This window comes from Lygodium microphyllum, chromosome 15 (assembly GCF_053477565.2).
Source record: "Lygodium microphyllum isolate KBCC chromosome 15, Lygodium_microphyllum_v1.1.10, whole genome shotgun sequence".
NCBI classification, from domain to species: domain Eukaryota; kingdom Viridiplantae; phylum Streptophyta; class Polypodiopsida; order Schizaeales; family Lygodiaceae; genus Lygodium; species Lygodium microphyllum.
In genome coordinates this window covers 85,235,852-85,307,940 of record NC_141149.1, presented here as the reverse complement: position 1 = coordinate 85,307,940, position 72,089 = coordinate 85,235,852, and the positions used below count along the sequence as shown (strand labels likewise).

At 38.3% G+C, this 72,089-nt stretch overlaps 1 protein-coding gene and 2 pseudogenes across 1 annotated transcript; 1 reads left to right on the top strand and 2 right to left on the bottom strand.

Moving 5' to 3' along the window:
• Positions 1 to 24,005: 24,005 nt before the first annotated feature.
• Positions 24,006 to 31,992, bottom strand: LOC148024732 (eukaryotic peptide chain release factor GTP-binding subunit pseudogene; annotated as a pseudogene).
• Positions 31,993 to 33,076: 1,084 nt separating this feature from the next.
• LOC148024731 (eukaryotic peptide chain release factor GTP-binding subunit-like) lies at positions 33,077 to 34,326 on the bottom strand (annotated as a pseudogene).
• Positions 34,327 to 39,383: 5,057 nt separating this feature from the next.
• On the top strand, positions 39,384 to 40,576 carry LOC148024730 (putative ripening-related protein 1). Its single transcript, XM_087693762.1, has one exon. The coding sequence runs from the start codon at positions 39,589 to 39,591 to the stop codon at positions 40,252 to 40,254; it is 666 nt and encodes a 221-aa protein (XP_087549888.1). The 5' UTR covers positions 39,384 to 39,588; the 3' UTR covers positions 40,255 to 40,576.
• Positions 40,577 to 72,089: the final 31,513 nt, after the last annotated feature.

Genomic DNA, 72,089 nt, shown 5'->3' with positions numbered 1-72,089 from the left:
TGTTCTAAATCTTTTACTCCATTAGGTGACACCATTGGTAAAGTCACACCCACTTTTGATATCATATGTACAATTTAAAATGTAGTGAAATAGCAAGAGCTACTAAAGTGGCAAATTACAAGACTTGTATTGAAGGGAATAAAAATCTATACTCCTGCGATATTAATGGATAAAATTTTGACATCATGCCTTTTTCTTGTTGGGGGGTGGGAGAAGGGAGGTAGCACTTTTTGATATTTAATTAAATCAACTTCTTTCTTCATTTTTTATTTTTTTTTCACACAAATATACACACATATATATATTATAGAATTATTTTCTAATATTTAAAAAATTGAAAACTTTTAAAAATACTATAAAAATATAAATTACAATTTAGAAAAATATAGAAGTGAAAAAAATATTTATAACTAGATTAAATTATAAATATAAATTTTATTAAGATTACAAAATAATCAAAATTTAAAAAGAATTTTGATTAATAAAATAGTGAAAATTTTTAATTTTAAAATTGTGAAACTTTTAAAAAAACCTCAAAATTGTGAATTAATTTATTTGAATAAAGAGAAATCTAAAAACTTCCTTATTAGTTTGTTTAATTTTATTTTTGTTTGAAAAACACTAATTGGCTTATTTTTATTACTTTTTGGTAATAATAAGTGGAAAATATGGCTAAAAATATGAATTAAGTATACTTCTTTGTGAAATTTTGGATATCTTAGAAAGCCCATTCTTGAGAGGAGTTATTTATATTTCTTAATACAAACATCTAAAAGTGATGTAGGCTTGGTATTGTAAGCATAATTTGAATGCAACCTTAGAAGGTTATCAAGAATATGGATCTTTGCATGTAATGTATAAATACTTACTCTTTCTAATGAAATTTGAAAAACTTGCAAATCTTGGAGGGCAATACATTGTAAATGTGGTCTTCCACTGTTCAAAGTCCTAGCTATGCTTCTTGTGTCAAACCAATTTGAGGAGATCATTTTGTACATAAAATACAACAAGAATTGATGTGACACTATCACTCCAACAAAATTACAAACATGCATTTTAAGGCTTTCAAGTTAGCACTTAAATGATATTCTACTTCAAATGACCTAATGACTTCTACCTCAAGTATCTCTCCTTTGTCTTGTGAATCTATAATTCATGAGATGTCTATGTGATTGAAAAGTCATTTAAGGGTCTTGTGGCTCTCATTGGGTACTTGAGATGCACCTATCCACCATAGATCATTCTCAAATTAAATGCCTTTAACCTTTCCATGTGATGACAAATCCCTTGCATGTTGTAGAGCCTTGTTCATGAGTGCAATACTTATACGTTCCATCTTCTAGTGTTTTAATATGTCTATCTCATCTAGTTTTAATACAAAAGGGAGTCCACCCTTTGTATTCTCTAGAGTCATAGTATAAGCATGTACCATTACAACCAGCATGCACTATAGATCCATCCATACATCATTGAATTCATTATACTAAAAACCCAATATATATTTTCTCTTTTCCTTGGTAAAATACATTGAATTTTTAAGATGCTTGTAGACAATTAAGGAGCTTTGTGATTACTTGGGTTTGCATTTGCCTCTCTTTTGCAAGCATATATGATCTAGGAAAAACTAATTAAGCACTTTGATAATATTGACAAAGGTTCTTCACCACTACCGTGTCAATTGCTTAGAAAACAAATGAAGTAAGATCCAAACTAGTGCTACATCACTTTTTTAAACAGAGAATAATATAAAGACACAAAATTGAGAGGAGGAATCAACTTGATAACCTAAGTATGCTTGATAATACACAAGTGGGAGACATGCGTCAAAAAATCTTGCAAAAATGAGTATTTGACAACTCAAACCCAACAACCCATGGTAGAGATGTCGACTATGTGGGACTACCTTCTTGTGCATAGTAGAGTCTAGATAGTTGAGCCTAGAGAATCCAACTTAAGGACTTGACGAACATGTCCACAAAACCATAAAATTTGAATAAATGTGTCCAAAAAAGCCACACAAGGAGATGGATAAATTACAATTCAACTAATGGACATGATATAAAATATAAAGGAATAAACTTAGTAAACTTGTGAAGATATCTAAAATCATATTGTTGCTCATTGTTATGCTAAGAAATATGATATTTGTAGTGGTAAATTGCAACAAGGAAACTGTACATCATCTTCATGATAAAATGAAGACAAAAATGAGTAATTATTTGTTATACAACATATGATGAATGCTATTACAAGAAAGGGGACACATGATGATGTATGGTATGTCATTTTAGGTGCATCTAATTATATGACTAGTCTGGCTGAATGGTTTGGAGAGATGTAGGATTTACAAAATACAGGTTATGTGTAGACAAGCGATGATTCATGCTACCAAATTTCACACATTGAAAAGGTTCCCTTATCTTTGCATGATGGCTAGACAAAGAGTCTATCAGAGGTACTACATGTACCATTAAACATAAAGAACTTAGTGTCTATTAGCCAAATGGTAGAGCAAGGATTGCAGGTTTAATTTAATGAAAATTATTTTTTAATAGAAGACTTTAATGATAAGTATAGGTTGGTCGCAAAAGGAAGTAGAGTTGGCTACATGTTCACTTTAGATATTGAAATTCTTGCTATGAATGCTATTATGTATACTAAAGGAAAAGGAGTGGTTGCAAATATTGAAATATAGCATAAACATATATTATCTTGGAGTCTTCTACAAGTTACATAATATTTTCCTTGCTCCCAAAACACATGTTAAATTCCATTACCATAATTTCTAGTTAGACCTTGTAAAAGATCCTCAGCTACTAGTGGCACCGAAAAATGGAATGCTAAAAAGAGAAATAGTCTAAAGCATAACTCTAAAGGACTAGCACATGCCAAAAAGTTTAGAAATTTAGAAAAAAACCACATCCTTAAAACTCAAAGCTAGGCACAAAATAGTAGTCTCTAAGCCATAAACAATGGAATGGAGGTGGAATTTGCTATGTAAGAGTGTATCAATAATAATTTCTCTTATATATCAACTTAATAAATCTAAGAGAAAATTTTTTAGATAAGAATATAACCTCAAATGTTGTAAACAAAAAGTAACTCTGTCCTTTAAACATGATAGCTCCTTCATGCTCGTGATATTTGTCCAAACAGATAACACTCTCTATCTAAGGCTCATAAATCAATAGCATCACCATTATAATTTTCTACAATCTTGCAAGGTATGGGGAAATAGAAGCTCCTTGTCAAGAATCACATGGTGGGGAGACTTGCTCGAGTTGCTATACCAAACACACATCATACACACAAGAGGAAGCTTACTCAAGAATATAAGAAGAGATATAGAAACACAATATTAGTGAGTTTAGGAATCTCCTAATTCCCATTTTTTGAATACTAAAAAGGTGCCACCTAAATAACATGCCCATAAGTTTCTCAAAACCATATGATGTGACCTATCATTGGAAAGCGCTTGAAAAATGGAATCTATTGAGCTATAGAGTGTTTGATTTGGAGTTATAGTGGTCAAGTTATGACAAATCCAAAGATTTGACCATGTGTCCCAAACTTATGGGAAATTCCCATATTTTCCAATATGGTGTTTAGAGGCCAAAGCTGTTTCTTGCTAGTTTCTTCTTCTTCTTCTACACACAATACTATATACAGAAAGTATAGATAATTAGATACAACATAAAGAAAAGTGGTCTACTAAGTCAAAAAATGCAAAACTAACTCTACTAATAATTGACTAGCACTATAGCTATGCAGGTTGTAGGTAGGTGCAACAAACTAAATATAATAAGTGATAAGTCAATGGCCATATGAGAATCATAATGATCACTGATATGCTAAGTATAGACATATGGACCCATCTAAACTGGTGGTCCATTATCAATGTATGTATATGTTGAGCTTTCCATCTCAACACTCACCGTCAAGCTCAACTGTATCCCTGCAACTCCAAGTAAGCTTCAAAATATTCAAAGCTTCTCTATGCCCAATGCCTTTGTAAAAATGTTAGCTATCTATTCATGTGTGTTGACATATACAAATTCAACCTCTCCTACAAGTACCTTCTCTCTCACAAAGTGGTAATGCACCTCAATGTGGACGATCTCCATGTACATCCAAATCACCCAATAGCTTTTGCAGCCATACCACCTCACATGCTGACATAGCACCACCTCTATCCTTAGTCTCTTGAAGTGCTCAAATACATCACTTTGTTTCTTTATGAATTATATCCATAGCTTTCTTGAATAATCATCAGTATACATGACAAAGTATTTGCTACCACCAAGAGATGAGTTCTATGTAGGACTCCAAACATCTATATGCACAACATCAAGTATGTTTCTTATCACATCTCTATCATGTGAAAAATATTGTATTGCGTGCTTATTAAATAGACATGCTTCACACACTTTATAAGATTTTACAACTCTAAAAGCATGCAACCCTGTAACCAATCATTTGGATTGTATTAATTTTAACATTTGCACATTTTCATGTACAATACATTTATGCCATATTTCAATGTCTACAATAACCATTTATTTTCCTTTAGCATACATAGCAAGAATTCCATCATCTAAAGTGAACATTCAACCAACTCTACTTCCTTTTGTGATAAATCTACACTTACCATTAAATACCATATTAGAGAATTTGGGAATCTCCGAAGTTCTAATTTCAAATAAGGAGTAACGTTTGACCAAGTGGCCAAATCTTAACCCAATATTTGAGAGTGGAACTTGGGAGGATTGCTTATATAGTATCTAGGGAAAATTTCATCCTCAAGTAAGGGGATAATATTTTACCATGTTTTCAAATATTAACCACATTATAATTCCCAAACTTTATGAAAATTCCAAAATTCATGAATATGTGGTTATTAAAGTCTTCTACAAAAAACATTTTACATCAAATCGAACTTGCAAACCTTGCTCTAGCATTTGGCCAATAGATATTAAATTCTTTATCATTGATGGGGCAGATGCAATACATATGATAGAATCTTTGTTTGGCCATCATGCAAGGACAAGGAAACCTTTCCAATGCATGAAATTAGGTAGCATGAATCGTCATCTGTCTACACATAGCTTGGATTTTATAAATCGTACATCTCTCCAAACCATTTACCATGACTAGTCATATAATTAGATACACCTGAAGAATCAACATACCATATATCATAATGTGTCACCTTTTTTGTAACAGTATTCATGATATGCTATATAACAAATATACACTCATTTTTGTCTTTATTCTATTATAAAGAGAATGCATAGTTTCATTATTGCAATTTAACACTATGGATATCATCATTTTCAGCATAATAATAGGCTACAATATGACCTAATTTGCTATAATAATGACAAACAATACCAGAATTGGCAGAAGATCTATTCTACAATCCACATCTCCTCTAGAGCTTCCCAAGTCTCTAAAGTTTCCATGGCATCCGAAAACTTGAATTTTATCGAATTGTTGATTTAAGATATTTTGCTAGTTATCACTAGTACTTCCCATACCACGGCCTCTCAAAGAGGATTTGCCATGTTCCTTCTTGAACTTGAGTAAAATACTTGGACCTGTTCACCACTTTCTTTAGATGATTCACCCTACATATTGATCTCTTCGATGATCATGATAGAGACCAACTCATGAAAATCTTAAAATGACTTCCGTACATATACAAAAGTGACAAATGATTTCCAAGCCTTCTCACTATTAAAGCCACCCAAAGTAGATAAAACCAAATCATCATCATTAGGCATTGCATTAATCATTACCAAAGCATCTATAATTCTCCTCACCTTCAAAACATACTCATTGATAGGCATTTTCTCTTTCTTCAAAGTATTTAACTCCCCCTCTTTCTCCTCATATGTTGGGAACCAACCACCGATATCTCACTCCCCTCAATAACATTACCACCAGTAGCAATGCCACTATGACCACCACATCTTACTCTCCCCCTTCTCATTAGAACCATAACCAATTCTTCTTATTCTTATTCTTCTCTCTCTCTCTCTCTCCTCATATTGGGGACCAACCACTGATATCTCACTCCTGTCAATAACATCTCTCTCTCTCTCTCTCTCATATCTTAGAGATCCATGACACGCATCTCCCTCTCCTCCTTCCCCTCAATAACACCCTCTCTCTCTCTCTCTCTCTCTCTCTCTCCCTCCCTCCCTCCCTCCCTCCCTCCCTCCCTCCCTCCCTCCCTCTCTCTCTCTCTCTCACACACACACACACACACACACACACACAACACATTAGTAGTTTTGATGCCAGGAGGCATATTTCATGGTGGATTCCGTGAGGTTTTGTGGTGGATTCTGTAAAACTATATTTATTTGCTGGGGCTCGTACACAAGGTGGATTCCTTGTGTGAGAAGTTGACGGGGACGCCTATCCTTTTCGGGCGTCGTGTTAATTTAATGTACACATGGATGACTCCATAGCAGGTGATTCTGCAAAATACATATTTAAATTAATGGACATTTATGAGTTTAGAGTGCACTCGTATTAAATTAAGGTTAGGACAGAGTTCCAACCTATTTATTTATTTTGTAGTTAAAGACTACTAGGCATTCACTTTTTTCAGCTTAATTTTATTATTTTTTAACAATTGTGAATGCTTTAGTTGTGTGTAGAGCAGGCAGTGGTGGCATTGAGAAGCACTGGGCGATAGTATGTATTCAAATTACCTAGAATAAATTATCATTTTTGATGTGCGCACATCTTATTATTAAAGGCGTGGCACTAATATTTATTTAGGCACACTTATTTATTGAAGTGCTCGATAAATATTTATTATTTTATTTGTGCATGGGTGTACGGTTTAAATATTTAATTATTGGATATTGTATTTGGGCACAGCCCAACTCTTGGGCCACCCAACCGCTTTATTCTTTATTTATTCTTTATTTAGACAAAAGCAAACACAGAAGCTAAAGCATGCTTATTTGTAAAATTGAGCTATTTTTGAGCTTTGAGATGAATAAATTTATAAATACATGCCTTGTGAAGTGCTCGCACAAGGCATGGGGAGAGATTGTACCCAATTGGTCTTTTTGTATCATGTCGTGCAAGTCTATCCTCTTGTTTTTTGAGCTTAAAGTAGAGTTCTTTGTTCTTAAGGACCTTTCAGGGTTCGTACGCATCCAGCATCTGATTTGCACACCAAGTTCCCTCTTCTTAACTCCTTTACATCACTACAAAGCTTATGTGATTGTTTTTTATAATATTATCACAATGTTAGTGGTTGATTACATATACATAAGCAGTATCACACTGACATATACATTCACATATCTCTCCTCTCTCAATTATGTGCATATATGTTACAATTACATCATGATGTATTAGTACTTCAATTGTGAATACATGAGCAAAATGAGATACACTTACACATTCCTCTCTCTCTCTCTCTCTCTCTCTCTCTCTCTCTCTCTCTCATATGATGGGGACCCATGATATGTATCTCCCTCTTCTCCTCATTTTGAATAGCAACCTCTCTATCTCTTTGTTTTTTTCACCCCTAACTCTCTCTCTCTCTCTCTCTCTCTCTCTCTAACAATGCATTAGTAGTTTTCTCTCCTTAACATCACTAAGTTAAGCTTATGTGCTTATATTTGATAATAGTATCACAATGTTAGTAATTCAATTATGCATACATAAGTGATATCACACTACCTATAAATTCCCATCCCCCCTCTCTGATGCCAGGAGGCATATTTCACGGTGGATTCCGTGCCACGGTGGATTCCGTGAGGTTTTACGGTGGATTCCGTAAACTTTGATGATCGGGGCTCATACACAAAGTGGATTCTTTGTGCGAGAAGTTGATGGGGATGCCTGTCCTTTTCGAGCATTTCATTAATTTAGTGTGTACATGGGTGATTCCGCAAAATGCATATTAAATTAATAAAAGTTTATGAGTTTAGAGTGCGCACTCATAATAAATTAAGGTTAGGATTTATTTCTAACCAGTTGATTTATTTATGTAGCTGAAGACTGCTAGGTATTCACTTTTGTCGGTTTAATTGCATTATTTTACTAACGATTGTGAATGCTTCAGTTGATATGTAGAGATAGGAGTAGTGGCGGAGGAAAGCATTGGAGTCTAGTGAGTATTCGATCTATGGATTATATTTTGATATGCGCCACTGCTATATTTTGTCATGTCTATTGAGGCATCGATTATTTATTATTATTTTGTATGCGCCTATGCACACGGATATGTTATTTCTATTTGGACATTGTATTGGGCGTGCCAGACTCTTTGGGCACCGTCCATTAGCTTTATTCCTATTTTTGTAAAAGCAAACTCAAAAGCTAAAAGCTTGATATATTTTTGTAAATTGGGCTATTATTGAGCATGAAGATGGAATATACATAAAATACATGTTTTGTGAAGCGCTCACACAAGGCATGGGGGGAGATTGCACCCAATTGATCTTTTGCTCTTATCGTTCATGCTTTTTACCTTGTAATTTGTGCAAAAAGTAGAGTTCATTGTTCTTGGGGACCTTCCAGGATTCACTACACGAGCATACAGCGACTGATCTGCGCACCAGTGGTATCAGAGCGGAGCTGAGATCAAGAGCTTCCAATCGCTACCCATCTCGTGCGAAGGTGGAGCTCCTGGAATGATCGGGCTCTACGGTCAATCTCATCGCGAACCGTCGATACAGGCAGACTTCTAGCGATCAACAACCCCTGTTTCTGTCATTAGATCACGAAGGACCGGGCTATACAGGCGAAGGACCACTCCTTCATCTCCATCATCAAGTCGTGGATAACCAGAGAGATAAGTCATCAAATTTATATTTTCAAGCTTTAAGCTTTAAAGCTTAGAGACTCTAAGAGAAGCATAAAATCTTCGAATTGAATCGTGAAGCTCCAGAGGATGCCCGAAAATCTCGCGATGGCAAAAAATGCCCCCCCCACGAATCTGCGCCGTTTTTCTTCTTTAAGACCCCCCCTAAGCTTAAACAATTAAGCTTAATCTTCTAAGCAAGTCAACTCTGTAAGTCACAATTACTTCAGGCCACACACCACAGAAGTTAAGTTCTTCAAGTAATCTCTGATCAAGTTCTGCAAGTTTCTTAAGTCGACTAAGTTCTGTAAGTCTGCAACTCTGCAAGTCACATAAGTCTGCAACTCTACAAGTCAGACTAGTCAACTGGAGTCAGAACTGACTTGTGCTCAAAACTCCTAGAAGGACTGTTCCTCGCAGAAACTCCGAACTGCAAAGTTGTTCATTGGAAGGTACTCTACCCATACGCAGGTTTGTTGAAGCATTTTTAGCATACGAAGAAGGAAAAATCGCAGATTTTCTGAAGATTGAGAAAGATATACCCAAAAAACACATAAGCCTTGTATCCCCGAACTTGAGCTACGCTCATCCCGCTAACTTGATTTTGAGTGAGAAAGGTCTTTTGAGTTTTACAGGATGATGGAACCACATATGGATGATCTTATGGCTGAAGACGGCCTACCTGAACCTACGATGGAGCAAAAGCTGGACTTAATCATGATGCAATTGGAAGAAGAATGAAGGGCTAGGCAAGCATTACAAGCACAACTGGCAAAATTACAAAGAGCATCTACCGACAAAGAAGAACCTCAAGCTGAAGATCTGATTCGACGTACCATCGACGCCACTCTTGAAGCTCAAACCATTCGCAAGGAATCAAAGATAAGTAAACGAAGTTTCAAATTCCGTACTTTCAATGGCATAGGAGAAGGAAAAACTGTTCTAGCATTCATTAGTCAGTTTGATGACTATTTCCATGAGGAAACCTATGCAGAAAAAGATAAAATCAAGTGTGTTACTAATCATTTAGTAGACATAGCATCTCTTTGGTGGACTGTAGTACGCAAGAGCATAGAATGTCCTGCTACTTGGGAAGATTTCAAGAAGAAGTTCATGCAGAATTTCCTTCCACCGCAATTTCATGAGAAAGCTATCAAGCAATGGGATCTTCTCTAGAAACGGGATCATGAGCCTATTCCACAGTATACAGAGCGTTTTTGGAATGCACTCCTCCAGCTACACATGCTTGAAGATGTACTAGAGGCGACACATAAGCGGAAGTATATGTCTAGACTCCTTGGGCATTACTACGCTGAAGTTAACATGTTCAAGCCTGCTACTCTTGAAGATGCCATTTCACTAGCTCACGACACTGAAGATAAGCTACGCGGTAGAGACAGACGACCACAGCAATTCCAAGACAATGGTAATTATGGATCTAAACAATTCAATTCCAATTTTAGAAGATTTAATCTAGGTCGTTTCTCTTCATCATCTTTCCGTAAGAATTGGGTAAAACCACCTGCATTACCATCCAATGTCAATCAAAACCCTAAGCCTATTCCACAGCCAAATCCTAATGTACCTAGACTTCCCGGCATTGCAAACAATGTAACTAAAGCCAAGCCAATAGTATGCTATAAATGCCACCAGCCTGGACATCTAGCAACAAATTGTCATTCAAAGAAGCCACCAACTCATATCAACTACCTTGGAGCCATGGATGAAGACGAACATGAAGATATGCCTGATTTCACTGAAGATGAGGATGACACTACTACTACTTCCGATACTTTACCAGGTATGCCTACTCCACATTCTTTATTGACTATGAAATGTTTGGTGCATGGAAAGGAAAAGACTATTTTGCATGATGACGGTAGTACTCATGATTTTATTTCAGCAAAATTGGTAAAAGAATTGAAATTACAGACTGTACCTACGCATTATCGCATCAAAGCTGCATTTTTAGGCACTAGGTATAATGGTACATAGGAAGTGCAAGACTTAGAGATTCAAATTGGTTCATACACTGAAAGAAGAAATTTCTTAGTTGTTCCATTACAGTCGAGTGACATTATTTTAGGTATGCCTTGGCGACACCAGCATAACCCAGATATAGATTATTCCACACACACAATGAATATTAATTTTCAAGGAAAACCTATTATATTATATGGTATGCATGCATCTAATGTCTTTCCACTGCTTTCGCATACTCAAGCTAAATGTGCATTACGGAAGAGTAGTAAATCCTATCTCATTTGGGTGAACGAACTGCAAGTAAAGGAAAATCATATGCACCCTAGGCATAAAGAATTTCTTACATATTTTAAGAACTGTTTTGCAGAAGACCTACCACCTGGTTTACCTCCTTCACGTCCAGAAGACTATAAGATAGATTTGATCCCTGGCACACAACCACCTTGCAAAGCACCATATAGGCATAATCAGATAGAGCAAAAAGAAATCCAGAGTCAAGTTGAGGAATTACTAAATAGAGGTTTGATTCGACCTAGCAGTTCTCCATTCGGTGCACCTGTATTGTTAGTCAAGAAAAAGAATAATACCTATCGTATGTGCATTGACTATCGAGCTTTAAATAAGATCACTGTAAAGAATAAGTATCCCATTCCTCGAGTTGATGACCTTATGGACAAACTGCAAGGATCTGCTATATTTAGTAAAATTGACCTTAAGTCTGGTTACCATCAGGTGAGGCTAGATAAGTCTGAGATATTCAAGACTGTATTTAGAACACAGTTTGGTCATTACGAATTTTTAGTCATGCCATTTGGATTGACTAATGCACCTGCTACCTTTAGTAGAATGATGAACCGTATCTTTTTGAAATATAAGTATTGTGTAATTTTTTTCTTTGATGATATTTTGGTGTTTAGTCAAAATGAGAAAGAACATTATGAGCATTTGTCATTGGTTTTTCAGTTATTGAAAGAAAATCAACTGTATGCAAATCCTGAAAAGAGTGAATTCTTTAAAACAGAAATTGAGTATTTAGGTCATATTGTATCATCTAATGGAATTAAAGTTGATCCTAAGAAAATTGATGCAATATTGAATTGGCCTGTACCTAAAAACGTGCATGAGTTACGCTCATTCCTTGGTCTTGCTAGTTTCTATAGGAAGTTTGTACGTAATTTTTCATTACTTGCTTTACCATTAACCAAACTTCTCAAGAAAGGAATTGTTTATCAATGGACCAAAAATCAACAGAAATCCTTTGACTTACTGAAACATGCATTAACCCATGCCCTTGTTCTATAGTTGCCTGACTTTAATAGACCATTCTTTCTAGTAGTGACCGATGCTAGTGGATCAAGAATAGGAGCTGTACTTATGCAAGACAACCATCCTATAGCATATTCTAGTTGTAAGCTGAAACCCTCTGAGCCGAAATATTCCACATATGACAAAGAACTATTAGTAGTTGTACAAGCATTAAGACAGTGGAAACACTACTTAATGGGTTCAGAATTTATGATTAAGACCGATCAGCAAAGTATTAGACATTTACTTAGCCAACCTCAAATCTCTGACCGTCATATCAAATGGGCTTCCTTTATTCAAAGTTTTCATCCTATCATTCAATACCAACCCGGAAAAGAAAATGTAGTGGCTGATGCATTGAGTAGAAGACCTGCCATTCATAATATTTCTGTCATATATTTTGATTCTTTGATTGCTATGAAAGATACATATCATCAGGATATTACTCTTCATTCTGATTGGAATAAATTAGTTCAAAATAATCTCATTCCTATTGATTCATTGTCATATAATGATGGATTTATGTTTTATGAAAAGAGATTGTGTGTTACCATTCCATTCTGATCTTTTGTTTTGAATGAAATTCATTGTCCCCCATATCAAGGTCATAGAGGTATCATATCTACCTTACGTATGTTAACTGAAGATTTTTATTGGCCGCATATGGATGCTGATGTATCTAACTTTGTTTTTGAATGTTTGATTTGTCAAAGAGTTAAGAGACATCATGGTAAACAATATGGATTACTTATGCCTTTGTCTATTCCATCTAAACCTTGGGAACAAATTTCTATGGATTTCATTACTGGTTTACCTAATACTAAATCTAACCATGATATGATTTGGACAGTTGTAGATAGATTTAGTAAACAAGCATATTTCATTCCATGTAAGAAAACTTTAATAGCATCACAAGCAGCACAATTGTTTTTGAAAACTGTTTTTACTAACCATGGATTGCCAAAAGTTATTATTCCAGATCGTGATTCTAGATTTTGTAACAACTTTTGGATTACTCTCTTTGCTAACCTAAGCACAAATATTGATTTCTCATCTGCATTTCATCCAGAAACTAATGGACAAACAAAAGCCACTAACAGCACAATTCTAGATCTTTTATGTGCATATACTATTTCTAAACCTCAGACATGGGACACACATTTGCATTTATTACAGCTTGTATATAACAATACACCGCACACATCTAAAAAGAAAGCACCGTTTGAAGTCATTTATGGATATAGATTATCTACACGTGTTGCATCTTTGTCTAATAGAATTCAGAGTGCTGATGATATTGCTAGTATGCATAACAATATTTTTTATGAGGTTAAAGATATGATTGCTAAAGCCCAGCAATCATATACCAAATAAGCCAACAAGAAAAGACAAGCCATGAATTTCAAAGTTGATGATTATGTTTGGTTGAGAATAGAAAAACGTAGACTGCAAAGTATAGATAGACACCCAGTTGTCAAATTATTCCCCAGATGCTATGGACCATTTAGGATCATTCATAAAATTAATGATAATGCATTCAAGTTAGAATTACCATCTCTTTGGAAAATTCACAATACATTTCACATTAATTTATTGAGACCATTTAGAGGCCAATTACTTGTACACCCTGTTTATGAAAACCCACCTTTATTAGAGGAAGAGACTGAAATACTTGAACTAGAAGCTATTATAGACACTGACTTCATGACCACTAGAACTGGCCGAAGGTATTCTAGATATCTAGTTAAATTTAAGAACCATCCTGTAGAGTAAGCACAATGGATGCACGCTAGAGACTTAAATGCTTTCCCCACTCTGTTAGCTCCACATTGAGCTAATAGCAATTGAGGTCAATTGCTATCCCACCCCGGGGGTATGATGCCAGGAGGCATATTTCACGGTGGATTCCGTGCCATGGTGGATTCCGTGAGGTTTTACGGTGGATTCCGTAAACTTTGATGATTGGGGCTCATACACAAAGTGGATTCTTTGTGCGAGAAGTTGATGGGGACGCTTGTCCTTTTCGGGCGTTTCATTAATTTAGTGTGTACATGGGTGATTCCATAGCGGGTGATTCCGCAAAATGCATATTAAATTAATAAACGTTTATGAGTTTAGAGTGCGCACTCGTAATAACTTAAGGCTAGGATTTATTTCTAACCAGTTGATTTATTTATGTAGCTGAAGACTGCTAGGTATTCACTTTTGTCGGTTTAATTGTATTATTTTACTAACGATTGTGAATGCTTCAGTTGATGTGTAGAGATAGGAGTAGTGGCAGAGGAAAGCATTGGAGTCTAGCGAGTATTCGATCTATGGATTATATTTTGATAGGCGCCACGCCTATATTTTTTAATGTCTATTGAGGCATCGATTATTTATTATTATTTTGTATGCGCCTATGCGCACGGATATGTTATTTCTATTTGGACATTGTATTGGGCGTGCCAGACTCTTTGGGCACCGTCCATTAGCTTTATTCCTATTTTTGTAAAAGCAAACTCAAAAGCTAAAAGCTTGATATATTTTTGTAAATTGGGCTATTATTGAGCATGAAGATGGAATATACATAAAATACATGCTTTGTGAAGCGCTCACACAAGGCATGGGGGGAGATTGCACCCAATTGGTCTTTTGCTCTTGTAGTTCATGCTTTTTACCTTGTAATTTGTGCAAAAAGTAGAGTTCATTGTTCTTGGGGACCTTCCAGGATTCACTATGCGAGCATACAGCGACCGATCTGCGCACCACTCTCTTCCTTCTTTGTATGTATTTTATAATTACATCCTAATGTGTTAATACTTCACTTATACACACACGAGCAAACCACAAACACATTCATTTATACTTACACATTCCTCTCTCTCTTTCTGTTACTCCCTTCTTTTCTCATTTTGTTAGGCTTACATATGGATTGAAGTTATGCATCCTTTTATAATAGATAATTGTAAGCAATTACTTTACAATCTTCGTAAAATATAGCTCTATATTGCTTCATTACCTATAGTTATTTTTCATTTTGGAAATTCTTCATTTGACACTCCAAACTTCAACAATGAAATATTTTAATATATTAATATATTTTACATTATAGTGCATGAACTTACTATAGAAAAACATATTAAATCCAAAAATGCATTTACAAGTTAGTAAACTACTATGTGTAAAGAAAATGAACATATTTATTGTAAATATTAAATATCGATCCAAATCCATTGCTGGAGGCTCAAATGGGTGTTCTCTAACAAACTCCTAGACTCCTCTATGAAAACTTGCTAGCCCAATCAAATAGGGAAGCATGTGTTGGGATTCTCCTAAGTTAAATAAAAAAGCATGTGTCTGAAGAGGATGGTATCCATGGCATTTTCTTCAAATGTAGATGGAAATATAAAGACGTAAGATGGATACATTGCATCTTCTTTATGTTATCATCCACAAATAGTATCATTGTAAGGAAATAGTGTGGCCAATCAATATCATGAAAAAAAATTTAAAATTGTGGATTACCCCTAACTCCTCCTTGAAGAATGAGTTATAAGAACAAATGTACCAATTGTATCACTTTCTTATGATGTGTCGTTGTCTCTTTATAAGAAGAAACAAAAGCGAGACATATTTTAATGAATACATGTGAAATTACTTATCGAGAATCTAGATCTTTATGTCTCTTACACTATTTTTTCTTTTAGTATTTTTTGTATAATTCCTTCTCATTTTGGAGGGGAATTCACATTTATGCAGTCAAGGAAGATAGGACATCTTCGGTATATCTCCTCATTCCACTCCTGCTCAATCTTGTGATCCTTATGCATGATACTCCTCCTTCAAGTCCACCTAATCCTTGCATTCCCTTGGAAAAGTTTTCAATACCCCCTTCTCCAATTGCCCATACATGATCCTGCCATTCATAGTTTTATTATATATCGAGAACACATCGACAAGATACCATTGCAAATATACTTCTAGAGAAGGATACCAAGTTATGCCTACAGAGAAGTCTCCATGCTACTTACTTACATGACTTCTAAGACTCAATATAATTATTTGGTTTGAAATTCTCTTTATCTTTTATATGAACTAGAAGAACAAATCTTTGTTCACTTGAATATTATAGTAGTTTTCTTATTGAAAACATGAGAGAGAGAGAGAGAAAGATAGAGAGAGAGAGAGAGAGAGAGATTATGTGATTTTCTTTGAATCGTTTTCTACTAGGAAGGGGGTTGCTAGTAACCCCTTCCTTTAAAATAATTTCACAACTCCCCTCCATCATCTCTCTAAGGGGACATGATTTTTTTAAAACCAAATAAGGGTTGTCGACAACCCCTCCTTGGCAAAAAAAAAATCACAAGTTACCTTCTTTATCTCTTTGAGGAGACTTATTAAAATTTTTGGTACGAAAATCCGATGTCGTATGCGTACGTAGCGAGTGCCGGAAGGTCCCCAAGAACAAAAAACTCTATAGTTTTGCTCAAAATCCAAGAGAATAGACTTGCACGACATGAAGCAAGAAGACCAATTGGGTACAATCTCCCCCCATGCCTTGTGTGAGTGCTCTACAAAGCATGTATTTTATATTTTATTCATCTCCAAGCTCAAAAATAGCCTAAATTTACAATTAGCATGCTTTAGCTTTTGTGTTTGCTTTTGTCCAAATAAAGAACAAAGTGGTTGGGCACCCTAAGAGTCAGGTTATGCCCAAATACAATGACCAATAATGAATATTTAAATTATGCATCCATGTGCATACAAAATAATAAATATATGTTAAGTGCTTCAATAAATAAACGCATCAAAATAAATATTGGCGCCACGCCTAAGGTGCACGCCCATCAAAAATGATAATTTCTTCTAAATAACTTGAATACATGCTATCGCCCAGTGCTTCCTAGCGCCACTGCCACCAGCTCTACACATCAACTGAAGCATTCACAATTGTAGAAAATAACAAAATTAAATCAACAAAAGTGAATACCTAGCAGTCTTTAGCTACAAAATAAAGAAATAGGTTGGAACTCTGTCCTAACCTTAATTTAATATGAGTGCGCACTCTAAACTCATATACATCCATTAATTTAAATATGTATTTTTCGGAATCACCCACTTGCACATTAAATTAACGTGACGCCCGAAAAGGACAGGCATCCCCATCAAGTTTTTGCACAAGGGATCCACCTTGTGTACGAACCCCAGCAAATAAATATAATTTTATGGAATACACCACCCCACGGAATCCACCATGGAATATGCCTCCTGGCATCATACCCCCGAGGTGGGATAGCAATTGTCCTCAATTGCTATTAGCTCATTGTGGAGCGAGCAGTGAGGGGTAAGTACTTAGGTCACGAGCGTGCATCCATTGAGCTTCTTCAACAATATGATTTTTAAATTTAACTAAATATCTAGAATATCTATGGCCAATTCTGGTGGTCATAAAGTCGGTATCTAAAATACTCAGGTTCAAGGATTTCAGTTTCTTATTCTAACAAAGGAGGATTTTCATAGACAGGGTGGACAGGTAATTGGCCTTTGAAATGTCGTAACAAACTGATATGAAAAGTGTTGTGGATTTTTCAGTGTTGGGGCAGTTCTAATTTTAAGGCATTGTCATTGATTTTGTGAATGATTTTGAAAGGTCCATAAAATCTAGGAGCTAACTTTACAACAAGGTGTTTCTCAACACTTTGTAGTCCGCTTTTCAATTCGTAACCAAACATAATAATCAATTGTGACATTCATAGCTTTTGTTTTCTTGTTTGCTTGTTTAGTATATGATTGCTGGGCTTTCACAATCATATTTTAACTTCATCAAAAATAGTAGCATGCATATTGGCAATATCATCAGCAGCTTTAACTTTGTTTGACAATGAAGTAATAGGTATAGACAATCTATATCCATAAATGATTTCAAAAGGTGCTTTTTGTGTAGGTGTATGTGGAGTGTTATTGTATGCAAATTGAAGTAAATGCAAGTGTGTATCCAATGTTTGTGGTTTTGAAATTGTGTATGTATGTAAAAGATCCAAGATTGTGTTGCTTGTAGCTTCCGTTTTTCCATTTGTTTCAGGATGAAATACAGATGAAAAATAAATTTTTATTCCTAAGTTTGCAAACAAAGTAGTCCAAAAATTATTGCAGAATCTAGAATCATGATAAAAAATAATAACTTTTGGTAAACCATGGTTAGTGAAAACAGTTTTCAGAAACAATTGAGCAGCTTGAGATGCAGTTAATGTTTTCTTGCATGGAATGAAATATGCATGTTTGCTAAATCGATCTATAATAGTCCAAATCATATCATGATTAGCTTGAGTGTTAGGCAAACCAATAATAAAATCCATTGAAATATGTTCCCATGGCCTTTCAGGAATTGGTAAAGGCATTAACAAATCATACTGCTTACCCATGGTGTTGCTTAACTCTTTGACAAATTAAACACTCATATACAAAGTTAGAAACATCAGATTCCATCTATGGCCCAATAAAAATCTTCAATCAATGTACGTAAAGTGAAAATAATACCTCTACGGCCTTGATATGGGAGACAATGAATTTCGTGCAACACAAATGATCTAAATGAAACAGTTACACAATCTTTTCTCATAAAACATAAATCCATTAGCATAAGATAATGAATCAATTGGAATCCAGTTATTAACAATTAATTTATTTCAATCAGCTTGAAAACTGGGGTCTCGATCATAGGTATCTTTCATAGGGATAAGGGAATCAAAAGATATCGCAGAGATATTGTGAATAGTTGGTCTTCTACTCAAGGCATTGGCAACAACATTTTCTTTTCCGGGTTGATATTGGATAAGTGGATGAAAACTTTGAATAAAAGCAGCCCATTTAATATGTCGATCAGAGATTTGTGGCTGAGTAAGGAGATGTTTGATACTTTGTTGGTCAGTTTTAATCATGAATTCAGATCCCATTAAATAGTGTTTCCATTGATGTAAAGCTTGTACTACAGCTAGCAATTCCTTATCATATGTAGAATACTTGAGTTTAGAGGGTTTAAGCTTGTAGCTAGAGTAGGCTATGGGATGGGAATCTTGCATGAGGACAGCTCTTATTCTAGATCCACTAGCGTCAGTGACTACTAGGAAAAACGGTCTATTAAAGTCAGGGAGTTGCAATACAAGAGCATATGTTAAGGCATGTTTCAGTAAATCAAAAGACTTTTGCTGATTTTTAGACCAATGATACACAATAAATTTCTTTAATAATTTTGTCAAAGGTAATGCAAGTAATGAAAAATTTCTCACAAGTTTTCTGTAAAAGCTAGCAAGACCTAAGAAAGAACGTAATTCATGCACATTTTTAGGTATCAGCCAATTCAAAATTGCTTCTATCTCTTTAGGATCAACTTTAATACCTTCGGATGAAACAATATGTCATAAGTATTCAATTTGTGTTTGGAAAAATTCACTCTTTTCAGATGAAATAATTTTGTCAAAGGTAATGCAAGCAATGAAAAATTTCTCACAAGTTTTCTGTAAAAGCTAGCAAGACCTAAGAAAGAACGTAATTCATGCACATTTTTAGGTATCGGCTAATTCAAAATTGCTTCTATCTCTTTAGGATCAACTTTAATACCTTCAGATTAAACAATATGTCATAAGTATTCAATTTGTGTTTGGAAAAATTCACTCTTTTCAGGATTAGCATATAATTGATTCTCTTTCTGTATTTTGAAAACCAAAGTTAAATGTTGACAATGCTTGTTCTCATTCTTACTCAAAACCAATATGTCATTAAAGAAAATAATGACACAATGCTGATGCTTCAAAAATATGTGATTCATCATACGACTGAATGTGGCTGGTGCGTTAGTTAAACCAAAAGGCATAACAAGGAATTCATAATGTCCAAATTGAATTCTAAATCGAGTTTTGAAAATGTCAGATGTGTCCAGTCGTACTTGATGGTACCCAAATCTAAGATCTATTTTGCTAAATACTGTAGCCCCTTGTAGTTTATCCATGAGGTCGTCTACCCTAGGGATCGGATATCTATTCTTGACAGTGATCTTATTTAGGGCACAATAATCAATGCACATCCTATAGGTGTTGTTTTTCTTTTTAACTAATAGGACAAGTGCACCAAATGGAGAACTACTGGGCCTAATGAGTCCTTGGGTAACTTGACTTTGAATTTATTTTTGTTCAATTTGATTATGTCGATAAGGTGCTTTACATGGTGGTTGAGAACCTAGAATTAAGTCTATTTTATGATCTTCAGGACGTGTGGGTGGTAAACTAGGTGGTAGGTCAGCAACAAAACAGTCTTTAAATTGTGAAAGAAATTGTGCGTGCCTAGTATGCATCTTATTTTCCTTAACTTCAATTTCATTCACCCAGATTAAGTAGGATTTGCTACCTTTTCTTAATGCACGTTTAGCCTATGTATGACTAAGCAATGGAAAAGTATCAAAAGTGTGCATACCATGCAATGTGATTTGTTTCCCATGAGAATGAATATTCATTGAATGTGTGGAATAATCTATATCGGGATTATACTAATGATGCCAAGGTATTCCTAAGATAATGTCACTAGATTGTAGAGGCACAACTAAGAAATTTCTACATTCAACATAATCACCAATTTTAATTTCTAAATCATACACTTCTTGTGTTCCATTGTATCTAGTGCCTAAGAATGCAGCCTTGATGAGATAATGAGTAGAAACAGTATGTAAATTCAATTCTTTGACCAATTTTGCAGAAATAAAATCATGTGTACTCCCATCATCATGTAAAACAGTCTTTTCTTTACCATGCATAAGACATTTCATCGTTAATAAAGAATGGGGATTTGGTATACTTGGTAAAGTATCTGAAGTAGTGTCATTATCGTCATCGTCTTCCGTGAAATTTGGCATTTCTTCATGGTCTTCATCTTCAGTCATTCCCAAATAGTTGATGTGAACAGTTGGCTCTTTGGATTGACAATTCACCGCTAGATGTCTAGGTTGATGGCATTTATAACAAACTATGGATTTGGCTTTAGAAAAATTATTGGTAATAGCAGAAAGTTTAGGAATGTTGGGATTTGGTTGAAGAGATGGCTTAGGATTTGGATTTGTGTTTGATGGTAAAGCAAGGGATTGTGTCCAAGCTTTACGGAATGAAGGTGGAATAAAGTGATTTTGATTGAATCCTCAAAATTTAGAATTAAATTGCTTTGTACCAAAGTTACCATTGTTTGAGAATTATTGTGGTCGCTTCTCTCATCCTCGAATTTTGTCTTCAGCATCATGGGCCAAGAAAATCACATCCTCGAGAGTCGTTGGCTTGAATATTTTCACTTCCGCATAGAAGTGACCAAGCAAACCAGACATAAACTTGCGCTTATGGGCCGCCTTAGGTACATCTTCAAGCATTTGAAGTTACAATAAAGAATTCCAAAAATGCTCAGTATATTGTGAAATAGGATCGCGATCTCTTTGTTGCAAAAGATCCCACTGTTTGATTACTTTTTTGTGGAATTGGGGTGGAAGAAAATTCTGCAAAAATTTCTTTTGGAAAGTCTCCCAAGTAGTAGGACAATAAATGCTTTTGCAGACAACAGTCCACCATAGGGATGCTCTGTTCACTAAATGATTAGTGACACACTTAATTTTGTCTTTTTCGGCATACTATTCTTTATGGAAATAATCATCAAATTGACTAATAAAAGCAAGTACAGTCTTTCCATTGCGTAACCCATTGAAAGTATGAAAGTTGAAATTTCTTTTACTTATCTTGGCTTCTTTCCTAATAGATTGTGCTTCAAGTGTCGCATCAATCATATATCGTATAGTATCTTCAGGTTGTGGTCCATCTTGATTGGCAGTAGATCGTTGAAGACTGGCCAATTGAGCTTACAAAGTTTGACGTGCTCTTCGTTCCTCTTGAAATTGCATCATAATTAGCTCCAGTTTTTATTCCATTGTTGGTTCTAGTAGATCACATTCGGCCATAAAATCTTCCATATTTTGATCGGTCATCTTGCAAAATTTCAAACAACCTCACACACTCGAAATCCTATTAGCGAGATGAGCGTATCTCAAGATCCAGTTGTTTATAAGGTTTGCTTCTTTTTTTTAGTGGCTTTTAGCAATCTTTCTTCTCCATAGTTATGGAAATTGATGTTTGTTCGAGAAGAATAAGACTTAGCAAAGAAACTTCCCGGGTGGTCCTCCGTCGCCTAGGGAGTGGTCCCTCGCGATCTGACAGCGTAGCAGGGGTTCTTCATTGCCAGGAATGCATTGGTATTGACGGATTGTCGTGAGACTGGCTGTAGAGCTCGATCATTCTAGGAGCTTTGCCTTCGCGCGAGATGGTAAGCGATTGAAAGCCCTCGATCTCAGCTTCGCTCTGATACCACTGATGCACAAATCAGATGTCGTTGTCGAAGGGTTTCGAAAGCAAAGTCGCGACCACAAAGGACTTTGAATAATTTCAGGATAGAAGGTCAATCTAGCAAGATCAGATTTAATTTGAAAGCTCAATTTTAGATAATATGTGACATACAATCAGCTACATCTGAATGGGAGCATCTCCAATAAACATCTTGACAAAAACTTATGTCATATAAACAGCCTGTCTCTTCCAAAGAAACAAAGTAATCTGAAGTAAGATCTAAGAGATTGAAATAAGATCAAGAAGACATCTTTGTATTCAGGTAAAGTTTTTACAGATACATACAACTCTTTTGCATAGATAAAAATTTTGTAATAGCCAACCAGATCTGGTGCAATTTTGCACAGATATACACAGCTCTTGCACGGTAAAAACTCTGTCACAGGTCTCTCAAAATACATTACTCTTCACCAAATAGAACTGTGATAAGATCAAACTTGTGTAACATGCATTTTCATTGTCATGTTGATGTTGCTTTGAACTGATTCAAAGGCATCTAAACCTAAACCCGGGCATTAGCAAGGAAAAGATAACTGATTGAGCAAATCAAACTCATAGCTGTCACTCTTACCAATTACATTGACACTAGGTTTACAGAACATAATGCAGCATCTGAAAGTATGAGGTCTCTGCAGGTTGTAAATTTCATAGGAATGTGGAGCTTGTAAGGCAAAGCTTTGACGGAGTTTTGCAACTGGATTCAGTGAATGCTTCAGCATTTGTGCATCAACTGTCTATAAGGATATCCAAATGTGGAAAGATTCTTTGAGAATATAAGAACTGAAGATAAATGCTGGTTCTTACAAGAAGGCTGGAAAATCATGGATTGAGGCTGGTGAAAAAGTACATGAGTTTACTATTGGTGATGAGTCCAAGCTTGTGCCAAATGGGATGTTTTGTACAAAATTCCAAAGATTGTCTAGGTAAGTCAAAACGAAAGGTTATATGCCACAGGTTGATGCTATAGGGCATTCGATTTCTTCCTGATGGTGGCAAGAGATTATAGCGTTCCATGTGTAGACACTGGGTTTCGAAGTCTTGTCAAAGGCTTGATTTGCTTCAGGTAAGCTACCAAAAGATGCATACAATCGAATAAGGTAGTTGTAGATTAATGCTACTGAATCCAATCCGATGCCGACTACCAGGAAATGCTCTCGTCGTGCCGCCCCCAGATCTTTTGTCTCTGAGAAGATTTGCAGAACAGACAGAATGATGTCCCTTGGAACATGCGTTTCATCAAGTAGCAAGGTCTCTATGCAGGGCCTACCATGTCTCATATGTAGGCAAGTTGCATGGACAGCAGTGTCACAGCCATAAGTCCTACACCATCAGCCCTAGCCCTGCAAGCGAGAATAATTTGTCGGCTTGGTTAACCGTGGCCCCTGGTTCTATCGAACCCCCATAAGCTTTTCTTTTTCCAATCCTTTGTTTCTCCAAAAGCGGCCACTCTCACTCCCTTTTTCCTTGCTTTTCCTTCAGGTTCGATATACTGTGCTCAGAAAAAGCAAGCTTGGACAGAAGACTCCTCTGAGGTTTACCACCTTACCGATTGCCACAGTTTTCCCTTCATCACAAAGAGTAAAGTGTCCCAATTGTGAAAAGTCATCGAAGCATTCCACACAGATTAGCTCATTTACCTTAATACGAGCCACTACCACCGCTCCACTTTTAACAAATAGCACTTTCTTTGTCTTGGGGTCGATCTGGTGTAGAAGCTCAATAATTTTACACTCTTCCACAACCGCATGTATATGAAGAACAACTTTGTAGCCAGCAGTAAAAATTGCATTGTGATCCAATAGCTCTAAAATTTGCAGTTGGACATCAAACTCCACTAAAGAGGGAATAGGCCGAGCCATACTTGACAGAACAAAACTAGGTGATACATCAGTCTCTTTTATGCCAGACAATCTGATCCGAAGGTTCTCCCCCTAGTTTGGCAACTCTGACCTCATTAGCCTCTCTCATTATTGTGACAACTTTCACATGGACCTTATTTGACATGATAAACAGATTGTCACCTCGCCTTACTGTCCCTGATTCTATTTTCCCTATCACAACTATTCCTATGTCCTTGAATTTGTCTATAAGTGGCATCCTAAATGGAGCATTTGGATCCCTAAGTGGGATCTCAATTGTATCCAAGGCGTCAAAAAAACAGGGTCCGTCCCACCAAGGGCATGTAGTTTTTGGCACCGTGTCTTTCATGTTGAAACCCAGGAGACCAGATATAGGGAGAAACACTACATCCCTCTTAACGTTAAAGCCACACGATTTCAAAAATGGTCCCATTTTTTTTCTCTATCTCATCAAATCTGTCTTTGGACCACTACACAGATGGATCATCCATTTTATTGACCACCACGATTAGCTCTTATGTCCCGGGGCATCAAGAACAGTGAACCGTCGCTGACTTGTTTGAAAATGTGCTCTCCTCACCTCCACTATACTGCCCACGCAGAACAAAAATGCAAACACAACAACTAAGTATGTACAAAGTAACAAATTTCACAGACACAACTTTTTGGTGGATTCCACACCTCGGATGCGCAGCAGTATGACATCCACCCCCTCTGATCCTACGCATCCTCTGGATGGGCCAACTACCCATGATCATTATCTTCAAGATCCACGAATAGATCAATCTCTTCATTGTGTATTTTTGGTATATCAGTAAGATTATCTGTCATATCATCTGTCTCTTCTACTGGAGTTTCTTATCGTTGCTCTTCTCTTGCAAATTCTTCCAATGCATAATCCTCATCATCTCTTTTCTTGAAAATCTTAATTCTTTTCCCTGCAATAGGCACTCTAAGCACTATCCCATCCAATTCTGTCAGCTCATATGTTGCATTGTCAAAGACATGTCTGACTATGTATGGCCCAAACCATATTTTCACCATCTTCCGAAGTGTAGTATGCTAATTTTCAAGGCTATTATCAAAGACTAATACCCAGTCTCCCTCTTTTATTGCTCTAGGCCGCAAGCAATGCTTACTGTCAAACCTGTCCTTATTTCTAAGTCTAGCAACTTGCAACCTGTCGATAGCTAGCTGAATATCCTCTTGTCTTCTCTCCAACTGCCGGATCCGAAGAGCTAAGAGCTCCTCTCTTGTCAAATCCTCCTGCTAAGGTAAAACAGACCAAGTCAAAGCACAAGTCTCAGTCGGCATAATCGGTTTCTGACCATACATCAACTCTGCGGGCATATATCCTGTGGTAACACTGTGAGTCGTATGATCAGCCTACAAAGCAAATGGTAGAAGTATCGGTCGTTCTCCAATCCGTCCTTTGCATGCTTTGGCTAATGCTTTCACTATCGGCGGATGCCCTCTTTCACTCTTCCCATTTCCCTCTGGATTGTATGCTGTAGTTAGAGCCAACTTGATTCCTAGTTGAGAGAAAAACTCCCTAGCTTCATCTGCATCCAATTCACCGTGATCTCCAGTGATCTTACCCACACAGCCATACCTGTAGAAAATTTCTTTCAACAAGAACTTACACACTGCACTAGTGGTCTTCGTTCTCAAAGGTCTTCCCTCAACATGATTGGTAAGATCCTCTCTAGCCAAAACAATATATCTCATCTGCCATAGATCCATAGGCATAGTAACCAAGTCAACTACCCACTTATAATGAATGCATAGTGGATAGGTCAGATGAAGCTCATCTCGATGACACACTATGGAATACATCTGACAGTCTCTACAAGTCTCTACAAAGTGAGAAACATCTTTGTACATGCCTTTCCACCAATATTTCTCCTTGATTTTCTCATAATTAGCCCACACTCCTCTATGACCAGCCCAAAGACTCTCATGAAACTCCCTCATCACCTGTAACTATGTCTCTTTATCACAGACAACCCGCAAGGGTAATCCACCTCTTTTCTTCGAGTGCTTCCAAAGAAATCCGTCCTTGAGAAAATAACCATAGGCTTTTCTTCTGATGTTCTTGAACTCTTCATCTATCCATTCATCTCTTTTTCTTAGTGTACTAAGGTACTTGCCAATCTGCAACCAATCTCCAACATAGAGTTCTTCTATGAAAGCTACAATATCATAGACATGGCGAACATGATCAACCATAGCGGCTGAAATTTCTGCATCATCCTCTTCTGCAACAAGTAGTGTCTCCTCATCATCATATCTAGCTCTAGATAGCATATCAGCCGCTGGATTATCCTTCCCTGCTATGTGTTTAAATTATGGATTTAATGAATTGATGTATGCAATCCATCTTAGCATAGCTATATCCGGAGTAGAGCAACTCGTAATCATACCTATCAATGGCAAGCAATCTATCTCTACCACAACTGAGGCTCCAATAAAGTACTCCTTGTCACATTTGAGAGCCGTAACAATTCCCAGTAATTCCCTCTTGATTTTTGGATACCTCCTCTGTCTCTCATTTAGGACTTTCACCCCAAACCGAATAGCATATCTGTTTCCATCTGCATCATCTTGACCCACAGCCCAACCTATGCCAATTGGACTAGTGTCAACTGTCAATACAATAGGCCTTCCACAATTATAATCTGCTTTCCTGAGAGTAGGAGCAATCTGCAATAACTTCTTCAATTTCTACATGGCTCTAGTGTGGTTCTCATCCCAATAAAATCTCTGCCCCTTTCGAAGCAGCTGATATAAACAATCTGCTATGTGTGCAAAAAGGGGGAATCCAAATCATATAAAACACACAGGCTCCAATGAATCTCCGTACCTCTGAAGTGGTAGAACAATACTCCATAATCTTGCCTATAGCATCCACCTTCTCAGGTGAAGGTTTCCTGCCATAATACCCACACATATGTCCAACAATGACAACCTCATTTACTCCAAAAATAGATTTTTGCCTTGATAGTGTCAAGTTCACTTCTTCTAACCTAGCCAAAATCTTCTCACAAGCTGAAATATGATCAGCCACAAAGTATCTGCATCCCTGCTCATTTAGACTCTCATTATTCTCTTCTTCTGCACACCCCTTAATGGGCACATCATCCAAGAAAGGCATGGTAAGCTGAGGTATGTAATCACGAAGGACCTTATGCATGGCATTCATCATATGCGCAACAGAATTAGTGGCACCTTGAGGCAAGGTATACATCCTAACAAGCCCAATAGGAGTTCTCATAGTGGTTATGTCCCTGCTTTCCAAAGCCAGCTGAAACTGATCATATCCTGAATACAAATCACCTAAAGCATCCAGCAAATGCTTCTACAAACTCATCCACAATTGGACCTATACCAATATTCCTGATAGTAACTCTGTTCACTGGCTGCATGTCCTGTATAAATCGGAGAGTACCATTCTTCTTTGGAACCGTAAACCACCTATTTGAGTATGGTGCAGATGAAGGCTCTAGGATTTCCATCCTGATTTTCTCATTCAACAAGTCAATTAACTTTGGTAGGTGTGCCTTAGGCACTGGAATAGGTCGGAGGTTCCATGGAATATGAGAATAGTAAAGATCACCATAGGAGCAACAATATCCGGATTCACACATCCAATCTCATGCGAGAAAAAAGCAAACCCCCTTCCATGTCGCTCAAGCATCTCCTGAAAGCATTGCTTCTCTGTGGGTAGCAAGAAATCACTATTTCCAATTTTTAATTCAGCAAGAGTCTTTGTTGAAAATTTATGGCCTATATGCTTTGGATTCCTCAAAATTGGCTGTTTTCCAGCCCTCTCTATTTGCTGATCACCACTGTCAGGTGGAAGCGGTACAGCTACCGGCTTCACCTTCTTATCCACAGTCTTGTATTTCGTGTCAATCTTGGCTTCATTATGATCCTCTGCATTATTCAAATCTTGCTGTAAATTAGCAATTCTGCACTCTGGTGGCTGAATATCCTCAGCCCTCTGCTCTATGGACTGCATAGGAACAGCCCTAAACTCTGGATGCTGAAATATTTCAGCAGTAAACTCTGTTGGCTAAAAGTTTTCAGCCCTCTGTATCTCTATAGGCTGATCATAATCAGCCGAAAATTCTGTTTGCTGAATTTCTTCAGCACTCAACACTTTTTGTTGAGTCATCTTGGCCTCTGACTCTATCTGTGACATAAAATCTCAAATTTCATGAAACATGTCCAGGGACTGCACTGATATATTACTGTGACAACTCTGCATATCAGTTTTCAACATATTTTCCATCTTTGTCATTGTATCTGCACAAACCATACTATCATACATCCCATCTATATGCTCATCATCCTCTAAAATACCTGCATTTTTCAAAATTTTCTCCTTCCTGCATATGTACTTCCTGGTAACTCTAGGCAACTTAGAAATCTTCTGATAACTCATCGAACTGTTTGCTGAAATTCCAACAAAACTGGAGGAGAAAACATTACTGCCAGGAGGCGAGAACTCCAATCTCCTTTGCTCTGTACCACCGTCGTCTTGCTGAACAGTGGTACCTAATGAAAACCCGAATCCCTCACAGTGGGCAAAGGTGCATCTCAAAGAGTATCCCTGTTTCTAGCATGGTTCACACACACAGTCATAAACTAGACTGCTCTCATACCATCTTTACTACGAATTCGTACATAAGTAGATTCATCATCCATTATTTTTGTTTCCATGCGCATCTCTGTGATGAATGGCTGTCCAAGAATTATGGGATAAGAGCATGAATCCTGCACAAAGAAATGGAAATCCTCCTCTACATCTCCAATAGAAACCCTGACACTAGGATAGACAGCATACAAATCACCTGCAGTGTTGTTGGCGGCTCTCATACGCCACCCATGCTCTACATCCATAGGCCATATATTACTTTCATAAACTTCACGAACTATGAGATTAATCTCTGAACCATGATCCACCAAAGCAACATAAGGCACCAGTTTCTCTCCAATTTTTACCATCGTTTCTGTAGTTGCCCTAGCTCAATGACTCCGCGAAAAGTGACTACGCGGTATCAAGATAGGCTCATCAGTTTCAGCATAATGCATAGGCTGAACCCTCTTCTCTGTCTGTGGAAAAACAGAAGCATTCTCAACCATAACCTCATCCTCATCCTCATCCAACTCCCCAATCAAAACTCCCTGTGTATCAGTAGTAGGCAATGCATGTCTTTTCTTCTTCAGGACTTCTTGGAACTGATCTTGAAACTCTCTTTTTGAGATGCCCAAAACCTCAGAAATAGTAAAATTCACCTCACTGCCAAGTATTTTGTCATTAAAGATTTTCTTCATGTCCGTAGATGTCTCAATATCGGAGATCAATCTAAACCCTGACTGCTTTCTCTCTTTAGGCTCTTGTCTCTTTTCTTTCTTCTGAGCATCTTCCATCTGTCATTCTAGCCTTGGTCTCAAAGACGGCCCTGCAATAGGTGGAGTAACAAACTCACCCCCTTTAGTCTTTTTAGCTGCATTTGGATTCTCTTCATCCCTCTTACGCTTCTCCTCAACAAGTACATCTACTCCCTGAGACTTAGCCAAGTAGGCATAAATAGTGTACCTGTCAACATGTGAATCCCAACCTGTCTCAAATTTGATGCTAGAACCTGCATTAGTCAAAACAGTCTGCTGAATTTTCCCCTTGTTTGCCGTCTCCATAGCATAGGTCCATAATGCTAACTGATTCTCTGATCCTTTCTCAATCTGAACTCCATATACAGAAGCATCTCCTCTAGCTGCCACATAAGAAGTACGCGCAGCCATGTCATCCACTAATTTCTTCATTCCGCATTTCCCAAAATTGGTAGCAAGCGGAGCTCCTATTTCAGTCAACCAGATCTTGCCATCTTGTCCCCAAAATACCAAATTCTTCCTCCTTACATCCTGAAAAGATTCACAATCCCTACAATGCTGATGGTCCATACTATCACACCAAATATATCTTCGATCTCTCCTAGGTGCACTAGGAGCACTCCTAGGTGCAGTAGGAGTACCAGAAGAAATAGTAGGCGTAGTCGAAGCAAACTACTCTTTCAATTTTTCCACCAATTCTGCTTTAACTGACTCTAGTGTCAAATCCGTTATGCCTTTGATTATGTCATCAAGAGAGGAAGGCATCGACAGAGCCGATGGTTTTGGAGCAGAAGGAGCCGGCATCGGTCTTGGAATAGGAGGAACGGGAGGAGTAGAAACAGTAGGCACTGGCATAGCCCAAGTAACTAGCTGAGGAAGAGAGGAAATGACAAGAGTAGAAGCAGGCATAGAAGCTAAAGATGGAGTCGGTGTCATAGATCCATTCTGTAGGTGGGTCTTCCATATCCTCCTCTTGGTCAAAGCCGAGACTGCATCCTAGGCATCTTGCCAATCCGTTTTAAGACCCATAGGCTTCGTGCGATCTTCAAGAAGCTCTCCTAATTCTTCCTGAAGAGCAGGATCTGCAACTTGCAAGAAAAGCTCAACTTTCTCAACATCCAATGCTCTTTGTTCAATGGCATCAAGCTGACTATACCTCTCTTCAAATTCTCGTATCAACTCTGAAGCAGCTAGACCTTTGTTTGGCATGTAGATCCACTCTCGGAATGACCCCCGTGTAGCCATACCAAAGTCCTCAAGGAAATACTCTTCTTTCAGGGCCTTCTTAAAATCTTGCCAATGTGAATTTTGAAGGAAAAGATTAGTCATTTTTGCCCTCAAGGCGGGTGTGACAAGGGAAGGAAATACTTACTCATAAGTCCTGCTGGTACTCCAAAAAATCCCATCTTGATCTCATACGTCTTCAAATAAGCCAAAACATTACGGCCATCAAATAGCTTCTTTTCATTCTCAACTGCTTCAATCGCCTTAGTCGCGCTAATTGCATTCTCTTGCTCCGAATATAGTTGCCTTTGTTGAGACAACTGTTGTTGATGCAACTGCTGCTGTTGCTGCATATACAATTGTGTTTGCTGATTTTGAAGTTGCATATACATAGACATATTCTGCAAAATTTGCTTTAAATCATCCGTTGAAGTACTTGAAGCAGCAATCAATGATGGAGCTGAAGTAGAGGACAAAGTAAGAATTGTAGAAGAGGCTGAAATTGATGCTGAAGTATCTCCCATCCTGAAATTTATTCGACGCTTTCATGTCGGGTTCACCAAAGATGTCAAAGGGTTTCGAAAGAAAAGTTGCACCCACAAAGGACTTTGAATAATTTCAGGATAGAAGGTCAATCTAGCGAGATCAGATTCAATTTGAAAGCTCAATTTCAGATAATATGTGACATACAATCAGCTACATTTGAATGGGAGCATCTCCAATAAACATCTTGACAAAAACTTATGTCATATAAATAGCCTGTCTCTTCCAAAGGAACAAAGTAATCTGAAGTAAGATCTAAGAGGTTGAAATAAGATCAAGAAGACATCTTTGTATTTAGGTAAAGTTTTTGCAGATACATACAGCTCTCTTGCATAGATAAAAATTCTGTAAAATAGCCAACCAGATCTGGTGCAATTTTGCACAGATATACGCAGCTCTTGCACGGTAAAAACTCTGTCACAGGTCTCTCAAAATACATTACTCTTCACCAAATAGAACTGTGATAAGATCAGACTTGTGTAACATGCATTTTCATTGCCATGTCGATGTTGCTTTGAACTGATTCAAAGGCATCTAAACCTAAACCCGGGCATCAGCAAGGAAAAGATAACTGATTGAGTAAATAAAACTCATAGCTGTCGCTCTTACCAGTTACATTGACACTAGGTTTACAGAACATAATGCAGCATCTGAAAGTCTGAGGTCTCTGCTTGCAGGTTGTAAATTTCATAGGAATGTGGAGCTTGCAAGGCAAAGCTTTGACGGAGTTTTGCAACTGGATTTAGTGAATGCTTCAGCATATGTGCTTATGTCAACTGTCTATAAGGATCTCCAAATGTGGAAAGATTCTTTGAGAACAGAAGAACTGAAGATAAATGTTGCTTCTTACAAGAAGGCTGGAAAATCATGGATTGAGGTTGGTGAAAAAGTACATGAGTTTACTGTTGGTGATGAGTCCAAGCTTGTGCCAGATGGGATGTTTTGTACAAAATTCCAAATATTATCCAGGTAAGTCAAAACGGAAGGTTATATGTCACAGGTTGATGCTACAGGGCGTTCGGTTTCTTCCTGATGGTGGCAAGAGATTATAGCGTTCCATGTGTAGACACTGGGTTTCGAAGTCTTGTCAAAGGCTTGATTTGCTTCAAGTAAGATACTAAAAGATGCATACAGTCGAATAAGGTAGTTGTAGATTAATGCTACTGAATCCAATCCGATGCCGACTACCAGGAAATGAGCTCTTCGTGTCGCCCCCAGATCTTTTGTCTCTGAGAAGATTTGTAGAACAGACAGAATGATGTCCCTTGGAACATACGTTTCATCGAGTAGCAAGGTCTCTGTGCAGGGCCTGCCATGCCTCATATATAGGCAAGTTGCATGGATAGTAGTGTCACAGCCATAAGTCCTACACCATCAGCCCCCCAGCCCCGCAAGCGAGAATAATCTGTCGGCTTGGTTAATCGTGGCCCCTAGTTCTATTGAATCCCCATAAGCTTTTCTTTTTCCCATCCTTTGTTTCTCCAAAAGCGGCCACTCTCACTCCCTTTTTCCTTGCTTTTTCTTCAGGTTCGATATACTGCACTCAGAAAAAGCAAGCTTGGACAGAAGACTGCTCTGAGGTTTACCATTGCCACAGTTTTCCCTTCATCACAAAGAGTAAAGCGTCCCAATTGTGGAAAGTCATCAAAGCGTTCCACACAAATTAGCTCGTTTACTTGAATACGAGCCACTACCACCGCTCCACTTTTAACAAATAGCACTTTCTTTTTAATAGCTTTCTTTGTCTTGGGGTCGATCTGGTGTAGAAGCTCAATAATTTTACACTCTTCCACAACTGCATGTATATGAAGAACAGCTTTGTAGCCAGTAGTAAAAATTGCCTTGTGATCCAATAGCTCTAAAATTTGCAGCTAGGCATCAAACTCCACTAAAGAGGGAATAGGCCGAGCTATACTTGACAGAACAAAACCAGGTGATACATCAGTCTCTTTTATGCCAGACAATCTGATCCGAAGGTCCTCCCCTGATTTGGCAACTCTGACCTCATTAGCCTCTCTCATTATTGTGACAACTTTCACATGGACCTTATTTGGCATGATAAACAGATTGTCACCTCGCCTTACTGTCCCTGATTCTATTTTCCCTATCACAACTGTTCCTATGTCCTTGAATTTGTCTATAAGTGGCATCCTAAATGGAGCTTTTGGATCCCTAAGTGGGATCTCAATTGTATCCAAGGTGTCAAAAAAACAGGGTCCGTCCCACCAAGGGCACGTAGTTTTTGGCACCCTGTCTTTCATGTTGAAACCCAGGAGACTAGATATAGGGAGAAACACTACATCCCTCTTAACGTTATAGCCGCACGATTTCAAAAATGGTCCCATTTTTTTTCTCTATCTCATCAAATCTGTCTTTGGACCACTGCATAGATGGATCATCCATTTTATTGACCACCACGATTAGCTTAGCTACTCCTAAGGTCTTTGCCAATTGAGCATGTTCTCAAGTCTGTCCACCTCACTCAAAACTAGTCTCAAATTCACCTTTTCTTGCAGATATTACCAAAACACCAACATTCGCTTGTGAAGCATCGCTAATCATGTTTGGTACGTAGCTCTTATGTCCTGGGACATCAAGAACAGTGAACCGTCACTGACTTGTTTGAAAATGTGCTCTCCCCACCTCCACTATACTGCCCACGCAGAACAAAAACGCAAACACAACAACTAAGTATGTACAAAGTAACAAATGTCACACACACAACTTTTTTGTGGATTCCACACCTTGGATTCGTAGCAGTACGACACCGCATGTGGACATAGCAAGTGTCGGAAGGTCCCCAAGAACAAAGAACTCTACTTTTTGCTCAAAATCCAAGAGAATAGACTTGCACGACATGAAGCAAGAAGACTAATTGGGTACAATCTCCCCCTACGCCTTGTGTGAGTGCTCCACAAAGCATGCATTTTATATTTTATTTATCTCCAAGCTCAAAAATAGCCCAAATTTACAATTAGCATGCTTTAGCTTTTTGTGTTTGCCTTTGTCTAAATAAAAAGTAAGGCACCCTAAGAGTTGTCTTGTGCCCAAATACAATGACCAATAATGAATATTTAAATCGTGCATACATGCGCATACAAAATAATAAATATATGTCAAGCGCTTTAATAAATAAATGTGTCAAAATAAATATTGGTGCCACGCCTAAGGCACACGCCCATCAAAAATGATAATTTCTTCTAAATAACTTGAATACATGCTATCGCCCAGTGCTTTCCAGTGCCACCGCTACCTGCTCTACACATCAAACTGAAGCATTCACAATTGTTAGAAATAATAAAATTAAATCGACAAAAGCGAATACCTAGCAGTCTTCAGCTACAAAATAAATAAATAGACTGGAACTCTGTCCTAACCTTAATTTAATACGAGTGCACACTCTAAACTCATAAACGTCCATTAATTTAAATATGTATTTTGTGGAATCACCTGCTATGGAATCACCCACTTGCACATTAAATTAACGTGATACTCGAAAAGGACAAGCATCCTTTCGCACAAGGAATCCACCTTGTGTACGAGCCCCGTCAAATAAATATAATTTTACGGAATCCACTACAAAACCTTACGGAATCCACCGTGGAATATACCTCCTGGCATCATTTTTATTAGATAAGAATTTGTTGCCAACAGTCCCCTATTCAATGAAAAAGAAATTGAGAGGACTTGTGAAAACGTTTTTAGCCAAAATGGGTTGCTAGTAACCCCTTATTTGGCAAATTTTTTTTTCACAAGTCCCCTCAAAGAAAAGATGGAGAAAACTTGTGGGAAGAAAAAAACATCTCGCAAGGGGATTGCTAGCAACCCTCTTCTTGATGGGTTGCTAGTGATCCCCTTCTCAACGGAAGAAAAATTCAAAGCAAGTTATATAATCTCTCTCTCTCTCTCTCTCTCTCTCATGATACAATATAATACATATTCTATCAATCCAGAGTGCTAGCATAAATTATTTTTAGGTTGAGAGAGAGAGAGAGAGAGAGAGAGAATAATTCACAGGTAGAGAGACAGAGAGAGAATGAGAGACAAAGAAGGTTGTTTGAAAGAGATAGAGAAGGAATGGCGAGAGAGAGAGAAAGAGAGAGAGAGAGAGAGAGAGAGAGAGAGAGAGAGAGAGAGTGTGTGTGTGTGTGTGTATGTGTGTGTGTGTGTGTGTGTGCTGTGTGAGAGGAGAGAATGCAAGAGAGATGGAGAGAATGAGCTACTTACATGTAGAGAGAGAGGGGAGGAAGAGAGAGATAAATAGTAGAGGTGGTGGTGGAAGCAGAAGTGGAGGTGGGTACATCTAAGGGTGGAATAAGTGAACTTTATGGAATAAGAATAGAGGGGTGCCAAAAAAGGCTCACTCAAAAAACTCACTTCTTGCCCTTCCCACTTATCAAATATCTAAAAATTTTAACTACATTGTCGGTGAGAAGCTTGATAAGCACAATTATCCTACATGGAAGTTGATGATGACAAATTTTTTCAAGGACAAAGGCATTTGGAGTTACACTAAAGGAGATAGGTCATTGGAACTCGAATTTCCTCAATGAAATACTCTGTAAAATGGACAAAATCTAAGAGGAATTGTGAATAGACATAAAGTGATAAGTGGACTATGTGTGAGTATGACATATAGTATGATGGACTATTTATAAGAATTTGAAACCCCATTATTGCTTGGAAGACTTTGGCAAGGTTGTTTGAGGAAAACACAAAAGCAAGAAAGTTGCAACTCAAGTTCGAGCAAAAATCAAGTTAAAAAAGAGAAATTGTCCATCAATAACTATACATTAAAGATCAAGAGTATTGCAGAAGATCTTGGACCTATCAATGTAGTAGCTAACGATGATGATGTTATGTGAGAATGCTTAGAAGAAAATTATACTTCGAAAATCATACCTTTAGTATCAATGGATAAAGGCATTAGTAGAAGAAAGGTTACCCACAATGTTCAAGAAGGATCTATTAATCACCAACATGAGAGCCTCTGCTGTATCGTAAAGTGGAAGTAAAAAAACCAAATACATATGAGCATGCATTGAAGCTTATTAGCAAGAAGATAGGGAAGATGCTTAGATTGGGACGATTAAGCATTGAATAACCAGTTGATAACTCTTCTACAATACAAGATCTTGTTTGTAATCACGTAGCTCTAGTGCAAAATTGGCAAAGATAGGAAGTTTTGGTGATAGACATGATTGAAGCTATCACTAAGAAATTTCAAGATCTAAAGATTCATGTATGGAAAAACCATGGAGGAGACATAGAGAGGTTGGTCATCTTCATAACAACTATCCTTACCTAGAAGAGGGGATATGTATCTCTAGGGGATAGAATGTTTTGAGTGGAAGAGATGATCATGCTAGGAATATTAAGGATAAAGTAGGGCCCCCAATATTGTAAATGCAAAAGATTAGGATAAGAGTGTAGTAACGCTAATCAGTATGGAAGAAATAATCATGGCACTGATCAAAAGGTCCAAGACAAAAGACAAAGAGGAAGAAGAAAGTTCTCAAAACTACAAGGTTCTACCATGTTCTAAACTCAACATTTGTATAGTCATGAGGCCAGGTTCCCTACATTCTTGGAAGATGTCATCATCTATGCAGGTTGCATTTCCTCTTTCTCTCATAGGTGGTTGACCAAAAAAAGGCTCAAATAGATGAGCTTGGCACAAAATTAGACCTTGCTATTGAGAAAATAATTCTTTTTTTATAAGATAATTCGCTTTGACCTCATCCCTCCCATAACTATATAAGCACTTCCTCCTTAAGCTTCATAGGGTCATATTCTCCTTCTTGGTACCATGTTTGCAAATTGAGAGAGACTTAGAGGGAGAGCCTAACCATCTTCACCATCTAAATCTTCATATTCTCCATATTAATCATCATCTCCTCTCCTCTCTTCTCCAAATCTTAATGACACTACTTTGTAAGCTCTCAAGCTATTATAAACTTGTATATAAATCTTATATAATCATTATATTGTATTATGTAGGTAAATCATGCATTATCACACTCAAGCCCTTGAAGAACCCCTTCTTCTACAAGTCAATGCTTCTGAAATTGCCCCTATGCCTTTGAAATCACCTCAAATGCATATTAACATTGTAGCTACAAAGAGCAACCTCTAATGGTCCACTGCCAAGGAGTTCCTACTGCCTAACTACTAAGAAGAGACAACACATCCTATAAGAAAAATATAAAGATTGTAGTGGCATCAAAGCACAATTAGAAACTTGAAAAGAAGCTTTTAATCAAGGAGAGAAAAATCCTTGAGAATATAGAGGCGACCCTCAACTTCCCAAGTATGTTTAAACCCAAATAAAGCAACATAAACTGGGCTTTTATAAAAAGCTTTTATTACTATTGGCCTATCAAGCTAAGACAAAAGAGAGTTATTGCATGTAGCATTGTCAATAGACTTTCAAGCAAGAATATCTTTAAGTAAATAGTATTATCATTTGTTGTTTGCTCTTGAACTAGGAAAGGCAAGATAATTCCTATGTCTTCCAATAATGAAAAGAAAGGGTCCCTCATACAAAAATTGAGGATGTGTTTATAAATCTTTAGGACTATAAATTGGTTGTGGAATGACTAGTTTTTTAATTTGATTGTGATGAATGAGAAATTAGTACCTCAATTCTGCATACAATGGCCAAAAGAGGAAAGCATGGTATAATTGGTCAACCCAAACCAATGAGTCATTAGCACCTTGCAAGTTGCGATAAATAAGGATCATCGAGCAAGATGACTCACATGTCTTGTGGGGTGAACAAATGAGAGGCTACTTTGATGACTAGCTGGATAAGGGCCAAAGTCATTAAATGCGTCCATGGACCAGAATGGAGCTCAAGGTGCAACAAAGCTTACTTGAAAGGGGCCAAAGTCATTAAATCTATCCATGAACCAAAATGAATCTCAAGGTGCAACAAAGACTATGTGCATTAAATCCCCCTTCAACTGGGAAAGAGAGTGCAATCGCAGATGCTCTAATTTTGTGGATTAAAAAGCCTTATTCTACATAAGGACATTCTTAGAAAGTGTGATGAGAGTGAGATAATAATGGATAATTATTGTTTTTTCAACTATTTTGGTTGGTTGTTCAAGGATTGCATCAAACCCTTTGCACACACTACTTAAAGGAAGCTACTTTTATATACTAGATAGTACGGTGGCACAAATTGTACCTTAGACGGGTATAGCACGTTGATGGGGTGTGTATACGGAAAAAGAAAGATTTAATCTAATAGATAAATCTATAGAATGTCTATGTCCTTGGCTAGTTCTTTGTAGGTCAAAATGGTACGATTGGGTGTTTCGTAGTGTTTATGAACCTGGGCCAAAGGAAGTAGGAAAAGTCTCATAGAGATAGATAGGTGGTTGCAAGATGTTGAGGCGAGAGGACAACAAGAATGAAAGAACAATGTAGACGAAGAAAAGGTAGAGGAAAAGCAAGAATGCTCAAGAATTGCCCACCGTGTCCACCATTTGTGATGTGCGCAAGTTGAGGCAAGAGTACATGACAGGCAGCCCCGTATGTTATGGAAGAAACAGTCACATAACTTGGCATGTGACATGCTACTTGGGCAGCACCCATTACACTTGACCAATGGGTACTCGTGCCTAACACCCATGCGACACAATACATCGATAGCATCGCTGACACCGACTTAGAAATTACTGACACGATCCTCGAAAACAAAGCAACATCGGCATAGAGTTCGATTATCGATACTTTCCTGCAGAGAGTTTTTCACGTGCATGTATTTGTCGCTAGTGCGTGGCATGTGCTATCATTACTCTGTTGAGACCGTCGCACCGAGCTTCGTCGAAGCGTACGAGCGTGGTTTCCCAAGAGCTGCGGGAAGGCGAATATCAGGATGAGTGAGATTCAGTCTTCGATAAATGAAGGCAAGAGGGGACGAGCCCTAGCTACCTGAGGAAGATCGAACAGTTACTACAGAAGAAGAGATCTATCTAGATACATATAACCCTCGCGTTGTGGCTTATAATAGAACTGCATAGCAGCTATGGCGGCATACTGCTGCGCACGGAGGAGGGTTGTACGCGCGGGGGTACTGTGGTACTGGACCGCAGTAGTGCTTGTAGGGCTGATAGTAATGGCGGAGGGAGGAATACAGGGGGAGGATGATGATGTTGTTGTTGCCGGCGTGCAGACATTGGAGCTGCTGGAGAGATCTAGTGCGAAGGCGCCGAAATGCGAGCCGTCGGGGTATTTACCGGGGACGAGCCACGGGTGCAACAGGCACGGCTACTCGGACTGCTGCGAGGCCGGGGAGAGCTACCCGCAGTACGAGTGCTCGCCGCCGGTGCGGAGTCGGACGTCGGCGACGCTGACGCTCAACTGCTTCGGGAAGGGGGACTGCGGCGGCGGGCCGTCGGAGTGCGACAACCGCTACCACAGCGACGACGACCCCCTGGTAGCTCTGTCCACGGGCTGGTACGACGGCGGCAGCCGCTGCGGCAGCAGCATCACTATCCACGGCAACGGCCGCTCCACCCAGGCCGTCGTGGTGGACGAGTGCGACTCCGCCCATGGCTGCGACGCCGATCACAACTACGAGCCCCCCTGCGACAACGACGTCGTCGACGCTTCCCCCGCCGTGTGGAGAGCTCTGGGCATCTACCCTGGTGACCCCTCCTACGGCGGGCTCCACATCACTTGGTCTGAGTAATAGCTTCGTAGTCCACCCAGATCCGTCGTTCATGCTATTCCGCTGGCTGCACATTTCAGTCGTCTCGCATATTAAGATGTCGAGTCGATCTCGGCATCATATCATCATCAGCCCCCGCCCCCCTTCCCCTCTCGCTCTCGCTCCCGAGAATATATATGTTCGGCAACATTGTGTGCCAAGAGCAAATAATTATAGCCCTCTCGTCATTGACCTAAAATACAAGTTTATCGCTGACCTTACGAAACTGCAAGGACAAATTTAGGCTGAGTGCCTAGGCATTTCATTTATTCGAATGGCAACGGCCTGCAACACTATAAATAATAACGACCTATTGCTTTCGAAGGCTTTTGGATTGTCCCCCAACTCCATGCGTGTGTGTAAATGTGTGAACATGTGTGTACATGTAAGAGAGTTTGACCTTAAAGTTTACACCCATCAAAACTGCCTTGCCATAGAGACGACAAATACATTGAAGTTTTGTCCATATTCCAATAAACTAGGGAAAATGAGGCAAGCATAGCTAAATTTTCAAACCGTGCCATTACAAAAGCAAACACAAACCATCCCATTTCAAAAATTAAGTTATTAACATAGATATCCTATTTATACTAGTATAGATTAAAAGTTAATATTAATATGTATTAATGATGTGTTAGTCATACTAGCTTATCAATGTTAATTATAGCTCATGCTATTGATATATTACATCGACTACACTTTCCTAATGTACTAATCTCAATCATCTTGCATGTTATGTTATTAATAGGTTATATTAATTACGTTATATTAATTGTAACACATTCTACTATAACATGATATAATGCAATGTTATATTGATTATATAAATAATAGGTCACATTGGTGTCTTATCATTCCATGATATAAATAGATCACATTATGTATAGCATGTTCTCTTAATTTTATTGACATTATATTATCTTACTATATTAATAATATATCACATTGGATATATTCATATTATATGAACATAAATCAATGTGCGTGTACGCACACACACATAAACTCTTTGTACTTTCACTCTCGACCTTTTCTTTCTCACATTTTCACGTGGAGTGCACCTTAAACCTCTCATTAATATGTATGTATGTATGTATGTGTGCCTATATGTGTGTGTGTGTGTGTGTGTGTGTGTGTGTGTGTTGCTAGTTTATGTGTTGTAAGTTCACAATGTGTTTGTGTTATTTCTCTTTTAAGGAAAGAAATGCAAAACTTAGATCTACTATAAGTCTTAATTGTATCATGTTTATAAGCATGTGTATCAATGTGTTAAAGTCTCCATTTTTTCATGTTAATATACGCATGTAAATATGGGTTAAGAATGCCTGATGTGGTATTGCGCTTAAATGTGTTTTACATGAAATGTTAGACATGCTTGTGTAGATCTAGCAATTGCATCTATGTTTTCAAACCGTTGTAGTATTGGAGTGCAAAGCATTGTAAGGGTTTATGATGCTAGTGCGAAGAACTTGCCTAGACATGTAGGACACACACACACACACACACACACACACACACACACACACACACACACACACACACACACACACACACACACACACACACACACACACGCATGCACGCACACGCACACGCACACGCACACGCACACACACACACACACACACACAGATTTAAAATTCTTGATCTTGAAGTTGCGATGATGTAGAGGGAAGCTAGTTTTATAAAAATGAATGGTATGGCTACTTATCATTATTTTGATGTTTAGGATAAGATTTCTCTTATTTGCTAGTTTTAATATATTTGATGCCATAGAATAGGTTGTGAGCACATGCCTCTTAGCTCAAGTGTGCATTTTCCATAGTTAAACACACCTATATTGATGGCCTTAGGTTCATTGCTCCACAAAATAAAAGTGTAGTTACACATGTGCTTAAATGCATTGTATGTTCTACTATTCTTCCATCTATTTGTTTTATTTTTTCTAATTGTCATTCTATTTGTTTTCTACTACTTTGTTAACTACATGTATTTTAATAGTCCATTTGTTATGATTGTGAGTGTGATGAGGTTTTCCAAGCTAGAAGCATAGGTGTGGGTTTTCCCTCAAGGATGAGAGAGGCTGGGAGAACTAGTGCATTCATGCTAAGACCATGCCCGAGTGGAAAAATCACATAACCAGAGGAGAACTATGATTCATATCATGAGATGAGTGAACCACAAAGTGTACTTCCCTTTGCGACACACTCATTTGTGGATACTACTTCTCCAATTTTGGGCTAGATGCAAGTGTGCAATAGACATAAGTGTCAACTAGAGTAGACAAAGACTAGACTAGATATTGAAGACAATGTAGGTGTAGCCATAGACTTAATATGGTCTAAGTGTAAGGCCTATGTATAGCTCAGGGCCTATACCTAGCACACATCTATGTCTACCCTATGCATAGAGCTATGCCTATGCTTAGCCTAAGTATAAGCAACATGGTTCTCGAAGAAGAGGTGGGATTTTGAGCTTGGTGATGGTGATGAGGAGATAGCACAAAATGAGGGCCACCTTGTGATCAATCAAGAGCGGGACTTACATAGATCTAATGATACTCTTATTAATGTGTCTGATGATGATGATGATGCTTGTTAATTATATGCTAATGAGGATGATGATGGTTGCTTGATAGAACCATCATGTGGCTTCTAAAGTTGCACACCATGCATCCAATAGAAATGCACAATAGATGGTTGCCCATGAGAGACACAAACACTCTCTCATTATTTTTCTTTTTCCCTCTATCTCATTATTTTTCTCTCCCCCCCTCTCTCTCTCCTCTTCACTCTTCTCCCTCTCTTTCCCTTCCTTCTCTCTCCCCTTGTCTAATTTTTTCTCTCTTTCCTCTCCATTTCTCCCAACCTCTCGCTCTCTCTCTCTCTCTCTCTCTCTCCATCCCTTTCTCTCTCTTTGTTTCTCCCTCCCTCCCTCTCTTCCTCATTGTTCCTCTCCCTCACCCTCCTTCCTTCTCTCTCCCTCCCTCCATCTCTCTATTTCTCTCTTCCCCTCCCTCCCTCTCCATGTTTGATTCTCTCTCGCCCCTCTCTCTCCCTCTCACAAGAAACTTTTAATCATTCCCTATATAGGAAATTTTACGAAATGTTAGAAATTCACTGATATTTCCTATATATGTATCCACGCATTTCCTGTAACATATAATTAGGGAATAAAATTCCCCACATCTACTAGTAGGGAATTACACATCAAAATAGAGAATTTCCTACATTCTTTCAAAATGTCCTATATAATAGAATAGGATAATGTGATTCCCCACTTCTAATAGTAGGGATTTATAGATCATTGTAGTGAATTCCTATGTTCTCTCCAAATTTTGCTACGTAACAAAATGTAAGAATGTCACACCCCACTTCTAATAGTAGGGAGTTATATGTACATATGGAGAATTGCCTACATTCTCTCAAAACTCTCTATATAGAAGAATATAGGAAATTCAAGAATTGGTCTAGGTAGATTTAGCTTATAAAAAAAATTACAAAATTATTAAAGTTGGAATGGACCATGTGAAGATGTCTAAGAGCCATCTACCCCAAGTACACACATATACACACATATACATGCATGCACACACACACATGCCCTCTCCTCCACTCCTAGTTAAATAGTCATATTTAGATGCACTCATGAACTTGTTTTTCCTTGCACTAAATGTTGGAAACTCATTGGAAATGGTCCCCTATATTATATAAATGGGTGGACTCAAGTTAGTTACTCAATCCTATGCTAAACATGGCTCTATTTTGTTCATTTTCTGTCCATCTAGTACAAAACTGCTTCTTGCTTTTGCTTATATAATTTGGGAATTTATCCTCCTTACTCCTTCAAAATTTTATTTCAATGGTGCAACAAACCATGTGAAGGTAACATATGACTAACTAATAACTAATTGTTAGCCAACATTTGAGTTGCTCAATGCATATAAACACTAGTATACATGATACTTTGATTAAGAGGAGGGGACAATTTGTTGTCTCTGATATGGACTCAATGAAATTGAATTATTAGTGAGCTTCTAATGAGGATTAGTTATGCATTAGTTTATTGCTAGTGACTATCTCACTATGTGTACAATTAAAAGGAGTGATTAATCATTGATTTTCTTGATTATGGAAATCTTAACCTTAGTAGGTATCTTTTTAGCACCTACTTTCCAAAGCATTAAGTTCAACACTTTACTTAGTGTCACCTTTCAAGTTCTTACTAGTAGTTTTTTTCTTGAAGTGTCAACAATGGTGTCAGGGTAACATGTCTTCCACATTTCTTTGATGTGGATAGTCATGTTGTCATATCACTACGTGGACATAGTGTGAAAAACTCTAGAGTGTATCGTCATCCGACTTTCTTATTGATCTAGAGAGTCAATGTCATCATAGTCATTAATGTTGATGTCCATGTCATGGATGGTTCAAAATAACTAGATTTTTGGATAATTTTAGCCTGTTTTTTATATTATTTATTTGTAAATTATCCTAAAAAGCTATGAAAACTTCCAGAATAGGGTGATATGCAAAAAACAAGTGGCTTTTTCAATGTTGGGGAGATTTCATTTAAAAAAAAGAAGGTTTGCTAAAATGGTGCATGTTGCAATCGCAGTTAACATGTACCAAACAACACTCTGAACTAGGAGAGGAAGGAGTGATTAAGGAGTGAATAGGTATGACTGGATAGCTTTCAAGAAGATACTCAGGGAAGAGTTTTACATTGAAGACACCAGTTTGATTACATGCAAGACTTTTCACGAGTGGGTTTTACAATCCAATAAGAGTCTTGTGGCTATATAATTATTAAGAGAATTTGAAAGTCGATTTGAGTAGTTAGATCTTGGAGAACAGCAAGCTCTTACAAGTCAGAAAATTGAACTATTTCTACAAGCAGCACATCCTGAGCTTCAAGAGAAGCTTCATGATTCACTTGAGGTTTAGACTACAGAGACAGGTCTTAAAACAGAGTGGAGGCATGCCAAGGAAGTTGTTACTACACTTGTGAAAAATCATAGAAGAAGAGAAAGATTGCATGTCTCTAGCTTGCCCAGTGTTACTGGAAAAATAGTTGATGTATCCAGTAAGCCACCCACTTCTGTGGCTAAACCTATGGTTGTACCTACTGTTCCCAGTATTAGAGAAGATGTATTAGATGAATTGGTTAAAGGTGAGATCTTGAATTGAAGGTCACAAAATTGGATGAAAAAGGACAAGAGGAAAGGGGATGGGTAACAACCCCTAAACCAAGAAAAAGATGTATGTGGTGTGATAGTTTGCAGCATGAGAAAAAGGATTGTGTTGCTTATTCTCAGGAGGCTTTGACACAACAACTCATCTTTTGGAAAGATGGCAAGATCCATGCACAAGAAATGTGGTTGCCTCTTGCTTTGAATTTCGAAAAGGGAGGTATGGATAAGTTGTTAGAAGGCTTGGCTGTCCGAAATGCTTATGCGGATGTACATGCTTCTACTTTTGGTCTATAGTTGGATAGAATACCTGGCCAAGTGATGGTTGGTCTGCAATATGGACACATACTTTGCATGCAGCTGAAAAGAGAAAATTTAGTTATAGTGAAATGTCTCATGTAGGGCAAGATATTCGTGACATAATTGGTTGGGAATCACTGGTAGATGCATATTTAGTATTTGCATATTTAGCAAAGGTGCAAAACATGAATGTGCTTGTGAAAGAGAAAGAGAGATAAAGATAATATAGGGACATCTAAAAGAGTGACAAGAAGAAGTATGGATCTGTCTAAAGCTACAAATCAGCCACCTCTATGGAAGAGGGCAGTTAGGAGCAAAAATAAGATAACAAACAAGAGGGAAAAAAGAAGAGCAAGCAGCCAGGATATAAGTTGCAATATCCTGATATTGAGACAGCCACAGATCTTAAGAAGGTTCTTGAAGAATGGATCTTAAATAGTCAAGTGGAATTCACCTTGGGAGAGGTGCTTGGCATCGCCAAGTGGGAATTTCATGATGAAATCATTGATATAATTAAGAGGAAGCATCAATTTCTTGGTGATACCATGAGTGCATTGCTGAAATTTGAAGAGAAAACTAGTTTGTTGGGTATTCAAGCTGAAAATGAGCATGATGTAAGTACTAGTTTATCTATACAGCATGCTACTAATCAGTGGACAGCATGTGGAAAAGTGAGTGGCTGAAAATGCATTATCTTGTAGCAATATGTATGGTGGAGTAAGGCAGATGTAACAATATGGGAAAGAGACTCTAGGATTTATTTATCAAAGTCATTACACAAGAAATCATTGGGCCAGGGCTACCAATGAAATGGTAGTGAAAATAGGGAAGCATGAAACTCCTTGTGTTACTTTTCTTGACCATGGGTTTGAGATTAATGTTATTGAGCGTGGATTGTATGAAAATGATGCATGGCCTGTGGATACTCATCATAGTTGGTGTATGAGGGCTGCAAATAATTCCTCAGGGGAGCTCTATGCTACATTTCCTAATATAAAAGTGAATATTGGTGATGTACAAGAAGAGCAACACTTCTTTGTGCAATATAGTTCCTCATATGCAGTGATTTTGGGACAGCCCTATATTACAGGAGTGAGTATGGAAACAAAAGTGCTTGATGATGGTTCTGCTTATGCAAGAGTCAGAAGCAAGGATAGGAGTTAAGGAGTTCAATTTCTTACAGTTTGTGTTAATCATCCTAGGAATCAGGATGGTTATTCTCAGTTTACAACAAATTGTTCATGTTGGTTTAAGCCTATGGAAGCTATGTGCAAGACTGAATGCATATTTATGAAACGGGCTACTAAGGAACTAAGAGCATTGGGGCCGTTAGCCAAAGATGAAGGCATTTCAGGCATATTTTATGGGCTGAATATTAATGACACTATGGCTAAAATTTTAGCAAGTATACATGTAGAAAATGAGGCTGAAAACAGAGTGTTATCAGCATGTTCTTTGGACATGGATGATGTTATAGCATTGTTTGCTTAGCAGGAAGGATTACAATGGACTAAAACACTTGTGGAGACAAAGTATAAGACAATTGACAAAAAGGTGAAACCAATTGCTTTGCCACTTCCAGCAGAGAGTAAGGGTATGTATGAAAAAATGTCAAGGAAGCCAAGCTTATGGGATCCTAAAGATATAGGTCATCAGTTTACATCTAAAACATTACAGGAATTGAAAGTTGGTGCAGAAGGGTTTCTTTTGACTACTGAGAGAGATTGTTTTATGTGGATGTTGGCTACACATGGAAACACATTTGCATTTTAGCTAACTGAAGTAGGTTGTGTGGATCCAAATGTTGTTTTTTCTATGTGGTGATATTTACTATGCCACATATACCATGGAACTTGAATCCTATTCCAGTGCCTAAAGCTTACTTGCCAAAGCTAATGGATTTACTAAACGAAAAGATTTGCATGAAGATCTTAGAGCCCTCTTTAGCACCGTACTCAAATTGTTGGTTTATTGTGCCCAAAAGGAATGGGGCTTTAAGATTTATTCAAGACATTCAACAGATCAATAAAGTGACTATAAGAAATGTGGGTGTAGGTCCTGAAGTTCATGAATTTGCAGAGGCTTTTGCAAGCAGAGCGATCTATTCTTTGGGTGATCTTTACCTGGGGTATGATCAATTTTCACAACCATGAAGACTCGTTTGGGGTTAGTATGGATGTGTACTCTCTTGTAGGGTTCAACAAACTCAGTGGCATACATGACAAATGCTATGAATAGAGTACTTAGGGATTTTATACCACAATTGACAATGCCCTTCTTGGATGATGTTCCAATCAAAGGGTGTGCACTAGATAAGAAGTATGAAGAGATGAATGCTCATGGGTATGGACAGTTTGTTGCAGACCATATTGTGGATTGTGAAAGGATTTTGGCGCATCTAGAAGTGGTGCATTTAACTCTTTCTAGACAAAATTCTGTCTTTGGAGTTGAAGAGGTTTTGATTTTTGGGCATATGTATAGTAGATATAATTCAAGATGTATGCACACATATATTAGAGGTGCATATATTCTTAGGTGCATGTTTGTTCTATTTGATATGGATTTCTCACTTTGCCCATGTAGCTGATGCTCTATATCAACTCTTAAGGAGAGGTCAGAGATTTCATTAGGAAAGGAAGAATCAGAAAGCAATGAAGAGATTGAAGTAGCTCTTAATATCTGCTCCTACATTGAGAAAGGTGGAATATTCATATGAAAAGTATATCATTATTACTGTTGATACAAGCCCAATCAGGATTGGATGGGCAATTGGACAAGACGATGAGGAAGGGCAAAGATATGCAATTCGATTTGGTACTAAAGTATTGATTGAACGACAAAGAAGGTATCCACATGTAAAAAGAGAATTATGAGGAATTGTGATAGCTATTAAATGTGATAAGGAGTATTTTATGGGTGCTCATGTAGTCATTGAGACCAATTGTTTGCTGGTATTGGGTATGATTACTAGTTGTGCTACCCTAGACATTGCTATGCTCTGGTGGATTGCATACATCAAATCTTTGAACCCTGAATTTCAGCATATTGCAGGAAGAGATAACCCAGTGGTAGACATGTTATCTCGAGCACACTATGAGAATGAAGATGGGATGATGGATGAGGAGGAAGAAGATGACTTTCTTGTGGCTGAAAATGATGTTGCGAGAGTGAATTTAGCAATGCAAGGGATTGCTACAGTAGTAACAAAAGCTTAGATAGCAAAGATAAGAAACTTTAGATGTTTTGTACCACAACCATTGTTGAGATGACAAGCTCAACACATGCGGACATTGATGATGGACCGCCTGGTTATATGGGTCCACACATCTACACTTAGCACGTCGGTGGTCATTATGAATCTCACATGGCCACTGACTCATTACTTATTATATTCAGGTCGTTATACCTATTTACAGCTGGCATAGTTATAGCGTCAGTCGACTAGTGTAGTCGGTTATGCATTGTTTGACTTAGTAGGCCACTTTACTTTTATGTTGTATCTTATCTATACTTTGTGTACATTGTAAAGTGTGTGGAAGAAGAAGAAGAAATCAGCAAGAAAACGTTTTGGCCTCCATCTCTCTTCTTGTCTCTTGAGTGAGCTTCTCCTTGTGCATTCTGTGTGTGTTCGGCGCAGCATCTTGAGCAACCCCCTCCACCACGCGATTCTTGACATGGTATCAGAGCCGCGCCATTGAGAGAGGCTGATTTGGAAGGTTGAAGCAAAGGTGAAGAAGCAAGGTTTGAGCAAGCAAGCCACGGGTAAGAAGCTCTCCCATCCTTCAACTCTTTCTCTTGGATAGTGCCTGTGGAGGCACCGAAAGCAGGGCAAAGCAAAAATCCCAGATTGCAGTGAGATTTGGTGTGCGCAAAGAGCGCTGTGTATTGTGCAAATATGCCCTTTAGGGCTTGATGCCAGGAGGCATATTCCACGGTGGATTCCGTGAGGTGTTACGGTGGATTCCGTAAACTTAGATGACCGGGGCTCATACGCAAAGAGGATTCTTTGTGCGAGAAGTTGATGGGGACGCCTGTCCTTTTCGAGCGTTTCATTAATTTAGTGTGTACATGGGTGATTCCATAGCGGGTGATTCCGCAAAATGCATATTAAATTAATAAACGTTTATGAGTTTAGAGTGCGCACTCGTAATAAATTAAGGTTAGGATTTATTTCTAACCAGTTGATTTACTTATGTAGCTGAAGACTGCTAGGTATTCACTTTTGTCGGTTTAATTGTGTTATTTTACTAACGATTGTGAATGCTTCAGTTGATGTGTAGAGATAGCAGTAGTGGCGGAGGAAAGCATTGGAGTCTAGCGGGTTTTCGACTTTGGACTATATTTTGATAGGCGCCACGCCTATATTTTGTTATGTCTATAGAGACATCGATTATTTATTATTATTTTGTATGCGCTTATGCGCCTGGATATGTTATTTCTATTTGGACATTGAGATTGGGCGTGCCAGACTTTATGGGCACCGTCCATTAGCTTTATTTTCCTATTTTTGGTAGAAAGCAAACTCAAAAGCTAAAAGCTTGTCATATTTTTGTAATTGGGCTATTATTGAGCATGAAGATTGGAAATATACATTAAATACATGCTTTGTGAAGCGCTCACACAAGGCATGGGGGAGATTGAACCCAATTTGTCTCTTGCCTCTTGTCGTGCTTGCTTTTACATGGGTTTTTGTGCTAAAAAGTAGAGTACTTTGTTCTTGGGGACCTTCCTGGATTCACCACGTGAGCTATCTGCGTCCGATTTGCGCACCAGTGGTATCAGAGCGGAGCAGAGATCAAGAGCTTCCAATCGCTACCAATCTTGGGCGAAGGCGGAGCTCTAGGAACAAACGGCCTCTACAGTCAATCTCATCGCGAACCGTCGATACAGGCAGACTTCTGGCGATCAAGAACCCCTGTTTCCACTGTCAGATCGCGAAGGACCAATCTCTGCAGGTGGAGGACCACTCCCTCATCTCCATGAACAAGTCGTGGATAAAACAGTAAGAAGCCATATCTATTTCTTCAAAAAAGCTTAGTCTTCAAGCTTAAAAGACTTAGGAAATTAAAGAAGCTCCACAAAAATTCTCCACAAGGTATCTGAGGCTGTCCGAAATTCGCGCGACGTCATCAAACACCTCCTCTTGACCTCCACGATCTGCGCCGTTTTCAGTCGCTACTCTCTCCCTAATAAGCTTAAGCTATTAAGCTTACTAAGCTTAAGCTTAATTCATTAAGCTTAAGTCACACAATACTTTGCAAGTTACACAGGGCAGAGAAGTCGATATACTCCGGGTCTCGCACTACTGAAGTCAAGTTCCGCAAGTCGACTCTAATCAAGTTCTGCAAGTTCTGTAAGTCGGCCTAAGTCCAGCAAGTCCACAACTGTGCAAGTTTGCTAAGTCTGCAACTCTGCAAGTCAGACTAAATCAGAACTGACTAGTGCTTAAAACTCATAGAAGACTTGTTCGTATGCAAAAACTCTGAACTGGAAAGTTGTTCGCAGCAAGCTGTTCTACCTATCTACAAGTTCGTTGAAGTACTTTCAGCACACGGAGACAGAAATATTGCAGAATTTCTGAAAATTGAAGAAGAAAATACCCAAAAATACATAGCCTTGTAACCCCAAATTTGAGCTACGCTCATCCCGCTAACTGATTTTGAGTGAGAAAGGTTTGTTGAGTTTTACAGGATGACTACCCCACATATGGATGATCCTATGGCTGAAGACAATCTACCCGAGCCTACCATGGAACAAAAGCTGGATCTTATCATGCTGCAATTGGAAGAAGAGCGAAGAGCTAGGCAAGCCTTGCAAGCGCAATTGACAAAGCTACAAGGAGCGTCCACTGATAAAGAAGAACCTCAAGCTGAAGATTTGATTCGCCGTACCATCGACGCCACTCTTGAAGCACAAACCATTCGCAAGGAATCCAAGATAAGTAAACGAAGTTTCAAGTTTCGCACTTTCAATGGCATAAGAGAAGGAAAGACTGTTTTATCATTCATTAGCTAGTTTGATGACTATTTTCATGAGGAAACTTATCCCGAAAAAGATAAAATCAAGTGTGTTACTAATCATCTGATAGACAGAGCATCACTTTGGTGGACTGTAGTCCGCAAGAGCATAGAATGTCCTGCTACATGGGAAGATTTCAAGAAGAAGTTCATGCAAAATTTCCTACCACCGCAATTTCATGAGAAGACTATCAAGCAATGGGATTTACTTCAACAACGCGATCGTGACCCTATTCCACAGTATACAGAGCGTTTTTGGAATGCACTCCTACAGCTACGCATGCTTGAAGACGTACCAGAGACGACACATAAGCGAAAGTATATGTCTGGACTTCTTGGACATTACTACGCTGAAGTGAACATGTTCAAGCCTGCTACCCTTGAAGACGCCATCTCCTTAGCCCACGACACTGAAGATAAGTTACGTGGAAGAGATCGACGACCACAGCCATTCCAAGCAAACGATAATTATGGATCTAAACAATTCAATTCCAATTTCAGAAGGTTTAATCCAGGTCGTTTCTCATCACCATCTTTCCGCAAGAATTGGCCTAAACCACCTGCATTACCATCCACTGTCAATCCAAATCCTAAGCCTATTCCGCAAGCAAATCCAAATATACCTAGACTTCCAGCCATTGCAAATAATGTGACCAAAGCCAAGCTCATAGTATGCTACAAGTGTCACCAGCCAGGGCATCTCGCAACAAATTGTCATTCAAAGAAGCCATCAGCACATATAAACTACCTTGGAGCTATGGACGAAGACGAGCATGAGGATATGCCAGATTTCACTGAAGAAGAAGATGATCCTACTACTACTTCCGACACTTTACCAGGTATGCCTACTTCACATTCATTGTTGACTATGAAATGTATGGTGCATGGAAAAGAAAGAACTATATTGCATGATGACGGTAGTACCCATGATTTTATTTCAGCAAAATTGGTAAAGGAATTGAAACTGCATACTGTACCTACGCACTATTGCATAAAAGCTGCATTTTTAAGCACTAGGTACAATGGCACACAAGAAGTTCAAGATTTAGAAATTCAAATTGGTCCATATATTGAAAGAAGAAATTTCTTAGTTGTCCCATTACAGTCTAGTGACATTATTCTAGGAATGCCATGGAGACACCAACATAATCCCAATATAGATTATTCCACGCACACAATGAATATTAATTTTCAAGGAAAATCTATTACATTATTTGGTATGCATGCATCTCATATGTTTCCACTGCTTTCGCATACTCAAGCAAAACGTGCACTACGCAAGAATACTAAATCATATCTCATTTGGGTAAATGAATTGCATGCAAAGGAAAATCATATGCACCCTAGGCATAAGGAATTTCTTGTATATTTTAAGGACTATTTTGCAGAAGACCTACCACCAGGTTTACCTCCATCACGTCCAGAAGACCATAAGATTGACCTAATACCTGGCACACAACCACCTTGCAAAGCCCCATATAGGCACAATCAAATAGAGCAAAAAGAAATCCAAAGTCAAGTAGAAGAATTACTAAATAGAGGCTTAATTTGACCTAGCAGTTCTCCATTCGGTGCACCTGTGCTCTTAGTCAAGAAAAAGAATAATACTTATCGGATGTGTATTGACTACCGAGCATTAAACAAGATCACTGTAAAGAATAGGTATCCTATACCTAGAGTTAATGACCTTATGGACAAACTGCAAGGATCTTCTATATTTAGTAAAATTGACCTTAAGTCTGGATATCATCAGGTGAGGCTTGATAGATCCAACATATTTAAGACTGCATTCAGGACACAGTTTGGCCATTACGAATTCTTAGTCATGCCATTTGGATTAACTAATGCACCTGCCACTTTCAGTAGAATGATGAACCGTATTTTTCTAAAATATCAATATTGTGTGATTGTTTTCTTTGATGATATTTTAGTGTTCAATCAAAGTGAAAAAGAGCATTATGAGCATTTATCATTAGTTTTTCAATTACTGAAAGAAAATCAATTGTTTGCAAATCCTGACAAGAGTGAATTCTTTAAGACAGAAATAGAATATCTAGGTCATATTGTATCAAAAGAAGGAATAAAAGTTGATCCTAAGAAAATTGATGCAATATTGCATTGGCCTGTTCCTAAAAATGTACATGAATTACGCTCATTCCTTGGTCTTGCTAGTTTCTATAGGAAGTTTGTACATAATTTTTCATTACTTGCTTTACCATTGACCAAACTTCTTAAGAAAGGCATTGTTTATCAATGGACTGAAAACCAGCAGAAATCCTTTGACTTACTCAAACGTGCATTAACCAATGCCCCTGTTCTACAATTGCCTGACTTTAATAGACCATTCTTTTTAGTTGTGACCGATGCTAGCGGATCAGGTATAGGAGCCGTGCTAATGCAAGACAACCATCCAATAGCATATTCTAGTTCTAAGCTGAAACCCTCTGAGCTTAAATATTCCACTTATGACAAGGAACTCTTAGCAGTTGTACAAGCATTAAAACAATGGAAGCATTATTTAATAGGTTCAGAATTCATGATAAAGACCGACCAGCAAAGCATTAGACATCTACTTAGCCAACCCCAAATTTCAGACCGTCATATCAAATGGGCTTCATTCATTCAAAGTTTCCATCCTATCATTCAATACCAACCTGGAAAAGAAAATGTAGTTGCTGATGCATTGAGTAGAAGACCTGCAATTCATAATATATCTATCATATCTTTTGATTCTTTGATTGCTATGAAAGACACATATCACCAGGATATTACTTTTCATTCTGATTGGCAAAAATTAGTTCAAAATAATTTCATTCCTGTTGATTCATTGTCATATAATGATGGATTCATGTTTTTTGAAAAGAGACTGTGTGTTACTATTCCATTCCGATCTTTTGTTTTGAATGAAATTCATTGTCCCCCATATCAAGGTCATAGAGGTATCATTTCTACATTACGCATGTTAACTGAAGATTTTTATTGGCCGCATATGGATGCAGATGTATCTAATTTTGTTTCTGAATGTTTGATTTGTCAAAGAATAAAGAGACATCATGGTAAACAGTATGGATTATTAATGCCTTTATCTATTCCATCTAAACCTTGGGAACATATATCTATGGATTTCATTACTGGCTTACCAAATACTAAATATAACCATGACATGATTTGGACAATTGTAGATAGATTTAGTAAGCAAGCATATTTCATTGCATGTAAGAAAACTTTAACAGCATCATAAGCAGCACAGTTATTTTTGAAAACTGTTTTTATTAACCATGGATTGCCGAAAGTGATTATTTCAGATAGAGATTCTAGATTTTGTAATAATTTTTGGATTACACTGTTTGCAAATCTAGGCACAAAGATTGATTTCTCATCTGCATTTCATCCAGAAACAAATGGACAAACAGAAGCCACAAATAGCACTATTTTAGATCTTTTACGTGCATACACTATCTCTAAACCACAGACATGGGATACTCATTTGCATTTATTACAGTTTGCATATAACAATACACCGCACACATCTACAAAGAAAGCACCTTTTGAAGTTATTTATGGATATAGATTATCTACACCTGTTGCATCTTTGTCTAATAGAATACAAAGTGCTGATGATATTGCTATTATGCATAACACTATTTTTGATGAGGTAAAGGATATGATTGCTAAAGCCCAACAATCATATACCAAACAAGCCAACAAGAAAAGACAAGCCATGAATTTCAAAGTTGACGATTATGTTTGGCTTAGAATAGAAAAGCGTAGACTGCAAAGTGTAGATAGACATCCAGTTGTCAAATTAGCTCCTAGATTCTACGGACCATTTAGAATCATTCATAAGATTAATGACAATGCATTCAAGTTAGAATTGCCATCTCATTGGAAAATTCATAATACATTTCATATTAGTTTATTGAGACCATTTAAAGGCCAATTACCTATCCACACTGTCTATGAAAACCCACCTTTACTAGAAGAAGAGACTGAAATACTTGAACCAGAAGCCATTATAGACACTGACTACATGACCACTAGAACTGGCCGAAGGTATTCTAGATATCTAGTGAAATTTAAGAACCATCCTGTAGAGGAAGCACAATGGATGCACGCTAGAGACTTAAATGCTTTCCCCACTCTGTTAGCTCCACATTGAGCTAATAGCAATTGAGGTCAATTGCTATCCCACCCCGGGGGTATGATGCCAGGAGGCATATTCCACGGTGGATTCCGTGAGGTTTTACGGTGGATTCTGTAAACTTAGATGACCGGGGCTCATACGCAAAGAGGATTCTTTGTGCGAGAAGTTGATGGGGACGCCTGTCCTTTTCGGGCGTTTCATTAATTTAGTGTGTACATGGGTGATTCCATAGCGGGTGATTCCGCAAAATGCATATTAAATTAATAAACATTTATGAGTTTAGAGTGCGCACTCGTAATAAATTAAGGTTAGGATTTATTTCTAACCAGTTGATTTATTTATGTAGCTGAAGACTGCTAGGTATTCACTTTTGTCGGTTTAATTGTGTTATTTTACTAACGATTGTGAATGCTTCAGTTGATGTGTAGAGATAGCAGCAGTGGCGGAGGAAAGCATTGGAGTCTAGCGGGTTTTCGACTTTGGACTATATTTTGATAGGCGCCACGCCTATATTTTGTTATGTCTATAGAGACATCGATTATTTATTATTATTTTGTATGCGCTTATGCGCCTGGATATGTTATTTCTATTTGGACATTGAGATTGGGCGTGCCAGACTTTATGGGCACCGTCCATTAGCTTTATTTTCCTATTTTTGGTAGAAAGCAAACTCAAAAGCTAAAAGCTTGTCATATTTTTGTAATTGGGCTATTATTGAGCATGAAGATTGGAAATATACATTAAATACATGCTTTGTGAAGCGCTCACACAAGGCATGGGGGAGATTGAACCCAATTTGTCTCTTGCCTCTTGTCGTGCTTGCTTTTACATGGGTTTTTGTGCTAAAAAGTAGAGTACTTTGTTCTTGGGGACCTTCCTGGATTCACCACGTGAGCTATCTGCGTCCGATCTGCGCACCAGGGATTTTCCGCAATTATTTTAGGCATCTGACTCCGTTTCAAGGCCTGTTTTAGAGCCGCAAGGTTGCAGACAGTAGTTTCAGGGTACGATGTGACTTCGACTGTATTGACCGAAAGTGGGTGCGCAGGTTACAGATTTCAGATCTGTAAGTTCAAAGGTGTTTACCAGTGAGTAAACACAAGGTTTATCTGCAAACAGGTTACAGATTGCATGTATTGTTGAGCAGACAGTGAAAAAGACTGTCTGGTGTATTGCTGTGCACTACAAGTCCAGGGTTGCAGAATATTTGCTTGTTGTTGGTATTAATTTTGTGATAATGGCAGAGAACAGTGGAAGCCCCATCATTGAGAAGCTTGACAAGAACAACTACCCTTCATGGAAGTTCCGTGTCACGAACTTCCTTATTGGAAAAGGCCTCTACGAGTTCGTTTCAGGTGAAGAAAAGGAGCCGGAGATGAGTGATCCTCCAACTACAGAAGAGACAAAGGCACGGAAAGAATGGAATGCAAAGGATAAAAAGGTCATGTATTGGTTGTCTGCAGTAATTGACAATAATATGCTGGGACACATTAGAAATGCAGACAATTCATATGCAGCTTGGACCATACTTGAAAGTATGTTTTCTGTAAATACAAATGCATGAAAGATTCAACTCAAGCAAGAGTTGAATACATTAAAGAAAGGGAAGATGTCTATCAATGAGTATGCACTAAAGGTAAGAAGCATTGCAAATGCATTGGCAGCGATTGATGCAATGCCCGATGATGATGATTTGGTGTCGTCTATCTTGGGTGGACTTAACAATGAAAAGGCTTGGAAGTCTTTTGTAACTTCCGTATATGTCAGAAAGCCATTTCCAAATTTTGATGAATTGGTCTCCCTTATGATCACTGAAGAGATCAACATGCAGAGTGAGACATCTGAAAGAAGTGGTGAACAGGTCCAAGCTTTCTACTCCAGTTCTGGAAGGGGACATGGCAGGTTCTCTTCAAGAGGCCGTGGTACAGGACGTTGTAGTGACAACCAGCAAAACAGATTGAATCAACAATTTGGTGATATGCAGGTTTCAGGAGGTCATGGTAACTTTAGAGGCAGGGCGAGCTTTAGAGGAAGAGGTGGATGGCAGAACAGAGGTTCTAACTGTTGAGAGAGAGAGAGAGTACGAGAGAGATACACAAGACATGCTCCCAAAGAATGATTCATATTGATGTAGAGTTAGTATATATAGGTGAGACCCAAGTCAAGTGAGAGATGATATATATAGTTGTAACATCCCCACTCAAACAAAGGTCTCTGGCTGTGAGTGAAAAAACCCTTGGGGAGAACAAGGGAAAAACCCGAGCCCCTACACATACCTACGATACAAAAATGATTTACTATAAAGTTTTCTTGAATACAATGATACATGCCTCAATCAGTGAGACAAGAACTTGGAACAATACCAAGTTCATGTCTTAATGAGCTAAAGCGAGCTTCACTAAGAGCTTTTGTGAAGATATCTGCAACCATTTGATCACTGGGACAATGCTCCACCATAATGGAACCTTTCTTGACTTCATGTCGAACATAATGATAATGAATAGCAATATGCTTTGATTTACTATGTTGTATATAGTCTTTGGTAAGACTAATAGCACTTTGGTTATCGCATCGAAGAGGTGTACTAGATGATAAAGGATGTCCCAAATCTGCAAGTAGTTGTCGAAGCCAAACTAGCTCGCGAGCTGCTAATGATGCAGCAACATATTCGGCTTCAGTTGTAGAAACCGCAATACATCGTTGTTTCTTGCTGGACCAAGAAACCAAACATCCATTTACAAAGAAACAATTCCCACTTGTAGATCGCATGGATAAGTGTGAACTTGCCCAATCAGCGTCTGTATATCCAATAAGGTCAAGAGAAGTTGAAGAAGATAAAGAAGAATCCTCTTGACGACGATAAATAAGACCAAATTCCTTAGTACCCTTGAGGTACTTAAGAATACGTTTTGCAGTACTCCAATGAATAGTGGAAGGGGAAGAAAGATACTGTCCCAAAAAGTTAGCTGCAAATAAAATATCTGGTCTTGTGTTTAAACCAATAAATTGAAGACAACCAACAAGATTAGCAAAAGGTTGATGAATGGCTGATTCTTCATTGCGTGTTGTAGATGTACCCTTGGTAGAGCTTGAAAGAATGGGAGTGTTAGCAGAGTGCGCATTTGTCAACCCAAACTTCTTAACAATATCATTAATAAACTTTGTCTGGCGAAGAAGAAGAATGCCTTGTTGTCGGTGTCGTTGAACTTGAATACCCAAACAAGAATGTATCTCACCAAGATCCACCATTTCAAATGCACTCGATAAAAGCTTCTTCATAGCATCCAAGAAAGCAATATTATTTGACACAAGAATAGTATCATCAACATATAGAGCAAGAATAATAAAATATTTATCCTCCCTTTTGATGTAGAGATTTGGGTCAGCAAAACATGTAACAAAACCTTTAGATGTGAGGAACTGATCAATCTTAATATACCAAGCACGAGAGGCTTGCTTCAATCCATATAATGCACGATGAAGTTGACATACAAGATGCTCCTTTCCTGCAATCATAAAACCTTCAGGTTGCTCCATATAGATTTCTTCTTCAAGATCTCCATTGAGAAAAGCCATTTTAACATCCATTTGGTGAATTTCTAGATCAAATAGTGTTGCAAAAGCCAAAATCATACGAACAGTTGTGGAGCGCACAACGGGAGAAAATGTTTCTTGATAATCTACTCCTGCAATCTGTGAGTAACCTTTTGCAACAAGTCGTGCTTTGAACTTATCAAACGAGCCATCAGCTTTGGTCTTGGTTTTATAAACCCATTTACATTTGATAGGAACACGATTTGGGGGGAGTTCAGTAAGAATCCATGTACCTTTGGAGATTAAAGAATCGTACTCAGCTTGCATAGCTTCTTGCCATTGATCCCTTTGAGACGAATTGATAGCATCCATATACGATATTGGATCGTCTTGGACAGACATAGCATCATCAAAAACATCATATTCAATAGAATAGAATCCATGCTCTATCTCAATAGGAAGATCAACATAGATCTCCAAATTTTCATCAATTTTCTTTGGAGGTGAAGGAGGTTTATGATCATCAGAATTAGTAGAATCACAAAGCAAGTAAGGAAATGCACTAAGCAAAGATTGTGTATCATCTGAAACATCTGACGACCATGTGCCACCCATAGTCTTCTCATCAAATATAGCATCACGACTAATGATAACCTTTTGAGAAGAAGGATCATAAAATTTGTAACCTTTGGAATGATCTGAATAACCAAGAAAAATAACCTTCAAACCTGGAGGATCCAACTTATGTCGAGTGTCCTTGGGCACATGAATATAAGCAATGCAGCCAAATGTGCGAAAGTCAGAGACTGAAGGTGTCTTCCCTGTCCAAACTGTTATAGGAAGTTTACCAGCAGGTGCAGTAGTTGGAAGATGATTTTAAATAAAAACAGCTGTTAGAAGTGCTTCAGTCCAAAACTTTCGAGACAAACCAGAGTGTATAAGCATGCAACGTATAGCATTAAGAATCGTGCGATTTTTGCGTTCAGCAACACCATTTTGCTGAGGAGAATAAGGAACTGTAAACTCATGATGAATACCTTGATCCTTACAGAAGTCATCAAATAGATTGGATACATATTCACCGCCGTTGTCACTGCGAAGCGTCTTTATAGAGAATCCAGTTTGAAGCTCCACACTTATCTTGTATTGTTTAAATATAGATAAAGCCTCAGACTTATGTCGAAGAAGATAGACATGTGTGTACCGTGAGAAATCATCAATGAAAGTTATAAAATATCGATATTGAGACTTTGAGGCAGAAAAAGGACCGCAAATATCGGTATGAACCAAATCCAAGAGAGCACAGGAATGTGATGAAGTAGAAGTGTGGAAAGGCGAACGATGGTGTTTTCCAAGTGCACAGTACTCACATATTCCCATACGTGGATGAGATTTAAGATCCATACCTTGCACAAGACCATGACGATGAAGATCAATAATTTTGGCAAAATCGGAGTGTGCAAATCGTTGATGCCATAATTTGCAATCTGCATCTCCAGGGGCAGTAACAACATTTGCAACTGTATCATTCATGATAGCTCAAATAGATTACCATGTCGAGGAGCCACTGCTATAGTATGCCCGTCTTTCTCTATACGACATTGATTATGATCAAATCCAACAAACAAACCAAGATCAACTAGACGAGCAACAGAAAGAAGATTTCTTTGCAAATCTGGAACATGAAGAACTCCTCTTAATATTCTAGTGGATGAAACAGTCCCCAAATATAAATCACCCACTCCTTTGACTTGACAAGTCGTATCATCCGCAAGATAAACAAACTTCTTGACAGGAAGAGAATGATAATTGTGAAGCCACTGTGATTGGTATGTCATGTTTCCAGTGGCACCTGAATCAACGATGAATAGAGAACCATCATGAACATGAAGTACCTTTTCTGGAGAGATATCATAATGGACGAAATTGAGCTCCTGATGAGTATGATCATCATCAGTTGTAGTTTGTTGAACAATATAAGCTCGAGAACGTTCTTCATCATATCTGCGTTTATAACAACGACAAGATGGATGATCTGTGTGTGCACAATAATCACAAGGAGGAAAACTTTTGGACGAGCGAGGTTGCTTTGTAGTAACTCCATGCTCCTCATCATATTGACGTGCCCAGCAATCAGAAGCCACATGACCTTTCTTATCACAATAAGAACAATGTTTGTTAGGATAAGCAAGACGAGAAGATTTACTACCTGGATTAGGGCGTCCACCCTGCTGAAAACGTGAAGCAGGACGCTTGCGAGCAACAAAAGCAGCATCAAAATCCCTTTGTTCTCGAGTGACCAAAACAGCATCAGATTTTTCCAAATGATGCTCATGACGTTGAGAATATTCAATAAGAGATATACATGCTTTGTCAAAGTGGATATCATCCTTGTTAGACAAAATAGTGATGATATTGTCATATAAAGGATCTTTGATGGTATGAAGAAGTTGAGTAACAATCTGATTTTTAGCAACAGGAGCGCCAACAGCACCAAGCTGATTGATAATGTCTTTAAAAGCCTCGATATGAGAGTGCATAGAGGTACCAACCTTATATTGAAGATTCTTCAAACAAGTTTGGAGATATAAAATTTCGGTGACCGATTTCTTCTCAAACGTTGAGATAAGATACTCCCAAATAGCATGAGAGGTTTCCAGATGAAAGACATCCAACATAAGTGAGTCAGGAAGTGCAGACAATATATAACGACGAGCCGCTTTGTCACGACGAATCCAATCAGTATGATCAATTTTCCATTGTTCAAATAATGGACCATCAGTAATCAGAGAATTGTTATTCATCACATCAATAGGTTGAACTGGGCAAGACAGGTCACCCAAAACAATATCAAATAATTCGTCACCTTCAAGAATTAGCATCATCTTTGCTTTCCACCCTGGAAAGCCTTGTCCTTGGAAGAAGGGAACCGAACGTTGACCAGACGGATATCCATTAACAATTACACAATTGGCCATGCCTGTATGTCGAGAGAAAACAAATAAGATGAGATCACACAATCTGCAAACCATGATCAAGACGAGCGTAGTTGAGACGCATGACAATCAGAATAGGGATATGCACGTAAGAACGACGAAAAGTATTGAGTGACTAAAAAGAAAGCCCGAAATAGAGAGGCGTAACGTGCAAGACGAAACGACGCATATAAGAAAAGTGCTATTTCGGTCGGAGCAAAGAACGTGAACGATAATAAAACATCGCTAAAAATAGCAAGATGTTTGCTTGTCGTAATCAACATCATTAACGAAGACGAGCGATTAATAAACTGTAATTGGGGATTAACGAACTGTAATTAGAAATACAGTTTTAAATAAAGAATCGCAGATTTGAGCAGAATTGCTGTCTTGAATCCTGAACTGTCATAACTTTTGATCCAGAACTCCGATTGACAAGCGGTTTTGACAGGATTCGAGAGTACGGCGAGAGCTACGCACCTGGACCTGGTTTTGTTTTTAAAGACAAAATTAACTAATACTTCTAATTTGAACAAGTTCATGTATCAAATCATCACTTGTGCAAAGAATTCAATCAAGTATAAAGAATGAAACAACTTATCTTCCTTGTTGTTGCTCTGCATCCATAGCTCTGATACCATGTTGAGAGAGAGAGAGAGTACGAGAGAGATACACAAGACATGCTCCCAAAGAATGATTCATATTGATGTAGAGTTAGTATATATAGGTGAGACCCAAGTCAAGTGAGAGATGATATATATAGTTGTAACACTAACAACTCTGGTATTGTGTGCCACTACTGTGGCAAAACAGGTCATATTGCAGCCCAATGTTATGCTAAGAAAGATGATATCCGCAGTGGTAAGTTGCAGCAAGAAAACTATGCATCGTCTTCACGACAGAATGAAGACAAAAATGAACATTTGTTCGTTATGCAGCATATGTTGAATGCTGTTACAGGAAAGGGAACATATGAAGATGTTTGGTATGTTGATTCAGGTGCATCCAATCATATGACCAGCCATGCAGAATGGTTTGGAGAGATGCAGGATTTGCAGAATGCAGGTTATGTGCAAACGGGTGATGACTCATGCCACCCAATTTCACACATTGGAAAAGTTCCCTTGTCCTTGCATGATGGTAAGACAAAGAGTCTTTCAGATGTATTACATGTGCCATCTATTACAAAGAACTTGGTGTCAGTCGGTCAAATGGTAGAGCAAGGGCTGCAAGTCGAATTTAATGAAAAGGGCTGCTTTGTAGAAGACTTCAATGACAAGTGCAGGTTGGTAGCAAAGGGAAGTAGAGTTGGACGTATGTTCACTCTAGATGCTGGAATTCCTACTATGAATGCTGATATGTATGCCAAAGGAAAAGGTGTTGTTGCAGACATTGAAATTTGGCACAAACGCATTGGACATGCAAATGTACAAAGGCTGAAATTAATGCAGTCCAAAGGGTTGGTTACAGGTTTGCCTACATTTAAAGTTGCAGAATTTTAGAAGGTATGTGAAGCATGTTAGTTTGGTAAGCAGGCAAGACAACCCTTTTCACATGACAGAGATGTAAGCAGAAATATCATTGATGTTGTGCATACAGACATTTGGGGGCCTACACAAAATGTATCTCTTGGAGGTAGTTCATACTTCGTCACATTCATTGATGATTGTTCTAGAAAGATGTGGATATATTTTATGAAGGAAAAGAGTGAAGCTTTTGAGCACTTTAGAACTTTCAAGGCTGCAGTTGAAAGAGAAACAGGCTTGAAAGTAAAGTGCTTGAGGTCAGATGGAGGGGAAGAGTATCTCTCCAATGAGTTCAGTGATTTTCTGAGGTCTCATGGGATAAAGAGACAGTTCACATGCAGGTATACCCCACAGCAAAATGGGGTTGCAGAAAGGAAAAACAGGCATATTGCAGAAGTTGCATGCGCCTTGATGGGCTGAAAAGAATATGCCTAAGCATTTTTTGTCTGAGGCTGTTTATACTGCTGTTTATATTATGAACAGAACTCCCATAGCTGCAGTTCATGGTATGACCCCCGAAGAATGTTTTACAGGAAAGAAGCCTGATGTTTCACACTTGAAAGTATTTGGCTGCATTGCGTATGTTCATGTGCCAGATGAGTTGCGGAAGAAACTGGATCCAAAGGCTGAAAAGTGTGTCTTTATTGAATAATCTTTAGAGCAGAAAGGGTATCGCTGTTACAACCCTGTCACATGTAAGTTCAGAGTGAGCAGGGATGTCATCTTTGATGAAATGAGTAGTTGGTATGCATCTAGTGGTGGCGCATTGGATGATGATGATGATCATGGCACTCATGTGCAGGTTGAAAAGCAAGAATCACAAACTCTTAGCAGACCAAAGACATCATCTGATAGTCCTTGGTCTGGGAGACTAAGGAGTACCTCTACATCTTCGGGTGCATCTAGTAGCACTACAGGTAAAGACAAAGGAAAGAATAAAGTGTCAGAAGACATTGATGCAGTTCTTGATGGAGACTCGAGTGGCTCAGAGAGCTTGGATGATGAGCTTGGCATTCCTTCAGTGAGGACTCCAGGTGTGCAGAGAGCACACGTTAATGCAAAGACTCCATTGAGTGATCCAGTAGTATGCAGGTCTAGCAGGGTGAGATACCCTGTTAAAAGATTTGGTTTTGAAGGTTATGCAGCTCACCATTATGCTTATATGGTGAAACTAGTTGAGGATGTTGAGCCCACATGTTTTGAGAAGGCTGTTGGTCATGCTCATTGGGATGCAGCAATGGATGAGGAGATGGCTGCATTAGAGGCCAATAAGACTTGGGAAGTCAGTAGATATAGAGTGAGCAGTTGCAAAGTTAAGGGCAGCAAGGATAGAACAAAAAACGGTTTGACAAAAGACATAGATTGAGGCCAAGAACCACACAAGATGGGGATTGAGTATTGGTTTATGATAGAATTTTAGACAACCAACATAGCGCCATTCATGAAGTTTCTAAAAGATGGTTTGGACCCTATGTGATAAGACAGGTGTTTGATAATGCTACTTATGCATTAAATGAGTTGGATGGGACAACCATAAAACTTTTGGTAGTAGGAAAAAGAATAAAATTATTCAAGAGGTGGGAATCTTCCACTTATGAGTTGTCAAAATTGGAAGAAAATAGTGGCCATGATAGGGCTAGCTAGGAAGATACGGAAGATGAAGCAAAGGATATGGTTGTAGAGGATGAGAAGGACTCAGACTCTAGTGATAACTAGGATTTTGGCACATACCACAAGATGTGCAGATTTAGAGGGGGTGGATGTCGTGCCACTACATGGACACTGTGTGAAAAACTCTAGAGTGTATCATCATCTGATTTTCTTATTGATCTAGAGAGTCAATGTCATCATAGCCATTAGTGCTAGTGTCCACGGCATAGATGGTTCAAAAATACTAGATTTTGAGAAAAGTTTAGCCTATTTTTGATATTATTTATTGTAAATATCCTAAAAAGCTATGAAAAGTTCTAGAATAGGGTGACATGCAAAAAATCAAGTGGCTTTTTTTAGTCAATTGGGGAGATTTCATTAAAAAAAAGGATTGGCAAAATTACGTGCATCGTGATCGCAGTTAGCAGGCAGCAAACATCACTTCAAACTAGGAGAGGAAGAATGAGTAATTATGGACATTTTTGAACAAGTGTCCTAGGGTTTTACCTCCCTTTTGGAGCCAATGAAACAATCAGATTTGTGATTTGAGCAACAGAGAAAAAGCTATTGCTTGATGCACATTTTTGGGTCTATGAGGGAGCTCGAGGAGATCAAATGCTTGGAGATTACTTTTGAGTAGTTCCAGACAAGGAATTTCAAGTTCTATCAATACATAGTGTTTGAATTCATTAAGATTTTTCTTTACATTGTGTACCTCTTGTCTATTCTTTTTCTTCACTTCCATCTCCTATTCTCTACTTCTTTCTATCTCTAATCCCCAGTGGATACGACCTTTTGACTAAAACCACTTCGACAACATGCCCCTTCTCTTATATAAGTCTTATTTCTTCCTCATTTTGCATGTTTATTTTCCATTTCCCTTGTATTGATGAGAGAGCACCACATGTCTTCTAGACCAACCTCCGTGTCTAGCAATCACTTTGGCTTCTTGATTTAGAGGAGTACAATCAAGCACTCCCTCTCTTCTTTATCTAGCTACAAATTAGATGTTATTTCCTCCAACTCAAGTACTCCCTGTATATTGGTTTTCTAGATATCCAACCATCTCACTAGTCCCTTGTTGCCATTTGGAGGTCGTGGGTGATGGGGGGATGTTCATAGTATGTATAATGTTGGGGAGACGTCTAGACACTTTGTAGCAAAACTTTGCCTCTCATATAACTCTCATGTTCAAATTTCCATTGAAGCTGGGACATAACTTATCTCCATTGGTCAATGAGCACTTGTGTCGTGATAGATACTAGGAGTTGGATTTTCCCATTGGAAAGCACAATTTTCCTAGATAAGTGTTCTCCATTTTCATCCATATAAGTTTTGTCCATTTTTTCCCATGTAACTTTTCCTTATGGGTAAGTGATGTCCATTTTTCCACATATACCTTTACATTCTCTAACATGTGTTTAATCATGATAGCCCATGGTTTTCCTCATTGAGCTTGTAAAGAAATTTGAAGATCAACCTTTTAGCTTCTGACTTGATTTCTCCTCAAATTTCTCTAGTGGTAATCCTCCACAATTCATTATTGTGGTTATCACTTTCCACAAATTGAATTCGGCCTACTACTTGTTTCAAAGATACTGACACGCGGCGAGTAGACGAACAGACAGTCAAGATAGGTGACAGGTGACAAGGCAACCTGAACGCGACATCAAACGGTCTTCGTGATAGGTGATGGGGCAGGCGAATGGTCAGCGGTCTAGGATGGACCACGGTGACAACATCCATAACATGACAGGGTTGCATGGCGACAACCGGCATAACGCGACGGGTGATAGGTCATCCCGTCACATGAATGGGGTAGAAGGTCAACATGCCTCGTCACATTCCTATTTTTTCTTTTTTTAAAAAGAAAACAATCAGATTTGTGCAAAGTTGGCCTAGAAATTTGGGGCTTTTCCTCAATTTGGGAATCTCAACATAGAATTGAACAATCTGACTTAGAAATTGCAAAGTCAGTGCACATTTGATCGGGAATTTTGGGATTTTTCACATTTTAGTGAAATTATTACAATTTCACTGAATTTAGTACACGTAGGACTTGGAAAATTTGGGGATTTGTACAAATTTTATGCAAGCAAGATGCAACAGTGATATCTGTCTCGGAAATTGCAAGAATTTGTGACATTTTGTTCCCGACATTTGGGGCTTTTATGTACATGCGCGAATTGGGCTGAAAATCACCCAATTTGTTGACATTGATGCACATTAGACCCTGTGCAATTTGGGGCTTTTGCAATTTGGGCAAAATTTGTGCAGCATTTGGTCTGATGTACATGTAGGCTTAAGTCCATTCAATTTGGACATCAACACTTGGTAAAATTTGGAGGTTTTGCTGAAATTGCTCTATTTGGAAAAACTGGCATGTCCTATGCATGACAGAGGAAATGCAGATGTGTGTTTGATGCTTTGAGCACAAAGTTTTGGGACCTTTGACCCTTCATGTCAAATTTTATGCCCATGGGTACATGTACAACATAAACTGCAGCTGAAATTTTGGGATTCCTCATGTAATGTGATGCACATGTGCCCTTAGAATAGTTGTAATCAGTTGGATAGTGTTGTAGCACATGATTTGGTGCTTCTGAAAATTTAAATACAGATCCGTAATTTGTGAATCTGCGTGGTCATTAATTGATGATTGGTACTTGTTTGTACCTTGGTCACTTAGGTGACAGGTTGGGCCTACATTTGCTAGTTTTTTTGTCACATTTGGGCTGAAAATCATGGCTGGCAGCAATGACAGCAGTAATCTGATGCACATAAAGAAGCTTGAAGGCACACATAACTTTGCAGTTTGGCAAAAGCAGTGCTACAATATCCTATTACAAAAGAAGCAGGCAAAGCCGATCAAAACCAAAAGGGCAAAGCCCGCAGACATGGATCAGGATGATTGGAATGAGTTAAATGAGCTTGCATGCTCAACCATAGACCTATCAATTTCTAATGCCTTGCTCTTCAACAATGAAGGTTTGGATTCTGCATATGCTATATGGACTAGATTGGAAGAACTATATGCACAAAAGAGTGCTGTAAGCAAAGTGTATTAGCTGAAAAAGCTTATGGATTTGCATATGAAAGAGGGTACAACAATGTCTACTCACTTGAGTGAGTTTAACTCCATTTTTAGCTAGCTGGTTGCCTTGAAGTTCATGATTGATGAGGAATTTAAGGCTACTTTCTTGCTTTGCACTCTACTAGAGAGTTGGGATACGTTTAGGACTACTATGAGCAATTCTAATGTAATCCTTTTGTATGCTGATGTAGAGAGTGCTCTACTTATGGAAGAGATGAATCGGCATAACAATGCATCTAGTAAGTCTTCTAGTGCTTTGCATACTAGGGGCATATCATAGAAAAAGGAAAAATATGATGGCAAGGGACGTAGTAAATCATGTGGCAAAGATGTTGAATGCCATCATTGTGGCAAGAAGGGTCACTTTAAACATGACTGCTACGAATGGAAGAAAGAGAAAGGAAAAGGCAAGAAGATAGATGATAGCAAGGAAGAGAAGAAGGACATTCAGCCTAACAAGAGCAGTGTAAAAATTGAAGAGGTGAATGTAGTGACTCATGATAGTGACAATGGGAGTGACGTACTCTTTGTCTCTTCACACTTTGGTACACATTCTTTACTTGCAGATACAGACGATGCCATGCTTACTTGGATTCTTGATTCAGGTGCTTCCTTTCATGTCATCGCTTATGTCCATCTTGGGGACAACTATCATGTGAGATTGCAAGTATTGGCACTATGCAATTACAGTTTTAGCATAGCTTTGTCTTTACACTTCAACACACATGGCATGTACCTCAGTTGAAGAAGAGCTTAATTAGTATAGGGGGCAGCTAGATGATGATGATTTTCATACCACCTTTCATGATGGAAAATGCAAGATCTGTAAGGGATCAAGAATGATTTCCAGAGGTTGCAAGAGTGATACTTTATATCCACTTCATGTGTCTAGTGTGCGTGACCATGTTGTTGCCGACCGAGCAGCCAAGTGTTTCTTTGTGACATGGCCAGTTGGGACACATGAGTCAAACAGGAATGAAAGTGCTTTCTTGTTTGGGTTGCCTTGTCTTCGTTATGTTGATTTTGAGCATTGTGATCATTGCATTTATGGCAAACATGCATAAACATCTCATAAAAAGTTTTTCTTTGAAATCTTCAGCCCTGTAGTAAAACAGTAATTTCCAGCCCTCAAACTTGACTCATAAATGTATACAAACTCATGGGAAAGTCTCTCATTACAATCTCAACCAATGCCCTATTGTTTCGGGAGCATTGTCTACACAAGGAAGTGATTAGAGTTCAAGAAACCCCTTCAAATGAATGAGTTTTAATGGCTGCCCTGTTTATGACAGTTTTGGGAGAACCTATTCATCCCATACATTGGCAAAAATCACCTCTTGACTTGCCCTAAAGTCACTCAAGTACTTGGGCACAAGAAGGGCTTCAATGGTACATGAATATGGTAAGAGAATGGAAGAAGAAGCTCATAAGAGTAGGCTAAATACTTTATCTCTGTTTTTCTCTTTCATGGACTGTCATACCACTCATTTTTGTGATACCAAATGGATGGGGCAAAAAGGACTCTTACCTTCTTTGTTTGTATCTCCTCTTTATCTTCAGTTTACTTTGTGTTTGCATGCTTTGGAGCATTCACCATGGTCTTCAACTCTCCCTCCATCTTCCACAGGTGTGCAAGCCCGAAAAATGCACTGCAAAATGTGGGCTGGACTCCTCTCCTTCGTCCACACAAAAAAGAGTTCATATTCATCATATTCAAGTCATATAAGGCCTTTGCAACTATTACTCCGTGTCACTTGTGGACCTAGTCAATTTTGGAGTGCTCTTGACAAAAGTTGGATCTTCCAAGCTAATGAAGTTCATAAACCAATGTGACATAACCTGTAAACTATCAAAGAACACCTGTAGTCCAAGATGAAGGGCCTCATAGACTTTATTTTTATCAATTTGCATGATACAAACTGAAAATTACATGCCAAGTTACAAAGGAACTTATGAACTTAAATGACATCTAAGACTAATGCAGGGGTATAATAACTGAATGATGTATGAAAGTGTCTCATGTGTGTCCTAACGAAGTTCATCTGCAATCATAAGAACTCCATGTTTTATACCATGAACTGCAAACCCTTTGACAACGTTATATGTATCTGTGTACTTCAAGGGGGTTTTCTTTCTTGTTGGGGACCGGCAATCAAGGCATGAAGTCCCAGGTTTAGGCTTGATATGTCTGGGGGAGGTCTGAGTAGTCCTTGCCTCCTGCACAGCATTGCCAAGCATTGAAAGGCCTATTTTAGATGGGAGTTCTAGTGACCCTGTCCTGCCAGTCCGCTAGGCAACCATTCTAGAAGTTCCTGCTAGTTGTGAGGTAGTTAGAGAAGCCTGCCAGAAAAAAACTAATGATGGAAAGAGACGAAAACATAAAGATTTGAAAGACAATATATGAATATACGGAGGTGTGTAAAAAGGGGCTCTAACCCCTATAAAAAAAAAGATTAGAAAGAAAAATCTTTGAGCTATTGTTTATCGCCTTGCGAAGGCCTGGTAGGTTCCTGGGGACGAGTAAGACCCGCGGCTTATGCCTTGTCTTCCTAGGGGTGGCAACTAGCTGAAAAGCAAAGAAAATAAACGAAGGTTGGAGAGAAAATAAAAGTGAGCGTTAGAAAAGGATTAAGTGTCGCCTTGTGAGGGCTTGGTAGGTTTTTGGGTACCGAGACAGGACCTGAGGCCGATGCCCTGTTCTCCTTGGGTTACTACGCTTAGCTCCCTCCTTTTTACACACCCGAGTATGGAAAATAAAAGCCTAAAAGGGAAAAACTGTGCTAAAAAAGAATATATTTCTTGATCAGGCTATAGGAGTTCTCGCCTAGTGGGAGCTCCTAGTCGAGTTGTCCCTAGTTAGGTAGGTAGTCTAGACCACCACTTAGGGCGACCTCTTTGATAGTTCTTTTTAGTTTGGCTGTGTTGGAGTAGTTGGTTAGTGACTAGCTTCATGCCTTCTATCAAGTTTATGTTGGGCCTACTCCTCATAGATTTCATGCCTTGGTTTTGTCAGGGGTAGGGTATGAGCTTTGATGTGTCGTGTTGTGTCTTTTTTGAATCAGCTTGATGCTCCTTTTTGTTGTTTATGTGCAAATCTCTTTGTGGGATTCGACAGGCTAAGTCACCCTATCCCGTGGTCGCCAATGACAGATGATTTTTGATGCCGAAAAATGCTTAAAAATAGCCAAAAATTACAAATATCAGGGGAAAAATAGACTTCGTCAAAGGCGGCGGTGGCAATCAGTACAATTTTAACCGGCAAGTCTCTAAAGTGCTAGTGCTAATTTTCATGAAAATCAAACGGTGGTGGATGGTCGAGCTGAAGTTTTCCTGGATGCAAAACGTTGTCAGGAATCCAACGCAAGTCTCGGATCTCCATTCCAAGG

Bases quoted from the DNA above. Each gene is read 5' to 3' on its own strand.
- LOC148024730 (XM_087693762.1), top strand. From the start codon at position 39,589: ATGGCGGCATACTGCTGCGCACGGAGGAGGGTTGTACGCGCGGGGGTA.